Here is a 72,089-nt window from a genome sequence, read left to right on the forward strand (position 1 = left end):
AAAATTATTAAAAAAATTGAAAATATTCTACCAAAATTTTTGAAATAATTATTTTAGAAATAATTCATTATTTAAAAATTATTTAACAATTTAATAATCCACCAAAAATTAATAAGCAACTCATTATTTAATAAATTTTTGTTATTAATAAATGTTCAAAATTTTAGTGTTTAACATAATTTACATTAATCATTGTAATTTAATCAATTTTAATTAAATATTTGCAATAATAATTCATTGATAAAAGATATTACTAATTAGCATAATTTACTAATTTCTATAAAATCAACAATTATCAAATAATTTAGGAAAACTCTTTAACAAATAATCCATAATTATTTTTTAAATAAGTAATTAAAAAATTAAGAAATTAATCTATGAAAAAATTCTCCATAACTATTTAAATAATAATCTATTATTATTATTATTCAACTAAATAATTATAAAATTTTAAGAAAAATAAATTAGTAAATTAATATATCAAAAAATTGGTTCTTAATTATTTAAATAACAATCCATTATTATTGTTTCAATAAATAATTTAGAAAAATTATTAAGTCTATCCACACCGATCTATACCACTTGGTTGGCTTCGATCATACTTGGTTTTACATTAATTAACAACAAATGGTTTACTTTTAATTAAAAATAATGTAATATAACATAATTATATTTACTTTGATTAATAGTAAATAATTCAGGCTTAAAAAGTAAATAGTCTGCATTAATTTATTGTTATTGTAAATAATTAATTTACTATAATTTCATTTATAAAATATCCCCAAATTGTCACAATCCAATTCCTAAAATACCCCCAAATTCCCATAATCCTATTTGTAAAATATCCACAAATTACATTTTTTCAGGTGGTTGCCTCAAGGTGGGGGAATTTTGGGATTCCCCATCCCCGACAAGGAATGGGTACCTCACCCCTAAGGGTGTAAACAGATTGAATTCGAATTAGATCAAGAAATATCCAAGTTCGAATTTTGATTAGAAAAATCGATTTGATATCTGATGGATATTGAAAATTAATATTCAAATTTGAATCCGATTAAATATTTGAATATTCAATTCTATTCAAATTCAACTAATTATTTATTTTAGGTAATTAATAAATATAAATAAATATTTTATTTATATAATTTAATTAATATATATATATAAATTATATAAGACATTTAAATATTTTATTTATTATATATAAGAATTAAATAATCGATCAAATTCATATATTTATTGAATCAAATCGGGTCATATCCAAATTCGAATTTGATTAGCTATTTGGTATGAATAGGATATCCAAAATTGATTGATTATATATTCAAATTTATCTGAATTTGATTTGATCATGTCAACTCTCGAATTCGAAATCGAAATCGAATTTTCAAATACCGTTGACACCTCTACTTGGCCCGAATCCGTCCTACCACCGAGATCAGGGTGGGGATGTAGTAGAGTGTCTTGACTCACATGGGCCCCTACTATTATAATCGGGGGGCCAGGGTAAGGTGGAGAATTCACTCCCCATCCTAGTACCCATCCCTAATTAGGTATTACAAGCAATCCCCCCCCCCCCCCCCCCCCCCCGCCCCTTGAAAAATTGCCATTCCTATCCAAGTTTGGTGTAACCACGCCACATCAGATGAATTATTCAGTTTATTACAACCCTTTAAGAGGTGTAAATGTATGTGGTATAAACGTAAATGGTAGGCATATGAGTGATATAATTAGAAAGGATAGGGTTGGAAATGAAACCAAGAGTGGAACTTGAGCATGACTTCAATATTAAGTGATAAAATGAAAGAAATTTGAGTGGGATGGATTGTCCATGAAAAACCATCTACATCACCTATTAGAAAAATAATAATAATAATCATTGCAATCTAAGGGGAGTAGAATAACTAGGGACAAACAAAATTGCTTACCAAAAAAGCTTTGGGTGAAAAATAATAAGAAAAGTGCCCATAAATTGACAATAGATATGGCATTAAGGGAAGCATAATGGGGAAATTGGATTCATGTAGACAACCCCACATTCCGTTTGGTTTGCAATCTAAATTGGAATGGTTTATTCCTATAGTTTGTTTGGTTTAGACAATAATAAGAATGGAAATTGGAATCAGCATAAATGAGATTTCATTCCTAAAGGAAGGGAGGGAATGGTCATTCCCTTAAATGGGAAAATGCCATTCCACTAGGAATAGGAATGAGATTCCAATTCTGTCAACCAAACAGTTGGAATCGGGGCCTTAGATGATGATAAACCCATGTTGGTTAGGGCTGTCAATGGTACCCCAAAATTTGAGACCTGATCCAATTTATCTCGGATTTGAATTATGTATATAAGTAATCAGATTGGATTCTGATGTTACAATCTACATCGGATTCAAATTTGATCCCATCAATCTGATTATAATATAACATTTATTAATTTTAACATATAAGTTTTATAAAATTATATTTAAAGTTATAAAAATATATTGTATATATTATATTATATATGAATTTATGTATATAGTAATTTTAGTGTGTTATATTTATATTAATTTATTATATAAAAGTTAAAAAATAAATAAATTTTCAATATTTCTGATATTTTAAAAAATTTACAACTAAATCGGATCAAATCTGAATCTAACTCTTTAAATCCAATCAGATTCGGATGTAGGAGACCAATAATCGGATCGGATGCGGATTTTGCTGCATCCGATCCGAGTCCAATCCGACTAAGCCCTAATGTTGGTAAATACCTCTTTATCATTATTATTCTATACTGAAAACTTTCCCTGTTCTCTCCGTATTTGCAAATTTGACCATTAGACTGTATTCTCTAGTGACAAGCAGATGACATTTAACTCCCGTAACACTTCCACCAATGTCTATTTCTCGGCTCCTATGGCCCTGTTTGACAATGACCCACCTGTTCATGTTCTTTTTGAAAATCTTGTACTAGAACAAGAATTTTGTTTTTTGTTCCTTGAAAGCAAAGAAGGCATTTGGAAAAAATGTTTTTCAAGAACGCATTTTTGTTCAACAAAAACAGAAATGGTGTTTGGATAACTAATTCACAGGAAAAGAAACCCCACTCAATTGACATAATAGATAAATAGAAGCCCCATATTTCAACATATCCAACAAAGTAAGGGCCCGTTTAGCACGTTTTTTGGGAAGATCTTTCAGTAGCTATAATAGTCAAAAGACGCATTGAGTTTTTTTGTATGAAGATCTGAGCAGCCCGAAGCTAGTTTGGCACTATCATGTTTTTTCCGTGTGTATTTCCATGTCTTTCCATGCGAAAATAAAACCTGAAAAGCTTCATTAGGAGCTTCTTGAAATCAGTCCAAAATGGGCTTCTCGCATCTTTTCGGCGCTCCGATTTTTGGTGGTTAGATATTTCGTGAACCAAATGGGAATAAACCGAAAATCGGTATGCTCGGCTTGTAAATAGCCGAATGACCGTGCGGAAAGATGTGCCAAACAGGCCATAAAAAAATAATACGAACAAACGAATTCAGATGATGGAAATTCGACATCTGTTAGAGATGATTGTTGTCGGAGATTAGTTTGGGTGAATCTAGCCAGAGCAAGGAGAAAACCAGGTACGACAAGAAGGAATACACCTAGTTGTTTATGTGAATTTGGCTGAAAATGTCGTCGGAGCTTTGTACCGTTCACTCGTCGTCCGATTGTTGACACAACAAGAGCTAAGGGAGTTCCCTCCTTTGAGATGTGCAGTGCCAATGAGGTAGTGTTGAATGGACGAGAGATGGTTGTTTAGGGCTTATTTCTATCATTTCATGCAAAATACTAAACATACCCCTTCTCTCACATGAAAATCATTAGCACATGTGCATTAATATGCATTAATGTTGTGAGTACCGCAAGTTATTTGGGAATGCATTCTTTGGGAGTGTCGACTTATCACTCTCAAAGCACGCATTCTTTTTTTGTACCAAAGGCATTCTTTGAGTATTGTTCTTACACGAGAATAACTTTCGCATTCACAAAACATTGCCAAACAGTGCCTATATCTTCGGTTAAATGAGGTATACTAAACCGAATATATATTCTATTGTTCTATTATTCTATTATGTTAATATTCGCAATTTTCCTTCTTAACTCCATCGTGGTTGAAGACGAACAGAGCTCTTTTAGCAGTCAAATATGAATTGAGTTCAAATCTCATTGTAGTGTATTTTTGTGTTCCCCTGTTTTCTTCTTCGCTTTTAGCCTTTTAGGTAATGATAAGCCCCAATTTAAAAGCAATACAAATACAAATATGTACAGCGTAAATACAATTTGTACTCCTTCCAAACTCAGCCTAACGAAGTAATGATGAGGAATAGGGCCAGGCCACGCTCTCAGTTAAAAGATGGCTATCTGTTAAGACAAATTTTCTAGATTGGGATGATTTGTGAATTGTAATAGCCAGTAGGTTTACATGAAGTAGCATGAGGCTGCAGCTGGATGGATGGTCCTTCCAAACATTTAATTGTAGACAGCTATAGGATTAGGACTAATGTCATCTAAGGCCCTCCAAAGTTGCACCGCCTAGTTATGGTCATAATTACGCAGAGAACCATGATAAGTGTATACGATATATAATAATGATTAATTTTACATCAAAAAGTCAATTCTTCATTGAAAATTCTCAAATTATAAAATACAAATACAAATAAATACCCCAAGACTCCAACCTATAAAATAGACAAAACAAATAGATTCCAACTATACACCACCACAAAGATAGAAAAGGTGACATCAAACAATGCCTCTGCAATCGGCATCAAATGAAGGTCATAATCCTTTAATAAAGACCACAAAGTCATTGAAGACTTCCAAAACAATGAAGCACAATAAAAAAACCTGAAACACCTACTATGCACCGTACATAAGATTTCAATGAGAATGGTCTACTTCGTTAATAGTATTTGATGGGTTTTTCATTTGATATCACTTAAAAACTAGTTTATGATGTGCTTAATTTGTAAAGAAGAAGAACACAAATCAATGAAAAAAACTTGGTTACCTGGGAACTTGGAAAAAAAAGAAAAAAACAGCTTGACCTGTTTTGAATCTTCATGCGTATGACATATTAGTGTGGATGTGAGGTAAAAAGTGTAATTGTAAACAATATTCTAGGACAAACAAGTAATTGAGTGGGGTAACTGTCATATGCAACAAGTTGAAAAACAGCCCAAATTAAATGATGTATAATCAAACCCATATCTCAAGCCCAGATTCCTGAGTATATGCCATCACTTGGAATTGCATTTTGATGTGATGGGTAGAGAGACTCGATAAAGGTATAAATTGTCAATATGGATAGAATATGGGGAATTACTCTTGAGGGGCAAAGAACCTTTGGTTTTAATACCACTCGTGCATTAAAAGGAGTCTTCAGAAGACTCAGAACTAGGAAACTTGTATAAACACATGATACTTATATACAAGTTAGACTTATTCATTTTTTAGGAAGTCATGTACTAGGGTAAGTGAACTTATTTAAGTATGTGTGGATTAAGCTCACTTATCTATGTTGCTTTAATTCCCAAGTAAATTATACAATAACCTTTTATCTATAAAAAGTCATTATTAGAATAGGCAAATTTGTCCTGTTACATTTTGCCAACTTCCTCCCACATGGGAAAATTATCCATCTTGGAGAAGGGGAAAAACTTACCACTGAACCAACAATTTGCCAAAAAACAGGGGTGGTCATGAGCCGAACTCTTCACGAGCTACTTGATGAAACCGAGTCGAACCGAGTTCGAACCCAATTTGTAGGCTTATTTATTAATCAAGTTGAACTTGAGTCTAATAAGGCTCGGCTCACAACCCGAGCTCGAAAAGCTTACATATAATAATAATAATAAATTAAAAATATTATATATAATATTTTTATTTTTATATATAATAATAACTAATTATTATAATTCTTAATTTTTTAAATATCAAATAAAAAATATTATATATATATATATATTTTATTTTTATAAAACATTTTTCTCAAGTCAACAGCTCGAGCTCGAGCTTGAGCCTTGTACTACCTTGGCGAGCCGATCTCAAATATCAAGCTATTCGGCTTGGCTCGGCTCGAATCCACCCTACCAAAAAGTGAATACATAAAAGTTTATTTATAGAAAATTAGAACTCATTTTCCCATTTGCCAACTTCCTTTGCACGCAACTCCAACGCATGGTTTTCAAAACTAGACCGAACTGGACGCCCAGACTGAAAAACCGGAACAAGATTTTTCCCCAAAATCGGATTTTTGCCAAAAAACGTTAATTTGATCAACAAACCTAGGCAGTTGAACTGTTTGAATGATTCAATGGTTTTGACTATTTTTAATTTTTTTGTCAAAACGGGCCAACCATTCGGTTCGAATGGTCAGATTGTTTGACCCTAAAACCGGACTCCTGACCGGTTCATTGTCTGGATCGATTTTAAAAACCTTGCTCCAACGCATTATTAGATACATTTGCAAGTAAAACGAATCAGGTTCCCTCACATTTTGCCCCTGAATAGATGATAGGAAAACAAGTAGTATAAACTGCACAACCCCTTTCCTTTTTGTCGCCTTCCTCCTCCCAAATAGATTACTTGCAAGTCTTGCATTTATATATCCTAAGCAAAGGAGAACTAGGAAAAATTGAGTTGAATTATAATCGAAGCAAAATATGGAAAACAATATTAACAGAAGGGAAAATATTCACATATAGATTTGTTGTGTGGAGAATGAGTCCAAAACATGGGCTGTTTGATCAATAAGAACACCCCACTAGGCCCTGCAGGCAAAGTAATAGAGGTTTTTTCCCTCTTCAAAATAGGCCTGATTCAAATTGAACTTCAATCCCATCTTCTTTTTCCTCTTCCTCTACTTTGTTTCATTCTACATCACCACCACCACTATCATCATTGTCATCATCTCCTTTCTCTCTTTCTTTCCTGCTTCTCCACCAGACTGTTGTCACTAATTCACTATGGGAAATAGATAAGAATTCATTCATTATTCAAAAAAACATTGGAGGAATTCCAAAAAATAGCAATTTGGACTAAATGAGGCTGTTGAATCTCAGAGCATGTTTTAATTTGAAGGAATTGTCAGTGGGGATTGTTATGTGTCCCACTGCTGCTACCTACTATATCACATGCCCAAAAGTCTTGAATTCCTTTTGGATCTTCAATTCCCATGTGAATGTATAGTTACCAGTTCTAGGAGGACAAGAAGCCCGCAAACTTGAAGTAATCTTTCAAAACGATGGAATTTTTGGAAGCTTGGGCATAGATAGATATCAAACTGGACCCTTAAGAGTCCTGGCTGTTCTTGAATGAAGGTGTCGAGTGGGAAGGCTTCATTAATTCATTTCCACAAGCATTGATTGTCAAATGGGTGGATGTAGGTGTTTACTTGATTACTTCACTCTTCAGGGGAGGTTCATTCATTGGCTCATACGAATCTCTCACTTTGGGTGCAGGGCTGACATGGGATGTTCTTACTAGTTAATGAAGGTTTGTTACTAGTGCAGCTAATCCCAACTCATGAAAAATATAATGACCGTTTCTTCACCTGAAATAAATGGAAAGAATCTAATAAAGAGTTTAGTTCTCTTTCTTTTTCCATATTTTAGTCATTAGACCCACTTTTATAACAAGACAAAAAACATCGATTTGACTATTTCAACGGCGGACTTTCTTTACCAAACAAAATAAAAAAATAAAAGAAAAAAACGTCAGACTATAAATTTTAAAACAATTCTAGACGGGAGCATCGATCAAGTAATTTGATTTGCTTTTATCTCATCAACATAATCCCTGAGAAATGGGGTCAAGGTTTGAGTTGAGTTTCCTATATATTCAGAATTATTATCAATAGCTCCTTCTACTCAAAATTTTCACGGTTCCAACCTTCCCAGGTGAATAGTGAATACATTGGCCTTGTGGCTTCAGATTTTAATAGAGCTCACAATTGACGAAATAGAGAAGAATAAGTAGTAGTTTAAAATTAAAAAAAATTAGAAAACAATTCCTTGGAACGGTTTGTCAACTGCCATGGTGGTCATTATTCTAGGGCATCGTCCTGGAGAAGAGAAGTGGAGAGGATAGGATCTGTTATCGTCTTAATACTGATCATCTTATTATTGCCATGGGGAATTATAGCACAAGCATCCAATCAATTTATTGTCCCCCTCTAGTACTATATGTCTCTCATCTGGGCAATTTTCCCCTTCTCTACGTCTGTCTCCCCTCTTCTATTTTTTTTTTTTTTTTCTTAAATACAAAACTTGTAGGAAGAATCAATCAATCTATCTCTCTCTCTTTCTCTGTCTAAAGTTTAAAGTTTTAAACCATGAAAACCATGGGTGCAGTATTTATTCCGTCCTCCGATTCCCTCCCTTGCTAGTTACCAAAAGCTAGGGAATATGGTTGTCAATTGTCATGTGTGGATGCGTGACCTTTGTGATTCCTCAAAACCTTAAGCTACCCAACATAGTTGAGAAAAAAAAGAAAAAAGGAACGGTAATGTAGAAATTGAGTGATGCGGACAAAATGTGTGACCCCACCCCATGGTATGGTTCCTACAATTCAATAACTATTCTCAGGTTTTGCATTTCTATTGTTTGGATCGGGTAAAAAATGTAAGATACCACTACCAGTCAAAACCCATGTATTTTAATGAATGCCACTAGATTGGTTTACTGGTTGATTGGTTGATATATATGGTGGAACCCATGGGAGTGTCCGGATTGAATTAGTATTAACTAAATACAATTGCTATTAAGTATTGAATAGGTTATGGAACCAATGACAATTCCCTACACCAATATAAAATATATATAGGGCCCACAACCATTTGAATGATTTATTCCTCGCAATCACTTCTTACAGCATATGTTGTTGTTTTAAACGAGATTGGTGGAATTACAAGTTTACAACCATTCATTCAACCTCTCACCAATGCTCCAAACATTTTATAACCGACGTGGGATATTATCATTGGTTTTACAGCGAGCCATCCATCCATCCATCCAATTAGTTGGATCCGAGTACAAAAGAAAACCCTTTTAATGGTTTGTATTCTGGGTCCCCATAATTTTCCATCTGTCCCATGCTTGGTTGAGGGAGCAATAGGCCCATCATCATCATCCAATTAATGGGTCCCAACGAAAAGAAAAAAAACTGACCTATGCCCAAGCAAATCACCATAATCAGATCTTTTATTAAGCCTTATTTTAACGAACTAGACGTTTTTCCTACATTCATTTTAATTTTTATAATACCTAACACATATGCAAATATTCTCTCATTGTTTTTTTTTTCCTGGTCTGGTCTCATGTAACAAATATGCAAACCTCAAAATTCAAAGATGTTCCCTTCTCAAAGTAATGTAATTACGTAGCTTCTAAGAGGAGGAAAGAAAGTGAGAGAAATTGACCAAGGGCATCATCGTAATTTAAAGTCTCTAGAGACAGTAATCCAGAGTAGCCCGTCGTCAGTGACGTGTTCCTTCGTAATTCTTCACTTTAGGATTAGGATTAAGAGTGTTTTTAGTTTCTCTTAATTCCAATTAAGATTATTTAGGTTGCCATAAATTTGTCTGAAACACAGCAATCACTCCAACCCAACTCTCTCTCTCTACTGTATCTCGGAGGTGTAGGGGAGAGAGAAAAAAAGAAAAAAAAAAAAAAGAGGAAAGATCATTTGAGAAAGGAGTAAAGCAATAACCAAAACGAACGACAGCTATGACTCAGAGATGGTAGGGTTTTTGTAAATTATAAAACAGAAAACAAAAAATCACAGAAAAGTGCCCTTTAAAAACAAAAAGAAGAACTCGAACAAAGACAGAAGAAGCACAAGAAGAGCAAGGGAAAAAAAATAAAATAAAATAGAGAAATGCTTGTTCTTAGACGAACCGTAGCCGAAGATCCGTTCTGCAATCAGAGATCTCGACGAGAGCACGAGGTAGGTAAAAATCTAAATCGATCCACTCCTCTTTCGCCTTTTCCAGGCTTCTCAAATCACATTTTTTCTGTTCATTTCTGTAACCAATCAGCATTGGTTTTCGCTGTCGATGTATATGGTTTTGAAGGGTTTGTGTTTAATATCCGAGGATTTTGAGTATTCTACATTGTCGCGCCTAATATTATCTGTGAATCGTGTTTCCGGTTGCGAGAAACGGCTAGGTTTTTCTTCACTTTGTTCAAATACTTCCGATGTTGTTGCTGTGGTCCGGGAATTCGTTCAACTGATTAGATTTTTGCAGCATTCTTGCTGGATGAACTTCAAAACTTAATTATTTTTTCCCTACCCCTACACTAATTCTTCGTTTGATATTTGCTACCGAATTAGATCTGAAGCCTATTGGGCTTTTGCTTTCTGGAAAGGATGCCCTTCTATTTCCATGCGCAAAGATTTGAGATTGGTGCAGTTCGTTGGAAAATTAGAGTTTTTGCGTTTTTTTTCGTGGCTGCAAGTTTTATGAATATTCGCCCGTAAATCGAAACGTTCAGCTATCTTTCACAGGGATCTGCGAAAGTTTTCTTTTCCCCACTTCACTTGTTTAATCTAATGCACAATGTGAATCAACAAAGGGAACATCTTGTTGTCTGATTCCTATAATGTAAGCTTCGCGCACGCCCGTGCAAAGCTTTGCAATCGGTGTCACATTAATTATCTTCTGACACTGATTTTATCTTTTTTTTTTTTTAATTTTCCCTTTTAATCAACTGGTTACTTCACTAGTTGCCTTCTTCTTTCCGAAGCTGTGATGAGATCATGAATATTCTTATTTGCTGCAGATTTGGAGGATGTGGAATTTGAACTGCTAAAAAGTAAATCAGGTTTCTGGGAAGAGTTCAGGGAGGGGATATCGTCTCTATAATCATAGAAAATGAAATCAGACACGCTTCTTGATTATGCTGTTTTCCAGCTGTCACCCAAGCGTTCAAGGTAAAAAGGAAGTCATCTACTTATTTGATGGATTTTACGGGTTCATGAACTATCCATTTTTATTTTATTTTCTTTCTTTTTTCTTTCTCTCTTGGCAGGTGTGAATTGTTTGTCTCCGGTGATGGAAAGACTGAGAAGCTTGCATCAGGTCTACTAAAGCCGTTTGCTACTCATTTGAAAGTTGCAGAAGAACAGCTTGCTCAAGCAGCTCCATCAATTAAGCTTGAAGTTGAGAAGCATATAAGTTCCGGAACATGGTTCACCAAGGGGACTCTTGAGAGGTTGGCATTTTTTTTTTCGTTTCTTGTCTCTCTATTGATTGCCAACTGAATGTCTGAAGCCTTCTATTTGAGTAATTTGAACTTCAATTCATGCACATTCAATCAGTTCTCTTTTTCATTCCAAAGGTTGGATGGCTTGCAGTTTGATTTACTTGGGCTTTGTGGATATAGGTTTGTTAGGTTTGTTAGTACACCAGAGGTTTTGGAACTTGTCAATACATTTGATGCTGAAATGTCTCAGCTTGAAGCAGCTCGGAGGATTTATTCACAGGTATTAGCATCATTGCATTCATTTCTTCAGTTTCTCTAATAATCTTAATAAGCAATAGAGATTCTTCTGGCATTCACTGAAAGGTAAAGGTCTTCTTATTCAGGGAGTGGGAGATCAACTATCTAGTGCCTTGGGTATGTTTACTAATCTTTACTTTTAGGTTGTTCCATTTCATTTTGAGATGGTTCATGTTCATGGAAGCCATTGCTTAGAGATTACTTATTTACAGAATGCACAAATAATTTCTTTTTGTTCCGTAATCTGTTGTTTTTGTGACATGTGAGGATTAGGGACTTGCCAGTGTGCAATACACTAGTTGTCATTTCTTTCCTTTCTTTTTAGTTTTAGTATCTAACACTTTCTAGAGGCAATGATCATCTTCTATTTAATGGTAATTGATTTTGTCAGGTTCCTTTAGGCAGAAGGCTTCGGGATCCACTATGTAGATTCACATTTCTAGTGTATAATTATAATTATTTATTTTCCTCGTGATTTTTTCAGGGAAGTGTAGATTGTGCTGGGTTTGACATCCTTGATATGTTCCCATTTAATTGTTCTTTTATAACCTTTTCCATATCCATTGGAAAGTTTTGCTAAAACAGTAAATAATTGAAAAGAGATTGCTCAATAAAGTTCCTGCGTAACAACTATTTTCATACTTTAAACTCAGTATTTACCTAAGTGATGATCACAAATTAGCAGATACAAGAAAACGTTGGAGCATGGATAGTTAGAAGTTGGTCATTTTTCAATTAGCACTATCACAAGATAATTAATCCAATAAAATACACCAGAAAATGCAAAATAGAACACAAGCAAGTTGGTTACCCCCTTCGGAAGGAGTTGTGAAGTTGAACTGTGATGGGAGCAGTCAAGGCAATCCAGGACCTTCGGGTATAGGAGGGATCTTGAGGAATAAGGATGGCAACATTCTGTCCTTATTCTCAGGTCCAGTGGGTTATGGAGACTCTACAAGGGCTGAAATATTAGCTGTGGTACAAAGACTACAGATTTCCAACCAACTTGGAGTGACTAATTTGATAGTTGAAGGAGACTTTAAGGTGATAGTGGGATGGATGTCGGACCCAGAAACTGTTGTTTGGGGATATAGGGACATCATCAAAAAAGTCAAATGGCTTACAAGCACCATGTCAGTTAGCTTTCAATGGGTTAGTAGATCGGCAAATGTTTTGGCAGATTCTTTAGCTAAACAAGGGGCTTCAAGGGATTCTCTGTTTTTGGCTAATTTGTAACTGCAATGCAATCTGAAAAGAGTTGGGTTTAGAACCATCTTTAAGGGGAGGTAACAGTGTAACACCTCGTGCCTCCTCTTAGGGTGCTTCATGCTTGTACTATTTCAATCTCTATTTAATAAAATACCATTCATTCATCAAAAAAAAAAAACACCAGAAAATGCTGCTAGCCTGGATTTACCAAGACAGCTGCCATCAAATAGAAACTTCAACCATACATGGATGGGATGGAGAAGAAGGCTAATTAATCAGGGAGGAATCTAGGATCTCAGGGAGGTTTCTTCTCAGATCATCTAGAGAGATTTCTTGGAGGTTGAAAGCCACCGGTGGAGAAATGAAAAATATCTCTGCACCTTAGTGCTTCAAATTGTCCTTTCTTGTTTTTAAATATTCTCATGTTTCTCTACATAACAACAGTATATTTTCCCAATGAACAATAAGATCAAAAGGAGCCCCACTTAATGGCATAGATAATAGTCTAATAATTTTCCACTAAACCTCACCCCTAAATGACTGTGAAGAGCCACATATCTTGTTCTTGTTTTTTATGTTTTCTATGTTTACTCCATCTAGTTTTCTTGGTGTTCTATCGAGAAGTCAAAGAAGAATTTATTAAAATGTCCACTAAATTATAAACCTCAAAACGTTATGTGTTTGGGTTGCGTGGGGGACAGCAAGTGAACAGGAAAAATTCTTTCAAGGGTACTGTGAGAAAGATATTGGCATTTTGTATACCATAGTATTGATAAAAAAAAATTTTGTATACCATAGTAATTGCCTTAATATTAGAGATCACATTTCTTTCAGGTTCAAAATCTCAGAAATACAACAGAACCTTGGAAAAAATGGTAGTAGTTAATGGCACAAACAATATAAGTTGGTTCTTGATGTTATCCTTATTCAATGATGCAAACTAGAGAAGAATATATAAATATTATATTTTAGTTGAATATTCATTTAGTGAATCATGTAAAGGTTACAATGGGTCTTCACCTAGGTTCAACACATAGTCCTTATTTATTTGTGCTAGTCATAGATGAATTGACTAAACATATTGAAGAGGAGGTCTCATGGTGTTTGATGTTTGCTTCTGACATAGTATTAATTGATGAAACTAGTAAATGGTTAAATACAAAATTAGGTTTATGGACAACTACATTAGAAACAAGAGTTTTTTTTTTTTTTTTCTTTTTTTATCAACATTAGGAACAAGAGGTTTTAAAATAAGTATGACAAAAACAAAACATATGCAATGTAAATTTAAGAATAACAGGAGTGCAAACCAGGGTGCACTTGGTATTTATCAAAAAAAAAAAAAAAACCATGGTACACTTAGGATTGGAGACCAAGAGATAACTCATTGTGACCTCTTCTATTATCTTGGTTCAATAATCCATAGTAAAGGAGAGATTGAGGAAGATGCCACCAATATAATTAGAGAAGGATAGGCAAAATGGAAGGGTGCATCTAGAGTCTTATGTGATAGGTGAATACCGCTTCAGCTAAAAGGAAAATTCTATCAAACAATTGTAAGATCATCTCTGTTGTATAAGTAGAGTGTTGGGCAGTTAAGAAGCAGTCTGTCTACACAATAAGTGTGGCAGAAATGTGAATGCTTAGATGGATCTCCTAGTGAAGTGAGAGGTGGTATCTAGAAGTAGAGATGATGGAGGTCTAGGAATAGGAAATGCCATTCACTGGTTGAAATCAATTGATCTGTTTAAAGACTTCTCAGCTGAGGACATAACATATACAGAAATTGGAGTGAGGTAGCAGCTATAACTTCCCTTAGGTCTATTGTGCAGGCGGAACTGTGGTCCCCATTAACACACAACACAGAATAAAGTTGAACTTTGATGGGAGCCCTATAGGGAACCTGGGCCTTTCAGGTATAGGGGCAGTATTCAGAGATGGAGATGGTAAAATTGTTGCCATGTTTTCGGGACCTATTGGAGTAGGTGACTTTTTGAGAGTGGAGGTGATGGCATTGCTTCAAGGTGTAAGATTTGCTAAACAGCTGGGGCTTCACCAACTAGAGATAGAAGGAGACTCTAAATTGCTAATTGATTTGGATGATGTCGGTCTGTTTGGGAGATTGGATGCATGGACATGCCATAAGAGAAATTTTCAGCATTACAAGGGAGATTGGGGCTTCGTTCAAGTGGACAAGAAAGTCAGCTAATGGACTAGCTGATACCTTAGCTAAACAAGGGATTATGAGGGAGAATCTATTCTGGACAGAGCTGTAAAAAAGGATTATAATGGGCTTAACAGTTGTATATGTTATTTCTTTAACTTTGCTTTAATGAAGTTACCATTTTCAATAAAAAAGAAAACTAGGAAAGACATGATTAAAAATGAAGTCATATGAAGGAACCTAGGAAACTTTTTAATGAACTTATCTTCTTTATTTATCTTAAAAAAAAGAAGAAAAACTAGAGTATCTCCAATAAGTGATAAAATGAGATAAAGTAGATTGAGATGGTTTGGTCACATGCATAGAAGACCATCTACAGCACCTGTAAGAAAAAGTGATCTGTTACACGTTTAATGGGCAAAAAGAGTAAGTGCCCATAATTTAACAATGAATATGGCTCTGAACAAAACAGAACGGTGAAACAGGATTGATGTACCTAACCCCAGGACAAGGCTTAGATGATGATGGTGATTCTTTTTTGTGCTTCACCTTTTTTCTCTTGTCTTGTCTTCCATTGGACTCTTATGTTTCTTGCGTTCAAGGATCTGTTTTGCTTTATTTGCTATCAATGGAGACGGATGAATCTCGTTTGCTATTCTATAAGAAAATTATGCTACGAATCCTAGATTCAGAATAAATTTTGAATTTGGTAGGTGCCATATTTACCGGAAGATACCATTTGACATCTATGATTTATTACAGGGGGAGATGAAGGAGGAGTGACTGAAGCTGCTGATATAACCAAGTCAGTCTCCATTTTTGTTCCTGGCGATTTAGTCTAAATAGTGTTATGTTTTGGATAAATTCTATGTTTATGTCATTGTTGAAGTTAAATTTTCTTTTGCCAACCTTTTGTGGTTACATTAACATATGAGAATGCCTGGGAAATGCAGTTCAGCTAGATTGAGTGTAAGTTTTACAAAGTTTCCTGGATAAAAGGATATAAATATATCATTAACTGTCCAAGTCCAACTGTCAAGTTTTAATATACAACCACCGAGTTTTACAATTTGAGTACTGAACCAAGCCTTTTGAGTTATGGGTCTGGATTTTCTAAAGTTTCTTGGAGTGAAGCTTGTGCATGTTCAACAAGTCGTTAAATTGTATTTAAACTTTAAAACTTTCTTGATCCCAAGAAAGAATGTAAATTTGTTGAGAAAACAACTTTATTCTTTCTGGCAGAAAGAGATTTATCTTTTTTTTGAGAAGTTAACTGAATTCATTGAACAAAGAGAGGGGTACACAAGGAGGTGTACAAAACAAACGGGTCAGACCCCTAAAAATTATACAGGAGGAATCTTGTCACAGGAGAGTGATATTTATCTGGGGGATTGGCCTGAGTTTTTGGTTAAGGGCCAGTAGGAGAGTGATATTTGTGACAAGTCCCACCAGTTAATCAGCTGACATGGAAACTCTACTGTTACAAATTTTTTGCTGAATGATTAAATGAGACCTCTTATTGCATAGGCTTTTTATTGAATGTGATGTTGGGCTATTCAATATGTTCATATTTTCTTCTATAGCTGCTTCAGTCCCTGTTTTTCTTGGTAACTCAGGAAAGAGCTTCTGAGGGCTATTGATGTGCGGCTTGTTGCGGTTAAGCAAGACTTGACAACAGCTTGTGCACGAGCATCTGCTGCTGGTTTCACTCCTGACACTGTTTCAGAACTCCAACTTTTTGCTGATCGCTTTGGTGCTCCTCGTTTGAAGTAAGAAGTCAATAAAATCTCAATTTTAAAATTCTCAATCTGTTTTTCTGAGAAAAGTTTGCACAAGTTTTGTTCTATTGCCGTTACAGTAAGCTGGGCCTACAAACTGTGGAGAGGCTGGAAGCTGATGCTTTTTGCAGTAAGGAGGTCCTACCTTCCACAGCGATTTGTTGCTCTGTTCATAAAAATTGGTTGTTGCAACTGTACCTTCAGGCAAACTTGTAGTTGGTATAAGACTCATGGGGAGCTTTTCCCCTTTTATTTTTCTAACAATTGCAAAACTAGAGTCAGTAACTTGTTCATGTGGCACGTGCACAATGTTAGATTTGGTTAAACACTTAAACAGCCCTAATTGATCCAAGCATGGCATTACAAGATGTTGGAATGCTGTCTCAATTTGATCACTGCCTCAATGGAATCTAGGGCCATAGCATACAGTATCATGGTTGGTGCACTAATTGACTTGATGGTGTTGCTAGGAAGCCCGAAGCCATCAATGTGCCATTTTATAAATACAAAGTTTTGCAATTATCATCTTAATAATTAGGTTAGGGTCAAAGTCTAAGTTACTTAAATAAGCAATTAAGCTGGGCGTTGGCTCCTGCCTTGCTGAATGGCATGCTAGGATGATTACTTCACCCCTAAATATTTTACTATGTGACTATTTATCTATTACGGTGGCATTTCGAATGGGATTTGTTTCTTGTGAAGTCTACAAAGTCTAATTAGATCTTATTAGGATAAGATTTTTATTTTTTGTATCCTGATTGGACCTTTATGTTTGAATTGCTGATTGGAGTGGTTATTGTAGTTTGTTCTCTTTGATCATAGGTACCATAGGCTTTCATATCGCTATGAAAATTTAGAAAGATTAAGAGAATAAAGGAAAAAAATTATATGAACAATTAAGAAGTGATTAGTAGTGCTTCACTCACTTATTAAACGGAGTAAAATTTCATGTTTAAGTGGTTCCATTAGAGTTAGAGTTGTAAACAAATGCACTAAAGAGGGGGATAACTATTTATATGAATAACATTTGGTAATATTTCTGTCTTTTAAGTGTCACCAAATAAGCAGTTTGGTTCAGCTTACTTAGCAATTACCAAGCAACCTCTAATTCATCAAAATCAACAGTTATGAGATAGCCACAGAAAGAGTGGTGATCTTGTAAGAATGCTATAAAGTGTATTTAGTCTACCATGTTTTTTAGTCATTGGCTTACAAATAGAAAAAAGTTGCAATTTCTTTGTCTTCTTAATCTTGAGGAAATGACGTAAATCTGAATCCGATCTCTGACAAGCCACAATTTTTGAGAGTAGTCCTGAACTCTGAACTGTCAAAAATAACTTTTCAGCTTTTCTGGAGTTCTGAAGTCTGAATATAGTGAAGCCATTTTGATATTCTGAATGATGAAGCCTCTAAAAAGTCTGATTTACAGTTTTACCGGCATAAATCTATATACTTTTTGATCACTTAAATATATAATATGTTTTATTATAAATTATAATTATTTATTTTATACCACTACAAACATATTTCTATAATATATGCTATTTTTCTGTAACTATTTCTTTTTTATTGTAATTATTTAATACTGAATTTATTTAGAGGTGAGTTCACCTCTGAAAATTAAGGGAAATTTTCAGAAGTCAGATGTGTATTCGGATGGTTAACTGAATGACCATCTAATATCTGAACAGAAAAAAAAATTCAGAGTTGAGATGCTTGTTTAATACTGCTGAGCCCAACTTGAAATGGCAGGGTTTTCACAAGTTACATAGAGCTTTCCAAGCAAGTCATTCATTGAGTCAGCATTTGCTGGGGCCCCAATTTCCTTTTCGCTATATGTTTTAGAACACATGTTTATTGGTGAATTATGCTGATGCTATATGCCTTGTTGTTCTCCACTCAGTTTGTGGAGGTCTGTGAGGGTTGGTGTTCCTGGTGTTTTAAACTAGAAAATGGTTGGTGTGTGGTCCGATGTGGTACTGGGTTTTCTTGAACATTGAGAATCTTGAATCAGTTAGTGTGATAATAAATTGTTAACTTTTTAGAAAGATGAAAATGTACATTTCATAGGACAAGAATGTTTATCTCGTAACATCTAAAATGTGGCTATAAATCCAATTCTGAAACATTTTCGGCCACTTAGGCATGGTTGCAATTTGTCAATTCTGGTGTGTTTCTTCTTTTAAAAGCCAACTAAGTTTTTTATTCTTTAGAAAAATGATTTTACAGTTTATTTTCCCATCCCTCATGTTGCCTTACTATTTTCTTTATTGTTTTTAATATTAAATATATAATTTGCAGCGAAGCATGCAACAAGTTTATCTCTCTCAGTCAGAGAAGGCCAGATCTGATCAAGACATGGAAGGCTGGAGGGGACGATCATACAGTCCGATCCTCGTCTGGGTCAGATATGTCAGTTGATGACTCAACTGAAGAAACCGTCAGATCTGATGGCATCCATCAACTCCAACATCAAGCTCAACAGCAGCAGCAGCAAACCAGCCAAGAACGAAACACAACCCCAAACCTAGAGCTGCAATTCAAACCCTCCAGTCATCAACGCCAGTCCTCCCTCTCCTTCCCAGTACGCCGCTCCTTAAGGGAACCGGGTTCTGAACGAGATGATGGTGGTGGAGAAAGTGAAGCTAGGATTGAGAAGGAAACTAAGCAAGAAAGTGTAACTGAATCCTCTCAGACAAATCAACCAGCAAGGCGGTTAAGTGTGCAGGATCGGATCAACTTGTTTGAGAACAAGCAGAAGGAGCAGTCAGGTAGTGGTGGTAAAGTCGTTGTTGGGAAGCCTGGTGAGCTCCGAAGGCTACCTTCGGATGTCTCCTCAGCTCCCCAAGTTGTTGAGAAGGCTGTATTGAGGAGATGGAGTGGGGCCAGTGACATGAGCATTGAGTTGAGTAACGAAAGGAAGGACACTGAGAGTGCTGCTACAACACCTTGTTCTTCCTCGAACTCCCAGGCTCAGTCCAGTATGTTCTCTATTGTGTCTGAGGATAAGGGCATCAAGGGACCTAGAGACAAAGTGACATCTTATAAGGCTGAGTTGAGGGTTCCTCCTGGTAGAGTAGAGGATTCTGCATTGAAAGATACGGCTAATTCTCAGCCCCAGGTTGGCGGTTTTCCCACTAGGGAAGAGAATGTTGAGCTAAAGGATTCTGAAGCCAGGTTGAATGTTTTTTCAGAAAGCTCAGAGGATGTTAAGATCAGAGATAAACCTGCTTCTCGGCCTCGATTTAACAACACCTTTTCTGAACAAGCAGAGAATGTTGGGTGGAAAGGCCAGATGCCTTCTGATACCCATTCACAATCAGTTACAGGTGGGGGTGAGGATTCTGATTTGAAGGATCAAGCATCTTCTCAGATTCGATTCAGATCATATCCTGCTAGAGTGGAGCAGGTTGGAATGCAAGATCAGTCATCATCACTAAACTTGTCCAGAACATCTTCTATTGGAGCAGGTCATGCTGGAGCAAAAGATCAACCTACTTCACAGGCAATGTTTGGAGGTCTTACAGCTAGGAGAGATGATGTTCATCTGAAAGACCATGCTGCATCTAAGACCAAATTTGAAACTTCTGTGAACACAATGGATGATGTTGAAGTGGGAGGTCAGCTGGTTGGTCAGGCTCTGTCCAGGGCAGGATCCACTTCAACAGTGGACACTAAACTGAATTTGAAAGAATCATCAGTTTCTCAGGTTAAGCCAAAAGCTTTCTTGGGTAAGTTTGGAAGCAGCACTGAAACAACAAACCTTGCAGCATCTGAATCTCAGTATAAGATCTTTGACGGTAGTTCCTTGGCTTCTCAATCTCGATGGAGGTCTTTCCCTGGAAAAATAGAGGAAGTAGGGAAGAAAGAACTGGTGTCTTCTGAGTCCAAGTTTGGAGGTTTTCCTACTGAAGTGGAAGATTTCAGTGTTCAGGGGATGAGGTTGCTGAAACAGAGTTCTCTTTCTGAGCAAAGCAAGAGGTTGCAGGAAAAGAGGAGTGAGAGCATCCCTAATAATACGACCGGTGAGCCAGTTATTCCCACAAGAAAGGTCATGGAAAGCCTGGAGATGTTTAGTTCAGCTGCAACAGCTCCAGTTGAGCAAGTTCAGAAGGTTAGGCAGTCAAAAGGTAATCAGGAACTCAATGATGAGCTGCAGATGAAGGCAAATGAGCTCGAGAAACTTTTTGCAGCACACAAACTTAGGGTTCCTGCTGAGCAGTTGGGTTCTGCACGAAGAAGCAAGGTAGCTAATGTGCAAGATGAGCAGACTGCTAGTGACACGCATGGAAAACCGACAGAGTTAACTCCTGTACAATTACATGAGAAAAATCCTGTGAAGGAACCTTTTGGGAGTTCCAGCAAGGCAGATTTTGATGTTGGTTCATTGATGAAGATGGTAGACAACCGTGGCTTTGGTAGTTCTATAAAGCACAATGTTACCGAGTTGGGTTTGTCGGAAGATTGCAAAGGGAAATTCTATGATAGGTATATGCAGAAACGGGATGCAAAACTGAGGGAAGAATGGGGTTCAAAAAGGGCACAAAAAGAAGCCAAGATGAAAGCCATGCAGGATAGCCTTGAACGTAGTAGAGCAGAGATGAAGGCCAAGTTTGCGGGGTCTGCAGACAGACAGGACTCTGCTCTTCATGCTCATCGACGGGCGGAGATGCTGAGATCTTTCAAAATTCATCCAGCTGCAAAGAGCAGAGAGCAGGTATTCTTGATTTAGTTATATCTGCACACAACCATCAAGGCATTGATGTTTATGGTGATTGTGTGGAAACTGAATTTAGGAGTTTTCTGTTTGGTTATTATTTTATAGCTAACCCTATTAAGGTTTTCTCCTTTGGCAGCAGCCAATAGAGCCTGCCCAGAGTGAAGAGGATGAGGATCTATCTGAATATACTGAACAGGCACAATATGGACAAGATAGATCCTTCAGTGATGTGTCTCTAGGAGATGGGTCTTCAAGGAGCACACAACCTAAGAGACTATTACACAATAGAAGCCTATCTTCCTCTACTCCACGAACCTCAGCAACATCTGTTCCACGTTCTTCAGTCAAAGGTTCCAATTCCAACTCTGGCCGCAGACGGACACAACCAGAAAATTCTCTTATGCAATCAGTTCCAAATTTCTCTGACTTAAGAAAGGAAAACACCAAACCTTCATCAGCAATCAGTAAGACAACAAACCGCTCACAGAGGAGCTATGCTCGCAGCAGGAGTGTAACTGAGGAGCTAGTCCTCAGCAAAGAGGATAAACCACGGAGGTCACAATCCATGAGAAGGAGCTCTGTGAATCCTGGTGAGTTGAAGGACCTCTCACCTCTTAATTCTGATAGTGTGGTTTTGACACCACTAAGATTAGCTAAAGAGCAAACAGAGCAGGGCCTATATAGTAAAGTTCCAAAGAATGGTGAGTCAAAGCCTTTCCTTAGGAAGGGTAATGGCATAGGTCCTGGTGCTGGGGCTGGTATTGCAAAGCTGAAAGCTTCAGTAGCATCTGATAGCTTGAAAAATGAAGATTCTGATGAAATGGCTGACCAGGCAGAGGGATCTGTGGACATGGTTAATGAGGAGGAAGAGGAAGAATTTGAAGCAGTGACAGGTGAAGAGATTATGAAGGCAATTGATTTCCCTGCCGATTCAGATAATGAAAAACCAAGACTAAGCCAAGAATCAGAAAATCCGAGTGATCCTACTTCTGACAATGGTGAGGTTCTCCAATCCCTTTCTCAAGTCCCCAATTCAGCTGAAGTGGCTACTGCTGTCCCTTCTACATTAAGCAGTTCTTTAGGACATTTACAGGATTCGCCAGAAGAAAGCCCTGCATCATGGAACTCACATATGCATCATCCATTTTCTTATACAAATGAGACATCGGATATTGATGCCTCTGTGGACTCTCCAATGGGGAGTCCTGCATCGTGGAACTCTCACTCCCTTACCCAGGTAGAGTCTGATGCAGCTCGAATGAGGAAGAAATGGGGTAGTGCTCAGAAACCAATTCTTGTGGCCAATGCCTCTCATGTTCAATCCCGAAAGGATGTCACAAAAGGCTTTAAGAGGTTATTGAAGTTTGGGAGAAAAAACCGAGGAACAGAGAGTCTGGTAGATTGGATTTCTGCAACAACTTCTGAAGGAGATGATGATACTGAAGACGGCAGGGATCTGGCAAATCGGTCATCGGAAGATCTGAGAAAGTCAAGGATGGGTTTCACACAGGGTCACTCTTCTTATGATGGCTTCAATGATGGCGAGTTGTTCAATGAACAAGGTACCCTATATATATATATATTTCCTGATTAATTTTTCTATATTGCAAGTTCTGGTCCATTGCATAATTGCTCTGATCAAGTCACTATCCATTCCCTCTCTCTCTCTCTCCATTACCAAAGGTTGTCTGCAGTTGCTTCATGTCTAACCATTGCTTCCTAAACTCTTCTTTTGAAGCTGAAATTGTTCAATTGAAGTCAATAATCCTCACCATTTCTAGATCTTTTTGTTACTTTCCCATTGTGGAACTTGGGATTTCAGTGATCTTCCACTTTGTTGGAGGGAGTAAATGTTTTTGCTTATTGTGGATTGATGGACACTTCTAGTCTACTGGAGATGAAAAATTAGATATCCAATATGCTTTTATTGTTTTATCAATTGTGTGATAGTAATAAGATTGCTATCAGAAGGCAATAAATGATGCTTATGCTGTTTAGAGTTCCAGTCATCTGGATAGCCTTGATATGGGATTAGTGGTCTTATGCTTTTTTCTATTATTAGGAGTTTATATTCTTCTGAACTTGTAAGGAAGTACTTAATATTATGTTTTAATCACCTGGATATATTTAGTTGATAACAGGGATATGTCTTGGGTCTTGCAGTTCAAGCAATACGTAGCTCAATCCCTGCACCTCCAGCAAACTTCAAGCTGAGGGAGGATCATCTGTCAGGAAGCTCTTTAAAAGGTTGCTGCTTAAAAAAGATGCTCAAATTACATGCTATTTTAAATGTAATAGCTAAAGAAACTGGCTATATCTAAATAGGAACACTAACTTCAGGATGGTGAGGGAAGAAGCCATCCCTTGCCTATGTGGGTTGCTGAAGATCTCCAACGAAAGACCTGCCTGGTTGAATGGTCTGGGAGAACCACCTATAGGACCTGCCCTCTGTGGTTTATCTGCTTTTTTCTTGTCTTCTCCTTCTATCCAGGTGTATGCAACAGTATTTTTAACTAGAAGATATTCTTAACGAGGAAATATTGGGATTCATGGTCCCAGCTTGTATCTGCTATTTGGCATGGGCTATAAGAGAACTTTCATAACATCTTTCATTATTCAATTCTGTTTCTGATGCCTAGGATTGTCGGTTCTGTGTATTATGGGGTTCTGCAAGTTAGTTGTTTGATGTTAGACGTATTTCTGAAATGGGCTGATTCATCTCGTCTCAAATTTTCAGCTCCTCGGTCATTCTTCTCACTGTCATCATTTCGAAGCAAGGGAAGTGAGTCAAAGCCCAGGTGATGACTGATACAAGAAGGCCAGAAGCAAGGGAAGTGAGACAAAGTCCAGGTGACAACTGCTACATACAAGAAGGCCAGAACCAAAATGTTTGGAACTCTTCAGTGAAAAGGTACAATGACTCGTATATAAATAGTAAGGTGGTCATTTTGATATAGAGGTAGATGTTACATTCACCCAGGCTTCTGAGGGGGGTATATATATGTCGTTATGTATTCTTACCTTTTCTTTGGACTGGTGAGGTATTCCATATCTCTATGTGATTTAATTAGTTTTTTCCCCTTTTCCCTTTTCCTTGTATTAGTGTTGAAATCTGTAGTATATGCATCCAGCCAAAAGTCACCAATTGGTGCAAAATTATCTTAATTTTTGAGAGTCCAGGCCATTTTTTTTTACCTTTTTGCTACTGTATTAGTCTTGTGAGTTTTGTATATCAGAAACTTAGAAGAACTGAAATATCTAAGTTTTGGAAGGACATTGAATGGGATTAATGCTGGATAAGATCCAAAAATGTCTGCTTCATCATTATATCCTCCATCTTCTTTTGTTTGGGCTCCGGAAATGGAGTTCTTCCGAGCGGATGAAAGTCACACAACCACACCAGTCCACAGCATCATGTTACGAAGTAGATGTATATGTGATGTTTCAATAACCGCGAGGTGGTGACTTCTGCTTCCTGATTGGAACACTATACTATAGTCTATATACAGATGTCAGACATTTTACTCGGACCAGAAAAGGTACGGTTCGGTTGTTAAAATAGCATATTTCATTGTAACTATTCAAATTTGTCAAGTTATATTGCTATTTTTTACATTGCTATTGGGGCATTCCATTTTAATAATATGGCCCAGCTTCTGTCACATGATCTAATCCTCTATTTTTTGAGACATGAAGTATATGCTCCAGAATGGAATCATAGAGATACAGGAAGACTCGAGGCTTAACATTTATGGAATGAGTTTGTTCTTCGGCTTTCAAATTACCATCCTCTAATAAATAATAGAGGATCCTTGTATTAGCAATCTGGCCTTCTTACAAGTTTGGATGGTAACTGGTAAGTAGTCTCAAGCACTGTTTTCAAAACCGGACCGGACGGTCGGACCGAAAAACCGGGAATGGTCACCTGACCGGTTCCATTTTTCTCCAAAACCGTTGATTTTGGTCAGCAAACCGCAGAACCGGCCGGTTAACCATTCGAACCGGTAACCGGACCTCTGACCAGTTCGGTCACCGGTTCGTTTTTAAAAACCATGGGCGTCCGTGCATATAAAAGAGAAGACCAGTTTTCAGAAAGAAACAAGAGAATGTTGGTACTTAATAAAGAACGACTTTTTGTAATTGTTTTATTCTTAGCCATTACAGATATGGTGGGATTCTTGAAAAGGCGTGTCAAACGAAAGATTAAATTTAGTGTGCAACTGGCCGACTGTGATACCAAAAGCAAGAAAAAAAGATGAGAAAGATCATCCTAAGAAGCAAGTGCAATTCCCATTTCCTGGTGGACTCTTGACTCTTGAGACCCTAACTGAATAAGAGTGGTGACGTGACTGGTGAGTGAATTACTAATTAACGTGCATCCTGTGGCTTGTCGTTTTGATGGGGGATGGTTTTGAACCATCATAGGTTTCTTATGCATGGTTGTGGTTATGTTCTGAATTATACAATACATTGCCAGCTTTTTTGTGTGATTGATATGTATAATAGGAAACGGGATTTGGTATTCACAAAATTGTGTTCACAACATTCTCACAGCCTTTTTCAGACGTTTATTGAGAATCTCTTTCCATGAATAAAAAGATACAAGTATAGAGATGTTGTCGATGCATGGCGGCATGGCCGAAAAGGACTGCCTCCTATAGAAGCAAATCATTTACTGTTTATCACATGAATAATGATATAGAGTATGTTAAGAATAGAATATGATCTATGAAAGTACATATGATATATTAACAAGTATATATAATTATATGTTTTTTCATGTGTATAAAAAATATATTATATTTTATAATAAAGGAATATGGCCCGAGATACACAAAATCACTTGGCCACATCAGTCTTCTTTTTGGACCATGTGGTTGTATACTTGTGCTAAAAAAATTATCTTTTTTAATGTTCAAAAAATGGGAATTTTGTTGGTCTTGGAACTATCAAACCAGTTGTGCTTGTGAACTAGATGAAACAGGAACTCAACTATGAAAAAACACCTTTACCACGGATAGCTTGTAGTTTACCTTGGGAATTTTTAAATAACCAAAAAAATCTCCTCCAGAATTTTTCACACAAATTAGCAACTTAAAGTTCTAAATCCTCAAACTAGGCGACAATGACGAAGGTTTCAAGTGCTGTCCTAAGACCATTTTTTTAAAATTATCATTGACTGTGGTCCAAACGTTATTTTGGAGATCGATCCCTTATCTAGTTTTGTTTTTACCTAGCCCAGGTTTTCCTAAAAACTGTTGATGTAGATGGTCGAACTGTTCAATTCGAGCAACGGTTCTTGGTTTAATAATAGAAAGTGAATATTATTTTTAAAACTAAAATAACAAAAAAGTAAAAAACAAGAGAAGGGTTGAGGGTTGACTGGTTGATGGTGAAAAGAGAAAGCAATTGATCGGTTGGTAGGGGGAAAGAGAGAGAGAGGGATAGGGGTCGGGGAGAGATTTGAGGTAGCCTGCGATTACTCCATTTCTTCTTTCATTCTTTGATTCTTTGTTAGCTGGTGGCCAAAGCGGTTGCATTTATTGGTTGGTTTTTAAAACCTTGGTTACTATTTAGGATGAATCATGAATGTGAATATGTGATGATGGGTATAATGGTAATCGTGACTCATGAGGATGATGATTCTAAAACAACCCTGCTGTCAATTTGGGTTGCTTAGCTTGCTCAAGTATTTGACAAAGCTGGATATTGTTAGGGGTGTCAATGGACTGGTTTTGGGTTGTACTCCGTCCAAATCAAAATCAATTTAGATGGATTGGATAGACCATTAAGATATATTGAATTTGGACGGATTGGAAGGACCAATAAGACATATTGGATCGAACCTAGTCCATCCGTAATGAATTTATATTGGGCTAAACTAATATCTGGTCCATTGATACAAGATGAGAACAATTGACCAGGTTTGAGTTAGAACCAATCTAAATTAACATGAATTTGAACAGATTAAACGGTCCAAACATTAAACTGGACCGGTCCAAAATATTCATTGGACTTGATTGGATCAGGTCCATTTGTAATGGACTTGCATTGGACTGGTTCGGATTGGACCAAATCCAGTTCAATTGACACCCCTAGATATAGTGCATGTAATATTGACTTATTTGGGAACCTTGATTAATGGAGGGTCTTTGACTCTTGGTATTCCCTCCTTTTTGGGAGTTGATGGACAAAATTGCACTATGGGAGTTGGGATCTCCTGCCAATAAATCACATTCCAACACCCTTCCAACATGATCTGACACTGCACATCTCACCAGATCATGTTGGAAGGGAGTTGGAACGTGATTTGTTGGCAAGATATCTAGACAGGCGCTATGGAATCTCAGACCGACAAGCAATAGATGGAGGATGTTTACAAGGTGTTCACTTTTATTTTGTATCACTTTCTTGGTTCTGAACTTTGAAGAATGAAGAACTATAGTGCCAAAAATTCTTGGCTTTCTAGATTCGATTCCCATCTGTCTAGTTCGAAATTCGAATAGGGGTGAGCATGGGTCAGTTTGGTTCAGTTCCATGGTAGAATCTGGAATCTGCCCTATATAGGGGTCAGTTACAGGTTTTTGGAACCAGAACCTAATCTGTGAAGGTTGGTTCCAGGATCGGTTTTGGCCTTGGTGGTTCCATGGTTTACTTGTGGAACCTATTCTTTGTTTACTCTCCTTGAAATAAAACATGTTCTTTAAAAATTTGATTTTCAATAAATATGATATATATAGTTTAAAACTTATATTATCTTTATTGATTAAATTAAGTTAGTTCAAAACTTATAATTTAAATTTAAATTTTGCAAATATTACCTTTTACACTACTTATAATACATGTTCGAATATTAATATGAAAACAAATGATAAAATCACTTACGATGTGTTTGGTTTGAAGGAAAAAGTAAGGAAACGAAGGGAGAGGTAAGGAAGTCTTCACAAACCTTGTATATGTTTTTTCTACTTTTTCCTTCCTTTCCCTACCTTTTCCTTCAAACCAAACATGGCATTAAAGTAACTCAATGGCCAAGTGATAAAATTACTTGATAACATTTGCTCACCCTTAAGTTTGAAAATCTCTCTCTCTCCTTTCTTCTATTCAACAAATAGAGCATCAAAATTGCCAAGTGTAGTTTAATGTTGTTGGTAACTAAACGTGATTAGTGTAAATTGTGTAATTGTGTAAAATGCATGGGTCTTATGATCTGGTCCTCATTTACACTCAGCTAAATTGGAGCGAAACTGGATCTACTCCTCACACAGGGCGACTCACTTGCGCTTCACATGCACATTGTACCATGCATTGGGAACATCTCCCGTTATTAATGGAAGATGTTCCCAATGCATGGTGGATGTGCATGTGAGGCGCCCCCGTGTGAGGAGCAGATCCCGTTGCAATTGGAGCCTCGTTGATTTCCACCGTGCACTTATCAGTTTACACCTCAAACAAATACAGCAGAATGAAAAAAAAAAAAGTTGTCTACGGTACTAAGGGGATGCTTATGATTTTAAACGCTGCCAACAAGTATATACATCTACATGTAGACTTACCCAAACAGGCAAGAAAAAAATGCATTAGCTTCAATTTTACTAATAAGAACGAAGTACACCTGTTTAATTTTAATCCACAATCCCTGTCATTCAGCCAGATTTCTTGATCTGTTTCACCTATAAATCACTCGTAGAAAATGTTTGACTTGGTCCACAACATAATAATATAACTAGTTAATTAAATTGTTTGATCAGTGGGTCATGAATTTTTTTTTGTGTATTTTAGCCACTTATATCTTATTTCTTATATTTATTTTAGATTAATATGATGAATATATAATATAATGGATGTATCCACTTTTTGCATATTTTCTGTAATTTTTATAAATTCTATGATACCATGGGTTAAGTTTAACACAGTTTTTTGATTAATATGCTAATTATAGGTTCTTTTAATGCATAATCGGTGATTTAATATTATAGTGAAAATAAAATTGTTTGCAGCCTTATTAATAGCCAAATTCTTTCATTCACTCTTTTTTTTCTTCTTCTTCTATTAAATTTTTTATTATCATTTTGGTTAAAAGAGGCATTGAGAGAGAGAGAGAGAGAGGTTGCATCGATGTCAACAACAGTTTAATTTCCTACCCTTGATTCTCTTGTAGTGTGTTGTGTGTATTATTTTATTTAATACTAAAAGGAAAAAAAAAAATAACGGTAACTCTAACGAGCACAGCGTGTATTGTTGCGAAGAAGTGTTTTTGTTCCCCATCTCACCCATCTGGCTGAAGGTGGGACTGGACTCAACCCCATGTTTCTCCTACAATCAGTTAGAGAAATTGCTAGCAGGCTAAGTACTACCTTCGCTAGGAAGTCATTAGGAGTTGAAATAAAAGAGGTATCATACGAGTTCAATTACGAACCGTTTGGGAGGGCTTCAGCCTTCAGCTTTGATCGAGTCGTGTTGATGGGACCACTTTGAAGAGCTACTAAAACTAGTTTCATTGAAAAGCCGGATTTGGTACATTTCCGGATTTTAATTCAGATTTGATATCTGAATTAAGTAAAGTGCACCCCAAAATTGAAGCTATTCATGTACATGCTTTTGACTAATAAGCTCCCCTCTAAAATTAATCTTTGTAATAAGGGATTCAATATTGATAGAACCTTAGGAATTTGTGAAGATGAGGAAGATGTTGATCATATCTTCAAGGATTGCTCCTATGCAAAGCAGGTTTGGAATATCATTGATCATAATTTGGTGTTTTTAAAGTCAGAGGACAATGCAATTTGGGGTTGGTGGTGCAGCCTCAGAAACTGCAAATTGATTTCTACATCTTAACCACTCCCCACTTTGGGCAAAGATAGAAATCGCTTTGGTGAGGTATTGGACTTAAAGGTTTATATTCTGGGCTAAGTTCTATTAATCTTGCTGAAGCATGTGCTTCCTGAGAGGTCCACAACCTTGCTCTCGAATTTCGATGCCATCCTATCATCTTTGAAGGAGACTCAAAACTAGTAGTAGTCATTGACTACGTGAGGAAGCTTGTGCTGCTGCCGTGGAGATGAAAGAACATAATTGAGGATTGCCATCGCATCGGAGACTTGTTGGATTGCGGGATCTACTATCGTCATGTCTTTTGCGAGGCTAATCAAACTGCTGATTTTTTAACATACATTTCTATCGAGGAAATTGGTTCTTCTTCTTTAGATTTTCCTAGGGGTTTCTTTTTTATTTGTTTGTTTGATTCTTGGGCTGCATTTGGAAACAATACAAATGAAGTGTAAATCCTGGTTTAGGGTAAATTTGCACTCTGGTTCACTTTTGTATGTGTTCGATAACATTGCATTTATGCATTGACAAATGACGGATTAATGCATATTTACATTGATAATAAGATATAAAAGTACATCAATAAAAAAAAATGTAAATTTGCATTCAAGTGGGCTTTTGATAAAGAAAAAAGCATATGCTTTTATAGGAATTGATGTTTGCATCAATTACAACTAAAAGTATGTTTGGTAAGAAAGTAAATTTGTCAATGCAAAACTAACCCAACTTTGCAATTTATATGAACTGTTTTACATATTCACACTAATTTGCATCATTTCCAAATGCAACCTTGGTGTCGTGCTTTGTGCAGCAATCTTTGGTTTTATCAAAAAAAAAAAAAAACATAACTTCTACGCTTTTTGTATAGGGCCGATCTTGCAAATCTAGAAACTGAAAGCCCTCCCAAAAAGAAAGCTGGTGTCGTAGGAGTGTCATTTCTAATTCGAGATTTAATATAATTGAATTGAATTCAGATAATTCAAATATCTAATTGGTCAAATTCGATCGATTATTTAATTCTTATATATAACATATACAATTTTTAAATGTTTTATAATATATATATATATATATATATATAATTAAATTATAAAAATAATTTTTATATTTATATACTTTATATAAATAAAGTATTTATTTTATATATTTATTAATTACTTAAAATAATTAATTAGTTGAATTCAAATCAAATCGAATATTCAAATATTTAATTGAATTCAAATCAAATCAAATCAAATATTCGAATATTTAATCAAATTCAAATTTAAATATTAATTTTCAATATCCATCAAATATCGAATAGAATTCAAATATCAATTTTTTTTAATTGGGTTCTAATTCAAATATTGTCTGATCTGATTCAAAAATTCGATCCATGACCGAGAACCCACATGGGATATTGTGGTCACAAATACCTGTGAAAAGTGTGCATTTCTTATGGTTATTGACTCGAATACCCGCGGTTGATTTCTCTTTTCTTCTATGATATAAACGTGGATTAAATAAGACGGGTGAGTGTGCAGGTGCATACTTGTCATCAACAGAACGTAGAAATTGCATGAAACGAGGATGATGGAACTAGGGCTGTCACTTGTCAGTGTCAATTAATGGATTTAGATGCTAAAACCTTCATGCGTGTAGTAATTGGATTGAATTTAACCCCATTGGATTCAATAAGAATTAACAAATCATCCGATCCGAGTCGGGTAATTTGGATTTCGGATTTGGAGGTAAACGATCAGATCGAATTTGGATGTAACTAGATCCTATCATAATACGACCCGACTGTAATCCTAGACGGAGGCGGAACCATTATTGCCTATTGGTTTGGGCATTCTGTATTTGTATGTCCAATTCTCTACAAGCAAAAAATTTGGTAGCGAGGCGGGGCGTGACTTAGCAGTTGCCGTTAATACGGCCCACTTGGAGGCTTCCCATGGCCACCTGGAAAACGGTGGCAGAGGAAAGACGAATCAATCAACTTCAATTCAATTTTCAGAACCAAAACCAAAATCAGAACCAGAGTCAGAGCCAGAGCCAGAGCCAGGCTGCAATAATCCGACCCCGACCCAACTGTTGGCACACCTATGAGTATGACCTAACCCAAGGGGAAGGGGTTAACACTTTTAAAAAGAGTGCTCATGTTAGGTTATGGAATATGGAGTTGTCAAGATCTACTAAAACAAACGAGGCTCATGTCATGGGGCTCATTTCCTCTTGCTTTTTCTGATTAATTATTATCTTTTATTTATTTGCTCAGATAAATAAATAAAGAAATTTGGACACCAAACCAAAACCACACAAGAAGACTAGAGAGATAACTCTTTCCTAGGGAGTTATATAGTCCCACGGTAGAGTGAGTGTTGACTAATTGTAATTGTAGTAGGATACGTCTCTAAAATGTAAAGGAAGAGCGTCTTTCTATCTACTCTCTATGCTTTTTGTTTCATTAATTGCAAGTTGCTACCCCACGAGTATCCAAAAGTAAGGAAGAGCCTAAAAAGGGTTTTGTCTCCTTTGAATTTCGAATCCAGTGTATGTCTTTTCTCTCTCTCTCTCTCTCATGTTCATTCATCCTTGCATGCACGTCCAGAAACAAGTTTCTGAACCCTTGAGCCAAAGTGACAAACACTATTGCATTTATCTGCAATCAATCTTCTTTTCATCGTCCTCTTCTTCTTCTTCTTCCTTTTTTGTTTGTTAATTATGACTGTTAATGAAAATGCAATGGTCCAGTGCTGCCCCCACTTATATTGGAAAGTGACCTCACCACAACTTCGAGAGATTATAAAAGAGAAGAGGAGATCAGATATATTCAGAGATCGATGCATGATGGGTGGGGTGGTCTCTCTCAGTCTCTCTCTTTCTGTGTATACCAAATCTGATCTGAGGAGTGAGGAGGAACGAATGAAGACTCTCCCCTCCTCCCCCAAAACCCAATAAATGAGAGTAGTAAATTTGGATGTATCGTCGCGTCCGGTATCGGTATGTGAATGGAGGAAGGGAGGAGTGGAAGATCAAGAATAGAGTGGAATCAATTTTAAACAGTTAATAACTCTAAATTCAAACCATTTTTTCGTACACAAATATTAATTCTCTTAATTGCCCTTGCAGCCTTTACTTGGCCTTGTAGCCAGGTAAGGGACGCGTGCCTTCTCCTGGTCCCTTCTCTTCCATCCCACGTGGGGTCCTCCTTCTGATTGGAGCTACGTGTACGTGACACTCAGCACTACCAGCTTTCTTCCCCACCCACCCAAAAATTAGCCGTTTGATTCTGACCCATCACATCAACTCCGTCAGTCATTACTGGTGGTCCCATTATTTTGTCTTTAAATATTACCCATATGAATATTAACTGTTCTAGGTGTGGAGTGTGGACCCATTTGGGCCTTTTAGCTTCCAACAACATCAACCAACCCACCCTATGCTCGTTTATGTCTTAAATTAATCACTTTTTACATAAAGATCCTGTGTTGATCAAAACTCATAAGAATACAAACTGCCTTGGAAAATTGCAAATTTGTTAAAACTCTGTACGGAAATGGAATGGAGTCCCATCTGACCCATCCCCCACAAACTGGAATTAGGATTAAGAAGAGTTTGAATGTATCTTCAAAAAAAAAAAGAAAAAACAAATACATAATTAGGGAGAGAGATAGAGACGTTAAAATAAACAAAACAATAATACCATTCATTCAATAGCTTCATGAAAAGGACCCAATGGTAAGGTGATAACATCCTGCCAGATTTATGACGCCCCACTTGCTTTTCAGCAATTTAGAAAGCAAGCATGCAATTATATAAAAAAAAATGTAAAAAACAAGTATTTCTGTATTAAAAATGAGAGAGAGAGAGAAGGAAATAGGGAACAGTCTCCCTCAGAAACCACCAGGTCTGCAAGCCCACAGTGACTGAAAGATACCACTCAGATCTATTTCTTCATTTTAATATAGCCTTTTTCTTCCCACTCAAATTGGGGACTCTATCCGTAAAATCAGATAAAAGGTTAACAGATTTTTCTCACCACTACCAGCAGTATGAATGGAATCCAGGCTCCAGAGAGAGTTGTGTGTTTGAGCTTGTATAAGGGTTTCGTGGGCTAATGTCATTCGTTGAAGTCAATCTTTATCTCAAGCCTCTGCTCTTGAAGCGATTGGCGGAACCAGGGTTTTCTTTTTTTTCTTTTTCAGAAAGAAGCCATGCATCCTTGCTTGATATTATCCACACAGGTCTGTTTTCCTTTTTCTTCTCATGTTGACATATAACATATATTTATATATAAATATAAAAATAATAACCTTCAGACTATACTATTCTATTCTACTTACTCATCAGATGTTGAGATGTAACTGGGTAGCCAACCGTGAAAAGATTAGTGCAAATTGGTCAACCATTTTGATTCAAGAATCAAGATACTGGTATTACACATTACAAACATTAGTCTTTTAACCGACATCTCATTTACAAGATTTTGACATCATTTTGGGCTATTTTTTTTTTGTAGTCTCCTTTAATTTAGAGGATATATCGATTCATTTAATTTTTTTTCCCTACTTGGTTCATGGGATTTTGCTTTTCGCTACAAAGCTTCCTTCTGGTAAAAGAAATCTTTGGATGCTATATTTTTTCTTATATCTTGTGTATGGAATAAGGATGTATTATAGATCAAGATGTAATTGTTTGATTTCATCCATTATTTGTCCATTAGCTTCAGAGACGTCACTGTTCATGCAAGGACAGAATGTCCATTATCCTTCTTATTTCTTATTGTTCTGTTTTTATCTAGTTATAACGGAGAAATATTTGATTTTGTATACCATTCTCTCTTGTAAGTCTCAGAAGCTTTCATGTACGCGATTTGTGTAGAACAACACTCTGGTTTCTACTTTCTACCTTCAACATGGGCTCCTATATATTAATGGCTTTCCAATGGCCGAATGTAGTTCAAGTAGCAGGGTAATGTCCTAGAATTAATGACTTTTCAGATAATTAAACAATAGACTATTGAATCATGCATTATATTGTTGTGGGTATACGAAACAAAAGATTTCTTTCCTAATCTCAAACTTGTAGAAGATAAAACATACATTTGTTATAAATTTATAAGTCAAAATGTCATTCTAATTATTTTATTCTGCAAAAAAAAAAGAAAAAAAGAAGAAGAACATTAAAATGGAACAATTAGAAAAACTCCAATTGTTTCTACTGTAAATAATCTATAAAATCCCATGTTAAGATAAGATATTAGTAATTACTAATTAGGATCAACCTTCCAATCCGATAAATTGTATGGGGGTAGTGTTTGGGAAATGAAAAATTCAGAACTTCTTCTCATTCCTCCTACGTTGAAAGTTGAAAGTTGAAACAAATGTATCTTAAACCTAAAAAAGAGACGAAAATGGTGAAATGATGCATATCCTCCCCAACTGTACAACACTTGAAAGTGTGAATTAAAAGTGACAGACGTGCAATCTGTTTTACATGAATATGTAGTGGAGTAGTTCTTTCCTGAAAAGTTTATTTTGTGAAGAAGTATATGTATTTATTTATTTATTTATATTTAAAGCAGCAATGAATTCCCATCTCCCGGCTTTACTTCTACTGTTATTGCTGCATGGGCTCTGCTAAAAGATACAGAAACCATGCCTCTGCCACCACCAATTAGAATTCGAATAGAAAAGAAGGAGAGGTAAAAACATAAAAAAACATGGTAAAAGAAACTGGGGAAAAGAAGGGAGAAGAAAAAAAAAAAAAACAAATCCTTTTAAAATAGGAGAGATGTATGATTATAGATTATTATTTCTTTTCTGTCCTTAAACATATTGTGTGGATTATGGAGGTCCAAAATTCCTTGTTTCACAAATAGACCTTAATCATTTTCTGCAATTTTGTTGTATTTCAACTTTGGAAATTACACACACACACAAAAAAAAAATGTTAAATAACAAATGTGAAGGAAAAAAACAAAGCAGGAAGGAACTAAAAGGAAGAATAGTTTGCAACAGCAATGGGGATTCTTCTTCTTTCTTCTTTTTTGCTGACATTTATGAGGAAGTCTGGTCCCATGCATACAGTTTTCTCATATAATGTAGTGGAACTGTAGGAGTCAGGAGTGGACATGCCAGTCCGGTTCTTTAGAGAAGAGGACTGTGACTAATTGGTAATGGGCCCACAATTTCCTCTGACTAATTACTTCTATTCATGAAGTAAATTTGAGCCCCAAAACTTTTTTTATTTTATTTTTTTAATTTTTGCTGCACAGACCACAGAGAGCAATGCATAATAAAATAATCTTTCAAGAGTCTAGAGTCTGGACAAGTTTAATATTAAAATATTAAAACCTTCAATAGGCAATATTGTTTGCAGAAAACAACTATAGTAAATGGTGGGGTAGAGGGAAGTTGTGCATTGGAGGATTGAGAAGGTGGTCAATCCATGAGGTCCCGCCTACTTGGTACATAGATCCCATTGGCCACGTCATCCCCTCCACATGGCAGATTGGCAGATGATATTGTAGGTTGTTTAGGAAAACCCACTGATCCCAACTTGATGTAAATGTAATTGAATCAAGGCCTTTAATGACCAGAACTAAACCCCCATAATTTATTGCATCTAATACCACATAATTGGAATATCGTGTGTACAACCTAGCTGGCTGTAGCCTGTAGCCTGTAGCCTGTAGGGCAGCCCTTTTGAAGATTGAAATGCTTATAGATGCATCTTCATCGAAGACATGTCAACACGAGCAATCATCTGAACTCACTCACAATATTCTAGATATGTGGTGTATGGTGCATGCGGTTTTATATTAACAAAGGAGCGAGTAGTACAGATAAAAAAACAAACCCACCCATTCTGTAGGCTGTAGCAACGTAGAGAGGTGATGGGCCGGGGAATGAGTATAACAGTTGCGCAGGGATCCTTATCAGAACAAGGTTTCTTGTTGGCATTGGAATGGGCGTTCTAGTCAATTCAATTGTAAATTTGTAACCATTTCTAGAAGAACAAAAATAGCCAATGTTTATCAGTTGTGAGTTATCTCACTTATCTGGGGTAAAGGGCAACCTGGTCTGGTGGTGGTGGTATAAGAAAAGTATTAGTGAAGATTGCAATGCCAATCTTTCTCTTTGTATGTCAGATGGGTTTTGCAGGGCTATCATGTCAACATCTTAATTCGGATTGGATAACATCCAAATTCAATCCGCTCCGGCCGACCCTAGTCTCCTGTTTGTAGTATTGGTTTTCCTTGTAGATTTCAATAAAACAAACTTATATGAATGGCTGGCTTTTCTTTCAGTTCCATGATCCATCCATATCCGGATAATGGAGTCGGGTATTGATTGGAACCGTATCATGCTGCTTGGCTTGGAACTTGGATGAAGAAATAGAGGGATTCATTCTCAGCAGCTGGTCTGGTCATTAGTCATTACTCATTTGTAATTAACTAGATTCTCAGAAATGGAATTAAGGGGATCTTCTGATAGGTTGTTTATCAGAAACAGAAAAAGAAAAGGTCATCCTGTCAACCACCCATTTAAGGCCAACATTTAAGCCTCAAATAACAATCTAAACTTTTCCAAAAACGGAAAAGAAAATCTCATTCAATTTTTGTTGTTGTTTTTGTTTTTATTTTAAAATAAAGAAGACTGAGAATCGATGTCTCCAGCTATTTAGTATTTATAATACCCGTGAGACCCCCCACCCTCTCTAGCATCCTTTGCCGTGTTGTACTTTGCCTCCAGTCTTCAGAGAAGGGAAATCAAACCATGATTCTCCCAACCGACCTCTCTACATTCCATCCCGTTTTCACTTGATACCACTTACCAGAGACAAAAGTGTGGGGTGAGTGGGTGAGAGAGCAAAAGTAAAAACAGAACAACAGAAAAGCAGCAGGCAGAGAGATATGAGGAGTCGATCTACGAAGCAAGGGAGCAAAGGAGGAATGGAAATAGAAAGAATTCGAAAGCTGAAAGAAGAGCCTCAGCTGTCTGGTGCTTACATCCGTAGTCTTGTCAAACAGTTAACCTCTTCAAAAACCAAAGACCCTACTGGTATTAACCCTACAGCCCCCGACATTGTGGATGGAGATGGGTTCCCCAAAAACCTCCCAAAATTTAATAATGAAGGCCCCAGTAAAACTCCACAAGTCCATCAACCCCAACTGTCCCTACAGCCCAGAAAACAAGTTAGGAGGAGACTCCATACCAGTAGGCCTTATCAGGAGAGGCTGCTGAATATGGCTGAGGCTAGGAGAGAGATTGTGACCGCACTTAAGTTTCATAGAGCGGCAATGAAACAGGCCAACGAACAGCAACAGCAGCAGCAGCAGCGGCAACAATCACTATCAAATAATCAGCAACAACAACCATCACAAACACTCCACCCTCCACCTCAACCATGTTTGCTACAACAAGAGAAGACGAAATCCAGGAGAAACCCTAGAATCTACCCGTCAGACCTCACCAAATTCTCTACTTATGTAGACAACCTCTCCAATTCATCTGTCTCATGTCCTAGTAATTTCTCATGGGGCTCTCCCCCTATTGCACCATTTCCAACCACTGAAACTCTGAATCTCACCTTCCCCAGGCAACCCCTTGGCCTCAATCTCAACTTCCATGATTTCAATTACTTGGATGCCACTCTCTACAATAATAGTAGCACCGATAGCAACAACAACAATTTCAACAATCCATCACTCTATTCATCATTATCTTCTTCTTCTTCTTTGGAAGTACCTTTGGCTGCAATATCGCCGGATACACTTCCAATTACTGCCAACGTTACTGATTCGGGCATCAAGACGGGAGGCCTACATCCTGCTATGGATGACGAGGAAATGGCGGAAATCAGATCGATTGGGGAGCAGCATCAGATGGAGTGGAATGACAGGTTGAACTTAGTAACATCAGCGTGGTGGTTTAAGTTCTTGAAGACAATGGAGATCGATCCGGAGAGGAAAGCAGAGAGAGAAGATGAGGGGTTTCATTTATTGGATGAGGTGATGGAATTCCCATCTTGGTTGAACGCAAATGAGAACTGTAACTTACAACAGCAATTGGAGGATTACCGTCCAGGTCCAGGGGACTATGTACAAGAAGATCCTGCGTTGCCATGGTAAGTTATTCCTGAAGAATTTCTCAACTTTTAATTGTCTGTGTTAATTACATTTCCTTGTTTGGTGAGAAGTCATATTAAGAGATTACGATACGCATTAGTAAGCAAAAATTCGTTCTATCATTCTATTGGAAATCCTGGTCTGGTCCTCCACTGTATGTCTGTATCCACATGCATTCGAGTTGAGCGTGTGCGTGGCCCAATAAAAATTCTCAAGCTACACAATTGCAGCTTGCAGCAGCGGGATTGTTCATTAAAAGAGCGAACGAATTATTGAGTATTGAGTACTGATTATTGAATGAGGATGAGGCGCGTCAATTTCTGGTTGTGGTCGGTCGGTAACTACTTCTAAGGCTATGTTTGGGAGTTTGTAAGTGTTTAACGAAGCCAAAAACACCCAAATAAGTGGAAATGGGCGTTTGGGTTAAAAAACAAAGCCCAATAAGTGCTTCTTCACCAAAATAAGACCGTTTTGAAGAAACAAAAATTTTGGGCTTTTTTAAAAGAAGCATTTATTTGTTTTGTTGCCTGTCCTTTTATTCTTAAAATACTTATGCTATCCTGTTTTTAAAATAAGTGTTTTTTTCACCAAACACTCATAAACTGCATATTTAATAAATATTTATTTGAAAAGCCCATTTAAAAATAAGAAGCACTTCCATACACTACCTATATTACAAAGCATAGACCTCACGATTTTAACTTAAGAATGGGCCCTGGCCCAAGAGGAAGCAAAATCGAAGTGATGGGCGGGTAGGGTAGACACCGTAGAGGCTTAAGAGAGGAACATGAACATCATCGTAGCGTGTCTTGGATGCTTACTTTGGTTGCATGATTGATACGGGTTTTGGAGACTCAATAATCTCTCTCTCTCTCTCTCTAACATTGAATTTTGTTTTTCTCTGCAGCATGGATATTGGAGAAATTGATGGAATGGATGGCGAGTGGATTGTCTGATAAGTGACACTTTCTTTTTTTTAATCTTTTAACTTTGGTGTTTTGCTCCTAAGAAGGCTCTGCTAAGATGTCAAAGCCGCAAGGAAGGAGAAAATAAATGCAAATAATGTAGAGAAGAAAGGAAGGAAAAAGAAAAAGAAAAGGAGAATCGAAAAGAAGGATATTACCTTTCCTTGGAATGTTTAAACGGAATGTATTTCTCAAGTTTTCTTTCTGTTTTTCCTTCATGTTATTGTAACAAATAAAAATACATAATAATAATAGACTTTAGGGTGAGAATGAAAACAGCCCTTTGGGCCTTTTTGCTGGAGATTGCAATGCTGCCATCGGCGATTTTTTTTTTAATATCTTTTGAAAGACTATATGGGAGGTAGCTCATCCCCCAACCCAGGTGGATTTGATCCTTAATCTCCACTATAACCAACACAGGAGATCTTACCAACCAGCTGGCTGGCACCTTACTATGACATGCGATTCTGGTTCTGGTTGTGGATGAAAGCCCTAATCTCGTAGAGGAGATTGGAGAGCATGCTAGATCCTAGAAAAAGTAAAAGGCTTAACGGTGGTTATTTAAGAAGTTAAAATCGTTATGTTTGAGCTTGTCCTGGCATTTGGGCCTACAAGGCTATAACTACAATTAGTGCTGTCATTGAAGAATGGAATCCATTAATGGTGGTTAAGAAAGGAAATACCAAAGGAGTTTATTTTTGAATTCTTGGTGTGGCCTCATTTTTTTCCTCTGATGCACCAGAAACAGGTGAAGTTGGAAACGACCACCAATTTATTTCCTTCCAGTTCCGATTATGCTCTTAGGACTGAAGAGTGGACCGGCTTTGCTTGATTAATTACTGGAAGAAGATTTTTCTTTTAATAAGAGATAGAGGTTACAGTTCTTGGGAGTGGTGACAACTCTTTTATTTTTTTGCAAAAATATAAATATTACAAGGAAAAAAAAACCTATGATGCTGGAAAGGTAGGATACCCTCATGAATTTTGATGAAAATCCTCTTGATTGGTTGCCACTGTTATGATGCTGGTTGATTGGTTATAAGTTTTTCCCGTATTATATCTTTGTAACATCATAGTTGAATCCACGTGTTTTATTACGAAGTAAAAAGTATAATGGTAAGTGAAACCTCAACCTCTCACTTCATGGGAGCTGAGGTTATAAAGTGGGAAGCATGCCAATGGGAGTGTATTATTCATAGTTAATTTTATATTTTTTGCTATTAGAAATGAAAAGACAGAATATGAAATATATTAAATATAAAAAGAAAATTTTAAGAAATAGAATATAAATTGAATAATAACAATAAATAAATGGGTTTAATTATGATGCTCAAAAGACATGATACCAAAAAACTTATAACCAATCAACCAACATCATAAAAGTGGTAACTATTCAGGTGGTGTTTTATCAAAATTCATGGGGTTTTGATTGGTCAAAGCCTGTCTACTGTCATATCTTTTAGGCATCATAGATTTTTATTAAATATGTATAGATCTATATTCAATAACTTAGAAACTATAAAATAATAAAAATTAGGAAAATGATAAAATAAAAGGGGTGATTAGGGTACATCCCTAGTGAAAAACAAGGTTCTAAATATCAACACGGGCCGATACATCAGTAGGGCATATTGGCCTGTATCGGTGCTTTTTTTTAATGTTTTACTTATTTTTTTTCTGGAATCGGTTTAGAGGAGTCAGTTTAAGGCTTGACTACTCTCTGAACCAGTGGCTGACCCAATACGACCCCTATAGGGTATCAGGAAGCCACCAACACGATACATATTGGTGAAAAGACACAAGGGAGCTTTTTTGGCATTTTCTTTCAAAGCATGTAGTCTTTGAGTATTAGGCTGCGTTTGGAAATGATGCAAATAAGTGTGAATGCAAATATGTAGAGTGTAAAACGGTCCATATAAATTGCAAAGTTGGGTTAATTTTGCACTGACAAATTTACCTTCTTACGAAACAGACTTTTAGTTGTAATGGATGCTAAAGCATATGCTTTATTTTTTTATCAAAAGCCCATTTGAATGCAAATTTAGTTCTTTTTTATTGATGTACTTTTATTATCAATATAAATATGCATTGAAAAATGTGTTTTCTGTCATTTGTCAATGCATAAATGTAATGTTGCTAAACACAGGCAAAAGTTAACCAGAGTGGAAATTTACCCTGAACCGGAATTTACACTCTATTTGCATTGTTTCCAAACACAGCCTTAGTGATTAGGGATTAGGAGTTTAACCTTGATGTGCTCAAATCACTCCCAAAGATTTTTTTTTTAACTTGTAGAAATGCATTTTCCTAATTTATTAAATAATTAAATTCAACACCATAATTATTCAAACGCCATTAATTGCTTTATGTTACTTAATTTGCAATAGTAAACTCCATTTAACTAAGTACTCCTAGGAAAGGCAACGGGGCAGGGTGGTCTCTCCCCATCCCCGTCCCCGTCCCCGTCCCCGCTAACGGGGACAAGGTTATCCCCATCCCCATCCCCACGGGGATCCCCATTCCCTGTGATTTTTTATAATGTTAACCATTTTTGTTTTTGTTTTTTTTTTTATTTTATTTAAAAAGAATAAAAATAAAATAATTAAAATTTACAATCATTGGAAAAGATTCAAACATATTCAACCATATTTTTAAAAATATTAATATATAGATGCATATGTACATATATACATATATAACGTATGCATACATATATATATATTAGTGGGGATCACATGGGGCGAGGATCGGGGTCCCCGCGGGCGGGGAGTGCTCTCCTTGTCCCAGCTCCGTCCTCGCTAACGGGGATAAAAATTTCCCCATCCCTATCCCCGTGGGAGGAAAATCATCCCCGTCCCCATCCCCACCCCATTCAGGGCGGATCCCCATGGGGATGGGGAAATGGGGAAATTGACATCCCTAAGTACTCCAATATAGATTAACCTACAAATATTAATCTTAGCACACTAAAATGATGCATTATTTTGGTGTTTTAACATTTAAAAGATCAAGCATTTTTGGGGGAGAGAGTTTGTTATTGAGGTGAAATAAACAAAGGAATAAAATCAAATAAAGTTTTAAGAAAAATAGCGGCAAGAATATAATGTTTTTATAAAAAAAAAATTAATGGATTCAACTGCAACATGGTAAGAAATTTCGGTTGCTTCAGTTCCAACATATTATAATTACAAACAGGGTGGTGTCGATCTATTTCCTCAGAAAAGAAGTCCATAGAATTATCAGTGTTTCATTAATGATTTTGATACAACCCAATAATTATGAAAGCATCTTGATAATGAAATATATTAAAAATATATCAAAGAATTTGGATGGAGCAAATTAATAGCTAGGATTTGGGATGCATTCGCCAATTAAACAATATAAGAACAAGTTCTATGAAAAGATTAATTAGAGATTTGAGCCAATTCTCGTTTCTGATAATAACCTAGTTAATTCAAATAACAAGGGTCAAGTTATAAAAGTTTCATAAGAATCCTATAAAGCATGATGCATTCTAATTGGAATAACACATAATTGGAGAAAATCTAAAAAACTGTAAAGTTGAGACATAATTGCTTAGAAATTTGAAGAAAGGGAAGTACAATTGATACATGTGGGGTCCTGAAATGATATATACCATCTAAAAAAACCACAAAGTGAGATATAATAACGAGAGATTGGCATTGTCAAAAGAGAATCAATCCTTACAACTTCAAACGTCATGTTGATAAATTAAAGGTTGAGAGAACAACCTGTGTTTTTCAGATTCTTGAGATAAAGACTCAAAGATTTTGTTTGTTTTTATTTTTATTTTTTTTATGTTGCAAAAATTGCAATTGGTCGAAAAGCCTTTAGGACTGGAGGACCATTTGTCTGGGGAATATAGAAGATATTGGATTACACAACAGAAGTTTTATAGAAGAAGTAGGCTTCCTGTTTGAATCAGGTATACTGGCTGTAGCAACTTGTGTAGATCTAAAGAGCATGAGGAATATTCAATATTGTTCAGTCGTCTTTGACCAGATTCCATTTTGGTAGGTGATTTGTAATCCATCCTCCTCCTATCCACATCAGCCCCTGAATTTCACATTTTTTCATCAGTAGATTTGTCCTTTGATTTTTTTTCTTCAATATTTTAATATATATTAAATTTTCTAAAAAAATATTTTTGACAGCATGGCGAGGGGTTTTGGGCTGTGAAGTTTATTCCACCAATAGAGGATGTTGAAACGAACCTATGGGCCCATTTTGAGCCCAAACTACCTTCCCACATGGAAGAATGAATTCCAATTTCGCTTGGTAAGTCCATTCCAGTTTTTCTAATTGCGAAACACTCATTTGCAGAGACATTGTTTAATTAGACAAAAAGAAAAAAAAAAAAAAAGGGGACATGATTTGTTTCCTGGTGGGAGCCTCTTATTAAAATTCAATGCTTGTTTCCTTGAACGTATATTTAATTAACTCCTCGAGAATGCACCAAAGTTTCTCTTTTGCCACTTGACCAAGAAAGGAATAAGTCAGCTGTCAGCTTATGCCCGGAAAATTAATGGGCCGATCAGGTCAAAGGGGTTAACAACCCCACTTGCATTTGACTTAGCAGGGAATTTCAATCACGTAAGGTGCGATTCTGCTTTCTGCTGTGGTTGTCGATCGGGATGGCAATTGAATACAATAACAAGAATTCTAAGTTCTTACAGTGGAAAAAGATATATATATATATATATAAATGTCAGTCAATATCGGGAGACAAAAAAAACAGCCTTCTTATTGCAAAAGCATTTTGGACATATATGGAGAATTATTACAAGCCTTGAGAGTTAAGGCCAGAGACATTAATTACTGTTAAAATAATCCCACTTAATTAATTTCTTACCCTTGTTGAAATTAAGTGACATTCTCACATGCATTTAAACTTTAAATAGTATTATTTTATAGGACCCCAAAACAGGACATTTTCTTACTAGCTACTGCGTGCATTATATTTTGTCTTGAATTTTCTACGACAAGCAAGCGATCCAGCAACGTACTCCTGCTATCCTCCTAGGAATTAATAATGTATGTTGGTTGATATCTTGATCATTTATCTTTGTCGTAGTCTTGGCTATTGTAAGGACTGAAGGCTTCCAAGAACCAGTTGTTCTTCCTCCATGACCTCCATCCCATCTCTTGGCATATCTCATCACTGTGGTTGATGCTGTACGTCGAAATACAGTGTCTTTTATAGAACCTAGTTGTCCTCTTCATCACTTGTATTTCCTTCCTTATTTGCTCCAGCATCTGTTCCACGCTGGGGAGCTTGAATTGATCATCCGCGAGGCGAGCCAACCATTTGCACCGTAACTCCGCAGTGTGCAGATTTGAAACGCTCTCAATGTACCCAACAAATGCCATGTGAGGAATCAAAGGATGGATTGTACCCCTGTGTCGATCGACATCAAACACATTTGCATTATTAGCTGGCTAGCTATCATATATCGATATCTAACCTTGAAGAATGAATGTACGTACGTACGTACGTACTACTAGGTAGTGTGCACTGTGCAGGGAGGGAGCTAGAGCCAGAGTTGGGTTGTTGGCTAGCTTAAATTAATTAATAAAACAACTACCTGTACAAGGGCATCATGCCGGAAGAATCCTCTATCAGACTACGGAAGGGATCGGGTAGTATTGCCTTCAACTTCTTCTTCCCGTCAAAACCAGTTGCAAGAACCACAACATCGGCCTCCAACTTGGTGCCGTCTTCCAACTCAACTCCCCCACTCCAAAACCCCCATTTCGACGCTCTTTTAAATTTGATTCTTCCCTCATCGGCCTCTGAAAAGAAATTCTCTGGCAAGATGGCCATCTGACAAGATGCGTAGTCCTCCACGAACGGGTGTTCCGGTTTCAGCCCATACTTTATCAACGGAAGCTTCCATACGAGATACGACTCGATGAACTTGGAAACGGTTCTTCTCTGTACGTCCATCGTCCAAACACCACAAATTATATGTAAGCTAACTAGAAGAAATCAACAATATTAGCAGCAATCAGCAGGTCGACTACTCATGGTAATGGTTGTTGCATGACTTACCAATGGAGACATGAGGAGGCAAAGGAGTGTTCCGAGAAAGCCCTGATTAGGCCTTTCATGGAGAAACTGAGACGATCTTGTTGAATAAAACAGGAAAAAGGGCAAGCCCCAAATCCAGTAAGAGGGAACAGTCCAATGGAGGGTCCTTATCAGCATAGTACATGGTTGCCCATCTGGTCCTTCAATTGCAATAATCCAACCAACAACCCCAGATACAAGTAATCAATTTCACAGAAATGCAATTCAGTACTCTTGTACGTTCCAAACAAATTAAATCAAAGCAAGCGCTAGCTTATAAGTACACAAGGGAAATATGTTTATTATTAATCTTTTTTCTTTTTTTTTTTATTTTGAGAGAGCGGGGAGGGAGGTGAGAAAAATCTTAATTTCATCGATATTTATTAATTAGCTAGACAGAATCTGATGATCTCTATTACCAATTCTCTTCTTTTGTTTTCTTCTTTCTCTTGGCTCTTGGGAGGTTGGGGTTAATCCAAGGGTCTGTACTTGATCCAATATTGAGCCCCCCGCCCCTTCCATTCCATATTTCCATGTACCTAATATGACTTTTCTATTTCAAATCGAACTCAAATTTCATTTTCCTGGAACATATATATATATATATATATATATATGCATATATACCCGAACCCTTTTTGTTTTGGTTGGGTCCCAACTCCCAACTCCCAAATCCATCTTTACTTTCCCTTTTCTCGTTTATATATACTCGTCAAAAACGTGGAATTCTAATTCATGAGACAACAGAACATTGAAAACGTGCGACGTCAACAAGTCAAGTTTCACACAATAACTGTGCATTACCAGCCAAGCTGTTGTCAGTTGAAGCTTTGACCCACGGAACATTTCCATGTAGAGCATCAAATGATCAACAACTCAGCCAGCAAGCAAAACCATGCAATTAATTTATTACCAACATCCAAAACACAAAACCTTCAACTAATTAATTAATCAAACAGATGCTACCAGCATCCAAAACACAAAACCTTCAACTAATTAATTAATCAAACAGATGCTATATACTCATCTATAATTAATATCTTCTTTCTAATCAATCAAAGTAACCAACAACCTAATAACAACAAAGAAAGATCGATCACTTCAGTTTCCTATATATATATATATATATATATATATATAATACGTATACTAGTAACTAAAATAATTGTGTCCCAGAATAAAATAATCAAATTCAATAGAATACTTAGAAGTAAATTGAAAAAGAGAAAAATAAATGAATAAAATAAGCAAAGGGAAAACATATTTAAGTGAACATGTACATTAATAATAATATATAATGGTACTGATAATGATCTCAATCATTTCTTGTAGCTTGTTAATTGTTATCAATAGTAAAAGCTACATCAACAACGTAAACCCCCCAGATTGTCTACTACTTAAAATTAATAATAATATCAACTCAACTTTTTAAATTAAAAAAAAAGTTGGGTTACTTGCTAATAAATTTCATATTTACATTATATGTCTTATCTTGATAAAGAACTTAATTATGTAATGGATTCTAATTAATTAAACCATTTTTTATCTGTTGATCATATAAGAAGGAAGAAAGCGCTAATATAGGAAAAATAGTTGTAATTAAATACCTTGGTTTGCTTCTGCACACTCAACAGCTAAATCAATGGCTGACTTCTTGTAGCCAATAACTACAACCTTCTTTCCTTTTAGTAGTTGATAAGCGGCTTCTTTGTCGAGCTTGGAGTAATCAAGCGTATGCAAGACCTTACCATTGAATATTTCTGGGCTTTTGTTGGCCGGAAAAGTTGGCAGTTTTGGTACGTCACCATATTTTCCGGTACACACCACAAGAAATTCAAAAGCATACCACTGCACGGACATGACACAACGCATCAATATATGAACTTCCCAGAAACTATGCTGCTGATTTTTTTTTTTTTTTTTGGATTAATCATTCATTTTATACAAAATTAATGATCGCTTTTTTTTGACGTTATAGAAAATTAGTGATCAGTGTGTGATTACAATATAATGCTATATTGTTTGTTAGATCCATTGAACAAGGAAAAATACATTGAAGTGTTATATATAATTAACCGCCATTGTGATGATGAGAGAGAGAGAGAGAGAGAGAGTATTTCTTTCTTCGTTTTTTAGCTCAAGTGCTGTATATGGGAACCTCTACAACAGTCAACAGATACTTTGCTTGAGTGGTTGTGGGGCTTAAGCACTTTGTGGCTGACGTGGGGCGCTATTATTGGTTACACAGCCCGAACACAGCTATCATGTATACATATAAATAAAAAAAATAGTTCAAATTACGACTTTTCAAACTTTGACTCTTCTCTTTTTGTTTGGAAAAGACTCAAGAAATGAAACAATCGAATTGAAGAATTTTAATTAAATGGTCATGTGTATAAACCGGGTATTGGGTGGCTCAAAACGATTAACCAAAAGAACAACATTTGGGTAATTCAAAGTAATTACCATGAAACGATTTGTAAAGAAAATGGAATTTTGTAGAAGGAGAAATAGAGAACAAAAAGAAAATCAGACAGAAAGTGGTCAGTAGAATAAGAGAGGAAGAACAATAACCTGAATGGTATCCGACTGGTTGGTTTGCACAGCAACCTCCCAAACCGGCTGACCACTCAACAGACTCCCATACTCTCCAGGTTTCCGATCAAAATCGGAGGTTTCCCTATGGCCGGTAAACCGGACCTCCACCACCTTTGCATTGAACTTGACGTATTTCAACACGTCGAAGTGCGTAGCGTAGGAATGCAAATAATCCAAAATTTCACGATAAGAAGGGAAACTAGAATTATCTCTTTCTGGCCAAGGGAAATCCGAGAACTCGTAATCACATCGAGGGGTCTGAAGTTTTGTGGAGTTGAAGGAGCAATGCCTCCAGACACCCCCAATGGAATCCGTAGCTTCGAAAACAATGGGGTTGTAACGGGAAAGCTGTTTAGCGGCTGCGATACCGCTGATACCAGCCCCGATAATGCCTACTTTGGAGACGTGAAGGCAGTTGTTCTTCCCGCTAGCCATTTGCTTTATCTTTTGGGATGACATGAAAGCTTGGCTTTGCGAGATACTGTGTCTGATGCCTCTCAAGGTGTAGGATATGGAGTATTTATAGATAGCGACGAGAGGGAGGGTGGATCATCTAGACACTAAGAAGCACGTGAGTTAGACTTGAGAAGGAAGCTAAGAAATTTTGTTGAGGGAGAGAGAGAGCGAGAGAAGTTTGATCGTATACCAGTGAAGGTTGAAAGAGACGATGACTATTTCCATTTACAACATTTTTTATTTGATGAATTATTTCTTTATTAGAGTCTAAGTTCAGTTATCATGTTAATGTTTAATATTATTATTATAAGGCTGGTGGGTTACGGAGTCGACTTGAGTCAATCCCCATGGTTTCCTCTCATCAGTCTGATGTTTATAAGCCTCAAAGGTGGTAGTTAGATTTTTTTTTTTTTTCTGTTTGCATTAAGTTGCCAAGGGCAATTTTCTTTGATTGTTTCTGGTAGAGAAATACTCATTAATTATTTAATTTTATAATTTTGTAAGTATTTGAACTCTTGCTTGATCTCATTATTTTTATTTTCTTCTTTTATGAGGCTGGGAATTTATTGGTTTTCTTACAAGTCAAATCATCTTAGAAGTTAAATTGCTTTTTTTTTATATAATCTGTAAGCCTTATGTGTATAATAAGTCATTAACTTTTGGTAGTTACCTCAGAATCAGATGAAGAGGATATTAATATATAGTACCCCGATAGAGTGGTTTTAATAAATCTGCTTTGACTTAGCTGAGTAAAGACAGAGAGCTGAGAGACAGCCTCAAAAGCTCTTGAATCCATTTCTATCGTTTTCATTTTACAACAAACATATAAACAAAATCGATCATTCATCAAATATGGGAGTATTCATGTTTGTGTTTCCACACCCAACAACTATACATCCTAATCAGAGTTTTTCAGGTCAAGAGCAAGTAAATTTCATCTTTATTTCCGAGTCATATATATTGTACATGAAATAGCAATTAATTTAATTTTGGTAAAAATGGCCCCCGCCATGAAGTGTGAATGCTGGTGCTAGCTCCACGCGCGCTTTGACCTAACCCTACCAAACTATCTATTTAATTTATATAATATGATTTTCTATATGTATTTATGCATTTGTTTGTTTAATTATATATGTATGTGTATATGTATGTATGGCTAAGTACAATAAATATTATTAATATATCATATTTGTGCATGGAATCAGAAAGGAAGTTACAACTTACAAAACACACATGGCTCTGTGCATGGCAGGAAGCATCCATGAAGCATAGACGAAACTAGAAAGAAACGAGGAAATTTGAATTAGGATCAAACAATTGAACATTTACTGGAAAATGAAGAGTGCACGTCTGTAGAAATAAAAAGTCTTTGTCCAACGACCAAGATATGTTGGCCTTTTTGTTGATTCATTGTATTGTTTTGGTAAGTTGTTTCCATGCATCCTGTCTCTTTTCCTTGTTTTCAAGAAACATATATTCATGCTGAATTTCAGTAGCATTATTTGGAGCTAGGAAAAATACATCCTCTGTATATATTTTCTTTCATCTTTTTCTCAGTATACCAGAGAGAGAGAGAGAGAGAGAGAGAGAGAACTATCTATCCTGGGTTATTTATTCAGATTGCATGCTAATTACAAACTAGAACCTGCTGAAGGGACGATTTTGGTTTTCCAATTCTTTTGTCGATGGTCCAAAATTCAAATCATTCTATAAATGATCGATCACATATATACTATACATCTAAAGCTGATTTGTAGAGTATGTACATCTACATCTACGTACTGCACTTTTACATTGAATAATCAATGTACTTTGCCTGATCATATTCGTCAGCTACGTACATTCTTCTCTCTCTCTCTCTCTCCAAGTCTCAAGAGAGTTAATTATCAATTGCGGCAACTTCTCAGAAATTTTCACGCAAGGAAGATAAACACAGAGGAACATGCTTCTGATGGGGACTTCGAAATTCTTTTGGTTTCATATATTATAGTAAGAGCAATAGAGAAGGCTAGAATTTTGAATGATAGTAGGGAAGTTTGAACGGGAAGACAAAAAAAGGCAAAAGGAGAACCGATTTTGCATTTGTGGTTCTTCTCGGGCAGCCTGCTGCTGGCTGGTGCTGGGTCCATTATTAATTTTTCCTGTCAAAAGGGCGTACGACTGACTAATTATCTACTAAAATTGAAGGGACTGCATATGAAAATTGAAAAGAGAGCAAATCCATAAAATTCCATTCTCCTTCTGGAATTTGTATGTATTCACACTGTATATATTTGTATTTTTGCTCTTTCTAAACAGAGCCTTAAGCTGAGTTTGGAAGGAGTATAAATGCAAATATATAGAGTGCAAAACCTTATGTTTTGTACGTATTTACGCTGTACATATTTGCATTTGTATTCCTTTCAAACTGAGCCTTAGTAAGAAAATGCAGTCTTATTGAGATACAAATTACTCCATCTAATAGCACAAACATTAAATATTGTGTGTATGACCCATAACCACAGATAAGGGGCTCACCTTCACTAACAAAATGTCCCTGATGTGTACCATTGCAGGGTAGATTTGTATCCCTTACAAAAGAAAAAGTACTCATAGTACTTTAATTTGCATTACCATTAATCCATGTGATTGCATTTTCACATAAAAAGTCATATCAAGACTTGTGGTTGCACCAGAAAACCTAGTACCTTATAAATAGTTGATTGGCAGTCGAGTTCATGGGGCAATTTAGAGAATATGTAACCAAGAAGGAAATGACTAAAGGGAAAGCAGTCGCCAAAGATTGATCAGTTTGGTCTAGGTTTGAAAGGTACAGTGTTCTAACTTGATGAGCTCTAGAAGGTCCTTAGTACATGAGAATTTAATAAAGAAGTTTTTTTAACCCCAAAGTTTACTCCAGGATAGGGGTGATCAACAAAAACCAACTGAACCAAAATGAAGATATTGAACCCAAAAATGTAGTTGATCAAACCAATCAATAATCAATTCTGCTTTTTTTTTTTTTTTAAACAATGGTATTGATTTGATTATATGCAGGGATAAGACTGCATACATCTGTCCCTCCCCAGACCCCGCATTGGTGGAAGCCTTGTGCATCAGACTGTCCATTTATGTTGCACATATAAAAAAACCAAAAGACTGAAAAACAAAACCATGCACCCCTAACTCCATGTGAAGGAGCGGCCACCTTAGAATGGTGAGATCCTTATTAATTATATGGATTAGAAAAACCATTAGGACACATGTTCGTCGATCAAGAAATTAAGGCTGTGTTTGGTTTGAAGAAAATAGTAGGAAAAGAAAGGAAAAGGCAGGGAAACATTTACAAACCATGTATAGGTTTCCCTGGCTTTCCCTACCTTTTCCTTCAAACCAAACATAGCTAAATAGTCAACTAATACTTTTACCACCTCAACAAAGTGTCATCCATGACCTCAACAGGAATATCATGCAGCTTGTATCGCCTTGTCTGTGTTTACTTGCTGTGCTTTAATCTGTTAGTTTGGTTAACTATTTTTTTTTTCTTTTACAAAGCTAATAATTAAATAAAAATTGAGGAAAGGAACAAAAAAATTGCAATATTTTCTCCATCTACAAGGCTTGTCTTATGTGATAGAAAAGCATTAAAAAAGAAATTGTAAAAGGAAAAAGTAGATCCAAGACAAACAGTAGCTTTCAAAAGCAACCATACATACATGGGCTAAGAAGCCAGAGACAGGTCTGGGGGGAACCATCCATCACTTAAATCACTTGTCAAGTGTCCCCTCCTTAATATTCAAATTGGATGGGTCCCTTGTCCCTGGTCCCAGTCCCACCTAAGAAAATGAATATGCCCAAAACCAGTATCACGTGGGGACTCCTAAACCGGCGAATCTAATCTAGGCATTATTTTGGGGGCCTGTAGTGTAGTGGAAGTTGCGGATGTTTGTCTACCCCAAATCAATCAATGTCAATGTATCCATTCTTATTCTTGGTAGAATAGTTTTCAATTTTTATTCTCACAGTTGCCATTGTATACTATTTTGTTTGAGGCTTACTGTAATTGGTCCAATTAATTTTCTAGGCTGAAGGCCAACATGACTAGTAATTGCCCAATTGGATTTGGAATTGATCCATGCATAGTATATACATGGGTCATGGCAAAGGCTTTTTATATAATTTTTGTTTTTTTTTTTTGAGTAATTAGGAGCCATTGACAAGCTGCGTTTGCTAATTAGTAGACCGCTGGTCCTTGCACTTGACAACCCTGTTTTAAAAACCAAGAAGAAAATTCTACTCAATCTTCAATTCCATGGAGCCCATTATACTGAAAGAGGACTTAATCGGGCATAGATGACCCAACTGTTAATTAATAATCTATAGGTCTTACAGTTTTGCTCAAGGCTGAATTTTTAGGTATTATATATTAAATACTCTCCAACAAATAAAAACAAAAATTACTGTTTTGTCCATTGGGAGAGTCATATTGACTTTGACTATCTATGCCCATAGAAAGTTTTGAAACATGGACTTGTATTCAAGGCCCACAGTGTTTCACATTCTAGTCTCCGGTTCCAACCAGTTGCCTCTCTGAGAAAATCTAGCATCTAGGTTTTGGGTCGTTCTCGTGCTAGAAAACCTAACCCCCCAAGTCCAATTACACACTGCCCTTTCCCAATTCCCTCCTCCCTCCTACTAAGTTTCAATGTCAGTGCCCATTCAGTTGAACCGGCCGGCCCGTTTTTATTGAATGATTTTCATAGTTTGCATGAGAAATGAAAACCCGAGATACCCAGCCAGCGACGACCCACCTAACCATTCAAGCTCTCTAGGCACATTGTTGGATCTCTCTTCTCCCTCCATTTATGTGGAAGGTAGCTTGTTTTGACCAATTCTTGGTGAAGGAGACCAAATGTTCTAGAGAGTTTATATTGCCAAGCTTCTCCACATTTCTCATGGGGTTTTCTTTCTTCTTCCTTTCCAGTAGGTAGTTTTGATTTTAAGAATACTTGGGAATTTATTGAATCGAATTGGATTCGTGGAAATTTCAAATTCAACCCAAAAGTTTCCCATCTCTACATTATTATTGTATACATTTCTGAAATATGATTCAAAAACGTTAAGCAATATATGCGTTTTCCTTTAAATTTGAACATACATAATATATATATATATATATATATATATTAGAGAGAGAGAGAGCCCTGATCCTCCGAGCTGATCGAGTTTGATCGCACGATGGGAGCTTCAACCAGTGCGGCACCGGTCCCGGTCAGAGCAGAACCGACTTGTGACGAGGAGCCCTAGATCCTCCACGTCGACGACTCGTCCAACCAACAGGGGAGCGGTGCAGGACTAATACTGTACGACCCAAGTGGGATGAAACTGGAATATGCTCTTCAGTTCGGATTCGATGCATCAAACAATGAGGCGGAATATGAAGCACTGGTCGCCGGGTTAACCTTAGCGAGGGAAATGAAGGTCAAGCACCTCATTGTATGCAGTGACTCACAACTGGTGGTTAACCAAGTCATTAGTGAGTACGAAGCCCGCGACCCTACTATGGCAGCTTATTTGGTCAAAGTTAGAGAGATCCTGCGCAGCTTCGTTTCCTACTTCATATGACAGATTCCGAGGTCCGAGAAAGACAAGGCCGACGCCTTGTCACGACTAACCAACACGAGTAGCAACACCATGCGAACTATGTATATAGAGGACTTACCTCAGCCCATCATTCTCGGGGGGGCAGGAGAGGTTGCTCCTGTATCACAAGCGGAACCGAGCTGGATTGATCCACTCGTGAGTTATCTGCTCCACGGGACCTTACCTGTAGAATTTAATGCAACTCGAAGGGTAGAGCGCTAGTTAGCTAAATATGTCATCGTAGACGAACAACTGTACACGAGGTCTTTCACACTCCCTTACCTGCGCTGTTTGCGATCATCAGAAGCCGAACATGTACTTTGCGACACCCATGAAGGCTTGTGCGACGGACACTTGGGGGAAAGAGCTCTTACACAAAAAGCGTTAAGGCAATGCTACTACTGGCCCACGGTGAAGGTAGATGCACTCGAGCTCGTCAAAAAATGTGACAGATGCCCGAGGCATGCCAACATTAACCATCAACTTGCTGTTGAACTGGAATACCTCACTAGCCCGTGGCCCTTTGCGTAGTGGGGAATCGACATCCTCGGTCCTTTCCCCCAAGCAACAGGGCAGAGGAGGTTCTTGGTTGTAGCAGTAGATTACTTCACGAAGTGGGTGAAAGTCGAACTCTTGGTAATGATCCCAACTCACAATGTACAAAACTTCTTCTGGAAAAACAAAGTATGTCACTTCGGACTACCTTGGGTGTTGATGTCCGACAAAGGGAAACAGTTCGAAGATATTAAGTTTCAAAACTGGTGTCCCGAAATAGGGATCCAATAAAATTTTACCTCGGTGGCACACCCCCAGGTGAATGGGCTAGCAGAGGTCACTAACAGAGCGATACTTCGTGGACTAAAAGCTCGCTTAGCTCAAACCAAGGGGTTGTGGGTGGATGAACTACCCAGTGTCCTTTGGGCCTACCAAACTACCATTAAGACCGCCACAGGTGAAACCCCTTTCAACCTCACATACGACACAGAAGTGGTGATCCCAGCGGAAATCGAGGTCCCACACTACGGTTGGAGGCTTATGATAAGGAGACGAATCTCCATACCAACCTAGACCTGATAGAAGAGGTACGACACCTGACTTACATTCGAACCACAACTTACCAACAAAGAGTAACTTGGTACTATAACGCTCGGGTCAGAAAACGACACTTTTGCGTTGACGACTTCGTTCTTCGGAAGGTTATGGTACTAGAGCCCGATGTTGGAAAGCTCAGATCGAACTGGGAATGTCCGTACCAAGTTGAACGGGTATTCGGGGAAGGAACGTATAAACTTGAAACCTTAGAAGGGAAGCAGGGTACCACGAGCATGGAATATTGATAACCTAAGAATGTAGTAATTGTGAACCTACAACCCAAAGATGACAGACTGGAGAGAGGACTATGAGTCACTCTTAAAAGCCTTTGGGCTACGACGCCGAGCTGACAGAAGACCTCGACGCCAAGACAAATCCTAATCGCCTCTTCGGCATAGGCAGACAAGTCGTAGTCGCCACTTCGGCATAGGCAGACAAGTTCTAGTCGCCTCTTCGACATAGGCAGACGAGTCTTAGTCGCCTGTGAGGCATAGACAACTCGGGTGCAAACCCTACAGTGTCTAATTCACCTCGGCGTACAGCAACGTAAGGTTAACCCCACATGGAGCCGAGCTCGTTAGCTCAACACTTAGGCAAACAAGCGACCCAGGCAAAGACAGTTCGTGTATGTAACCTACAGTGTTTGATCGCCCTGGCATGCAACGACAATTATATCGTTCTTAATAGTGTCGAGCTATCAGCTCGACAGCAACCTATACTTAGGAAAAGTTCACTCCTATTTGGTTTAGCTCGCCAGTTCAGGAGTAATCTACACTTAGGCCCAGGATGTACATTGCACGAAAAGAAGTCCAAGAAAAGAGGCAAGGTTATACGTCTGAACTACCAGGTAGGTTGGTTTCCATGCAATCCTCCTCCACGTCCTCTCGGCCTGCCTCTCCTGATGGAAACAACTCCGAAGTCAAGCTCAGGAAACTGGAATGATGTACATTATGATAGTGTATGCCCTTAGCTCCAATCGGAATGATGTACATTATGACATTTATTGTAAATGAATAAAGTACATATTTGATTCATGTTATTATGGTGTGTTTCTGTGTAATACCCTTAAGCTGGACACATATGAGACTCGTGTTAGTTTAGAATCTTCACAGCCATTGGGTAAGTTTGGGGAGATTTATCCTGCCAAGGCTGGTACTGATGTGCCGCCAAATTGGTTGGGGTGGCTTGTCTCAGCTGCCAGGGTGAGACCTGAGGTGCATGCAGTGTGGGTTTACTTGAAACCCTGAACTAGACCAGAATTCCAGTATTGCCTTGAACCTTGGTGATTAGTGGGAAAAACAAGAATGTTACACTTGACCCCTAGACTCGATTATGATACTGCACTAGGTGTCGGATTGGGCTGTCTTTGATATGCCAATCAGTGAGATCCTTAGAGGGGGTCAAAACCTGGGTATGTTGGGCCAGTCTGAGAATTCATCTGAGTGGGTGATCATAGTGACAAGATCAGCCCCTTTGTTAGACAAAGGTAATGATCGGGGATGCACTCTCTCTGATGAAACCAAAGTTGTCGGCATCCGATTTCAATCGTTGAAATTTGTTTTTGCAAAATATATTTATATAAAGTTATATATATTATGGTTTCAAAATGTTTGCAAAAGGTTTTAATTCCCAGGAACCATGTGAGTAGAGAGTGCAACATTGTTCCTTGTAGCCGAGGGAGATGTCCTCTCTTGTCGGGCAGTGCTTGATCATTATGGGCTGAGAGGTTAAGTGTAAGACCATTGAAGGCAATACCTGATGGTCTAATCTTGCATCTGCCCACAGTCCCTGGGTTTTTATATGGTGGCTTGGCCCAGGGACCACTTAGTGCAAGTGTTGGGCCCGTTAAGAGCCCATGGTGATGGGCTCAGGGGTTCATTGCCCATAACAGTGAATTCGACCAAGCCTTGTAACAGAGGCTAGGTTGAACGCATGTGGCTGATGTGTAGATCAATGTTTGGGTCCCACGCCATACAAGGAAATCCAAGTGGGCAATAATTTAGAAGGTTAGTGAGCACATGGACTTAATGGGCCTAAAGCCCAATTCAAACTGGTCTAATTTGATTAGTTAAAGAAGGGGGCGGATCTGGGATTAGGATCAACAGATAGGATAGGGAGTTACCTCTATCCACTCAGAGAGTCTAGATCCAAATACAGATTTGGATTTGGAAACTCCTAATAAGATTAGGAGGGCTGATCTAATCTGCAGATAAGATAATGGCTTATCCTTATCTCTTAAAGAGAACTCCTGATCCAAATACAGATTTGGATTAGGAAACTCCTAATGAGATTATGAGCTCTCTTTAAGGCTATAAAAGGAAGAGAAGGGCGAACCATTCTAGACACATCAGATCAGATTTCATATCACAAAAAGAGAACAGACAACTACAGTAAGACTGCGCCATCTTCTGCTCTTGCGCCCTCCTCCTGCTGCCGCCATTGCCAGTTCGTTCTCCACTGTAGGAGCGATCAAGAAGGGTTCTTGATATCAGTTTTTGGAAAAAAAACTGATTTGATGTCATGCTCACATACCCTCCATCGAATTCTTGCTAAAGGATTCGGTTCTTGTGAAGAACCTACTGATTCTGCTCCACCCTACTCTGTGTCATCTTCAGTGGGAGCAGTCTTTAGAGTTTTCCTTGGGTGTGAACACCTTCATTGAGAGATATTGTATCTTCGTATCTGGTACCTCTCTCTCCTACCTTTTGGTTTCAGATCTGGTCCAGTTTAGGTTCAAGATTGATCCTTGAAAATGTAGATTCTAAAACAAGGAATGTGATTCCCACATGGGAGAGAGAGAAATTTTTGAAATTTCGCCCTACCTACCTGCAGGGTTCGGCTATCCATATGATGGATCTCTCATCCCTTCTCTCATTCAGAAACGGAACCAACCTTATCTCTACAGCCCGAAGAACCCGGAGCTCTTTCATGAAGCCCACGGCTATTCCAGTATATAAAGACTCGAAATTTCAAGGCAAAGGTACGCATGATTACTCTACCCTCTAGCACTCAAGCTCTCAAGCATTCGACTCGCATTTACAGCATAATTACTAATTTAAGCATCAGAGCGACCTCACCGAATTAGCTACCCCGGGTTATTTGATAGACTATTTTGCAGATCGATCAAATTCATCGTCCATCTAGAATTCGAATCACCCTCCAACTAAGAATAATCAAATCGCACACCATCAAGTTCCCAATCCATGTTCACCCTGGCCTTCACTAAATGACAAGCGGCTTAGCAGCCTAGTTTCCACGTCCAATTTTAATATAAACCTACCAAATCTATACAAATAAATAAAAACAGGTACAAATTATGGGTTGTCCTAAACCTAACAGTCTAGTTTGCGTATAGGACACTTTTACAAAATATAATCTAACCTAATTGTGGACTTGTAGTGAGAGATTGTTCAGATTCCACTTGTGGGTGGAAAAGCGTTTGACTTTGAATGGGTTTTGGCCGGGCTGCTTCCGATGATGCATGCTCAAAAGTTGGTGGACGTAAGGACTGCCCAAATGGATGACTTTGACCAAAAGTATAAATTTAAAAAGTTGTATTTGTCTTATCGATTATGTTTTCATTTTTCCTATTCATTCCTGTTTTCCTTTGAGGAGTTGAAGAAGTTTTATTTTTATTTTTTTATTTTCTATTTTTTAGGGTGGGGTGGGAGAGGATAAAGCTGTGTTTGATTTTATAGAAAATAAGAGAGAAGTAGACAACTGAGGGAAACTTAAAGCCTTGCTTGTGGGTTATAGTGTCATTGGAAAGTGAAGAGTTTGTGTGTGTGTGTGTTTTTTTTTGAATGAAGTAACTTAAGAAATTTACAATATTACTCCCTAATACATTAAGAAAAAAAATCCAATATATAGGGTTGAATATATACATATTAACCATTATAACATATGTCCTATTTGAACTCACATTAACACAAGAAAGTATCTTTCTAAATACAATTATAGATAGGAGTATGTTTGTCAAAAAAAAAGTTATAAAATAAAGTTTCATTTACTAAAACACTCCCTATAGTTTCATGAATTTATTAAAACCTATCCTATAGTTTGTATTTTACTAAAGTATCCCCTACATTCTGCAATCAAATTATCTAATTGACCTTTCATTAGATGAAAATAGAAAAATGATAATTTTAACTTAATATTCATTCAAAAAAATTTAGTCAAAAGAAACTAAAATAAAAAATGCCATTTTTGCCTCTAATAAAACAAGGACAACCACTCTATTTTTCTCTATTGGGTCAATTTTGTTTTCTATAAAAAAAAGTGGTAGGGGTACTTTTAGAATAAACAACCATAGATCCATACCCTTGAACATTTTTTACCCAGTTTATGGGTACTTTTGGAATAAACAATCATGGGTCCATGCCCTTGAACATTTTTTCAGTTAGCTTAGGTGATCATATTACTATTTTCATATGGCAAAATAAATAATTTTTAATGAAAGATTGATTAAGTAAATAGATTGTAAACTATAAGGAGTGTTTTAGTAAAATGCAAATTATAAAGTAAGTTTAAAATAAATCTATGAAACTATAGGGAATATTCTAATAAATAACCCTAAAATAAGAAACAAAAATAAATTTATACATTTATAGGGCAATAATATAAACAAATAATGGGCTACACAGGTGGGGGGAGGGATGAAGTACAGTATTTTGCTCCTCCACCATCCAAATTTGGGCCGCCAAGGCATGTGGGTAATTGTTGAGGCGAATTTTTGGTTCGATTTGATGGTCAAGTGGGGGGGGGGGGGGGAGTTGGGCAGTTGGACGGGGAGGCGGCTTTCGGGTTGGGGATGGGACCAATAAATAATAATGCTACATCTGATTTGGTGGATTGGGTAAATTGCGTTCCACTTTTTTAATTTTTGAAAAGGGTTCTACGCTTTTAACCTTTTGGTGTGTGCATGCATTATTAATTGTTAGGGCATGGGAGCTTAAACAAAGAGCCTTGTATTGGCTTGGGGCCGGGTCCCTGGAATGATTTTTTAATCTTCATAAATTTTTTGGTTTCACTAATCCATACCAAACATTACTCAATATACCATCATCTTCTAATTCTGTTGCATCACAAATTGCAAATTTTGGTTTTAAACAGAATTTGTTTCATATTTTTGAATATTAGAAAAGGTATTGTTGTCCTTTTAATAGCTGAAGTAATGTTAATTTTGGTGATGGCGATGCGGCGGGTTCAGGGTGGGGGCACCACTCCCGGTCCCCGCACCATAGCCAAATCTTCAATGGCGGGTTGGGTTCAAGGCACGGTACTTCCTCAAGGAATTCCGAATTTTTTTTACCCCTAGCCAATCTGAAGGTAAATAGAATTGTGCAAATTCGGGCTATTACAAAAATTTGATTATGCAAATTTAAGGGTATTTTAGAATTGAGATTTTGGGATCCTAGATGTTTTAGGAATTTGGGAAATTTCAGTGATATTTTTTAAATTAATATTAAATTTAAGAGAATTTTAATAATTTACCTTCAGATTCAGGGAATTATATGTAAATTCTGTCTCCACCCTACCCCTGGTTTAGGGCAAAACTATTTTCACTTTCCCTACCCCATCCCCGGTTTGGCACAGAAATATTTTTCCTGTTCCCCTTTTAAGATTGGGGAAAACCCCACATCATTTGGGGGTGGTGGATGGGTTTGGAGAATTATATTCACACCTTGTCCCCATCCTGTCTCTCATTTGGGGCAAAAATATTCTCCGATTAGAAAAAAACCCACTTCATTCAAGGTGGGGCCTCGATTTTATAGGAATATCCATCCCTAACTATTTTGCTTTATTTCATTTCCGTCCAAATAACCAATAATTATCAAAATTTCAGTTTCTAAATTTTAAAGTTTCAAAAATTAGTATAATGTGCTTCAGGAAGAAGAAAAAAAAATAACATTTTAGCCTATGCAACGAAAAAAGAAACATCACCTCACTCAATATGAGACTCTGCCCTCTGGGGCTTGAATAGAAAATTTGGAAATGGAGTTAGGTTGGGTCTCGTAGGACTGTAAGGAAAATGAAACTGTTTCAATCATCCCAAAACAATTTGGGCCCAGATGGGCTTTGTTGAGGATGGACGGCTTTTTAGTTGTCTAAATTCCATGGATCCCGGGCTAATGGTGAATGCAAAGATGGTTCAGGCCATTAGAGCTGTCAATGGACTGAGTTCGGATTGGACTCCGCCGGAACCTTAACTAATTGAATCGAGTCAGTATAGATGGTCCGAAATTTGATCGTCCAGTTTTTTAACAGACCGAAATGGATATTGTCCAAGTCCATTCAATCGTTTGTTCAATAATAGATTTGGGAGAGACCTACTGTATTCTACAGTTTGATACCAAATTTTTTTAAGCACCATTAAGGACTTGAGAGAGAGAGAGAGAGAGAGTAAGCTGAAATGGTTGTTTCTAGCTACATCACCAGGTTGGTAGGTATATTAGCAGTGTCAATCAAGGTTTCTAAAACTGAATTGGATAGGGAACCATTATGGGGACCAGTTCCCGAGTCGAACGGTCCGAGTCTGGTCTAAACAGATGGCCCACTCTAACAAAAAAATATAAAAAATAGCTAAAACGTTATCCGAGTCGATGGTTCGACCACCTGGGTCAATGGTTCGTTGACCAATTCAACAATCAATGTTTTCTAACCACTATTGACCCGAATGATCGGATTGTTCAGCTCGGGAACTGTCCAGGTAACTGGTTTTGTTTTACACCAGACCCGGTCCTTGGCCAAAAGCATTGAATTGGTCAATGATCCATTGACCCAGGTGGTCAAATCGTCAACCCATTTGACTGTTTTTTATTTTAATTAATTTTTTTTTGTTAAAATGATCTATTTGTTTGGACCAGATAGTTGAACCATCGACCCAAAAACCAATGGCTAGAATATTTTCGATTCCGAGTCATTTTTTAAAACATTGTTCCTAATAATCCAATCATGAGGCCAAACCCTTGTCCAATTTGAAACTGATCAAAGCTGAACCGGCATAAAAACACTTTTATGAAAGTATTTTTATAAAAGCACTTTTCCAAAAGCGCTTTTATAAGAGTACTTTTACGAAAAGCACTTATGGAAGCATTTTTATGAAAACACTTTTATAAAGACAATTTTACAGAATTACTTTTACGAAAGTGATTCTATGAAAGCACTTTTATAAAAGCATTTTTACAAAAATACTTTTATAAAAGCATTTTTACAAAAGTACTTTTATAAAAGCACTTTTACAAAATCACTTTTATAAAAAACATTTTTTCAAAAGTCCTTTTACTTATTCACTTTTGATTGGATTAGACCCAATCCGATCCGTTTGCATTTTAATTGGACTGGATTGGACTTGGTTTGTATGGATTTGGACTAGATTTGGTCCACTCCATTTATAAATGGATCAATATTGGATTGGACCAAATCGAGTCCAATTGACAGCCCTACAGGCCATAAACTCTGCAACATGCATCGAAGAAATCTTCACTTTCACAACGAATAAGATATAGAAAGAGTGATTGTAGAGTGTTGGCACATCTTTATCCCAGAGGAAACTAGCACCACCCTCCACACATAATTAATGTCTTTTTACCATTTTCAGAACTAGAAAGTGTGAAAATAGGGCTTTGTTTGGTTGCAATGCAAACACAAATATGTACACTGCATATTTGTCCTCTTTGCGGTTCATGAATGCAAACACAATTTAGATTTTAAACCATTTTTGCACTCATCTTGTTTGTTTGAAATCGGTGCTAAGTGTGGCCCCCATCATTAAATTCTCCAATGCCTTAACTTTGGTTAAAAAGTTGATTATCAAAAGAATACAAAATTGTTCCAAAAAATAGGTATAGTAATGCTCTCTTTACAGAGTACAAAAATGTCAGAAAATACATTTTTGATATCATAATCATTACTTTTTTACATGTCAAACAAACACTCGCAAATGCAAACTGCAATACATAAATGCCCCGGTTCGGCATTTGTATTGCAAACAAACGGAGCCTAGGTGACGAATGATGATGATAGTAAATATCATGCTTCTAAAATTTTTTACATTTTTTATGTTTTTATATTTTCATGTTTATAAAAATTATTCTTATTTGCCACACTTATTTTTTTATACTTTTGTGTGTTTTCATATTTTTAATTTTTATTATTATTCAATTATGACATTCAAGGTTGACACATTTGGCTCGAAAGGTTGAACTATTAACTCACCACCAAACAGGATAACAATTACATTTTTTGGCTGATATTAAATTTGTATTTTATTTCTATCATCAATAAAAAATAATTATTCTCTGTTACACTTATTTTCTTTAGTAGGATTCAATAAAATAAAATAATGAGAGTTAATACCTAAATATAAGACTTAATGAGATAAAATTAAATGAGGAGAATCCTAGTAGTTAAAATTTCATTTTGTGACTCACAATCAACAAGAAACCAAATTCAAAAAATTGAAACATTTTAATAAAACAAAAGTCCCATACTATTATTCATACTTTTAATAGTAGTATAAATATAAATTAATAGTGGTATAGATTTAAAGGCTATGAAAAAACGAAAAAAAAAACCATTCTTATTTGTTGTTTATTTTTTATTTTGAGAAATGAGACCGGCGTAAGCATAATTACTTTGGTTAATGGTAAGAGGTAATTCAAAATTCAAAATAACAAAAGTGGACCTATCAACCACCCATGGGCTATTGCCTATTGGAGCAATAAAAGGTTTGCATCACAATTCACATTTCACAATAGCAAAAAAGCCAACAACAAAGAACAGAAAACAAACCTACATTATTAGCATTTACCTGCGGGCAGGTAATAGAATTTTATTCAATCCATTCTCATTGTCATTAATCACGATGGAGTTTGTTGGTAGCGTGCATGACAAAGACGAGTATGAAGACTGCATCTTATCAACCTACCATGGAGGCACACACATCGCAGCATCAGCTGGTCTGGTCTGTCAAGGGATCGTACTAACACTGCTACTCGATCGACTGGTGGTGGAGCCCTTAATGATTGGTTTAAGTTGTTTTTCACATGGACATGGTCCATTAATTCCATGGATTGGAGATGGCCGGGTCAGATCAGGTGGAAACGGAGGTGTGCTTGTTTCGGCCGGCCGGCGGCAGTAAAGAACGAAAACTCCCAGAAGCATCGACTTATTGCTACCAGCTTGGCTGGTACACCATGACCATGTGCAATGACACTGGAGTCATATTTGACTACAAATTAAGAGGTAGAAGTAGTATAGTACTAGTTCCACTTCCACAGCATATGTTTCTTGTTTTCGTTTTCACCAGCAACGGTTGGTATCCCAGAGCCAGACGTAGCTTAATTAGTCGCCTACGATGAGATCAATGCTGAAAGCTGATCGCAAGGGTTCCATTTGGCTCCCAGCCCAGCCCCAACTAGAGAACTAGATGCAAGAAACGACAAAGGAAAGGTTCTGGGTAGTTGCTGTAGCCGAACCATTGGATATATATTTATAATGGTAGAGATTTACAATGATAGAAGTCCAAGATGGATTACAAGAGTCATAGATAAAAAGGATTACAACAGTACAGTTGAAGCATGACTAGAAAGCGAAAAGGTGTAGAAGCACTTGAAGCTCGGCCCGTAGTTTAGTAAATCGTGCACCACTAAAGGGTTTGGTAAGCAAATCTGCAACTTGATCTCCTGAAGAAATGAACCTGGAGGGACTTCATAAGAATTATCCCGTAAAATGTGAAAGTCAACTTTAACACATGGCGTATTCTGGCACGGAAAACTGGATTTGAATCCAGGCAGGTTGCTCCTATATATCACACCAGATTATGGGTGATTGAGGAAGAAGATGACCTAAGTCACGTAACAACAACTGCACCCACAACACTTCAGTGGCTGTATTAGCACAAGACCAAAATTCCGATTCAGTGTTGGATCGTGTTATGGTGGTTTATTTCTTTGAACTTCAAGCAATAGGATTACACCCAAGATAGATAACATAGGCACCGAGCGCCAATCATCCAGGCATCCTGTCCATTCAGCACCAAAATCTGTGAAACTATAGGGAGCATGCGTGGGGATGGCGGGAAGAAGGGGGGGAGAGAGAGTCACCGTTGCAAGTTGCAGTGGCGGTGGCGGGAAGACAGGGGAGAGAGCAAGAGAGAGAGAGAGATTTGTATAAATAAGTGAGAGAGATGTCGAATGGAGAGAGAATTTTTTACTTTAGGCCGCGTCTGAGTGCTAATATCTGAAAACTTTTCAGACCCTATTTCAAATACAACACCAAACAAAGGTGGTGTCAAAAAAACAACATTTTCAGATTTAAATGTCTGAAAAGTACAATCAAACATACCTAAATCCTTGTTAGTACCTGAAATTAATATTTAATTGTACTGCATTTTCATCAAATCTCATTTATTTCTTAATAATAATAATAATATAGAAAAAATAAGTGCCTACGGTAACAATTAATTTAATTTTTGTCATCGTCATATTGAGAATCACGTGGCCATGAAAAGATAAAAACAGAGGCACCCAATTTTCAATGGTTCACACCCCTATTTTTATGTAATAAATTACTTAATTACTACTAGAAAATAAAAGTAATACTATATACATAATGTCCATAAAAAACACATATGACATATACAAATAATTTAATATAATAATGAAGTTATGTCAGCTTATCAAGTTATGTATGAGGTATTGTCTTAATAGTCAATAGTTCTATTAATTTAATTTTCAGATTAACCAATGACCCAATACTTATAGTTGGTCACTCAGCACCTCTCCCTCTAATAAGTCCTGATTTCAAATCCATACAAGGATAGGTTTTCCATGCATCAATTATTGGATCTACTCACCCTATTCTTATAGGAACCCACGTTATATGCAGCACATCCTTTCTTTTCTTTGCAGTGGTGATCATGGGCCAGGCCCAGGACAAACTTTAAGGGCTGGGCTTGAACAAAAAAATAACAAAGTCCAATCCGAGTCAGAAAATGATTACCCCTTATCTCTTTTGCCAAGATTGGCTTCGGTCAATATAACGCCCGTTTGAACAGCCTTTATAATCATTGGAAGTATCTCCATGCCTATATATTTTATTTCATGGGCAATGCAAGATCATAAAGTCCGTTCGAATGGACCTTGCACTGAGTGAAGCTGAGTTCCCTTTCGCCTCTTCTGGTTATTCAAAAATCAAAACCACCCGTTTGTTGAATTAAAGAATCGGATTGTCAATAATACCATTTTTTCAGAAAATGGTGTTGTTGATGTGTGGGTTAAAAGTATCATTTTCTGAAAAAATATTGTTTTTTTTTTGAAAATGTTATTATCGGATAAGACATTTCTTAGAGCAATAACAACACCTTCTATTTAGTACCAGTGCTCCATATCTGTTTTCAACAATGGTACCCATTATAGAAAGTCTACATCATTGCTACAGGGCAACAACAAGCTTTAATCTGAAAAAATGTTGAATTAAATATTGCTTCAAACTATGACTTCTCAATTTTCAAGGCACAACTTGGAGCACTATTTTTTATAAAAAAAAAGGTTCCAAACATTTAATGGTGCACTGTTTTTTGCAATGTAACACTAATGTGTCACTATTTTTTTTGAGTAACGACATTGATGCCAAATATACGCTAAACATATCAGTGATTCGTATTTTTACAAAAAAAATAATATCAGTAATTCGTATTCACAATTGCATCAGAATCTGACGTGTTAATTTGTTAGTGAGTTAACTTTGGCTGTTGAGCGCCAACCGGCCAACAGCCCCCAACATGAATTGGTGGAGGTGAATTCGGACTTCAATTATTTGCCCCACTCCACATGATGATTTGGCTAGAACTTGAAATCACGGCCTTTTGGGATCATCCCAATTTAAGGTGGACTCATATCAATTAGAGGTGTAAATCGGGCCGTGTTGCCTATGGCTCGGTACGAGGGTCCACAGGCCATGCTAGGTTCGGTATGACTATGTGGACCATACAGGACCTGGGGTTTTAGGTTCATAGGACGGTACAGTCCAGCCTGCAGCCCTACCGAGCACGGCCCGATATGGCCCATATATATATTTTATATATAGTTATATAATATTATATAAATTATAATTATATAATAATATATAGTATATAATATATTAATAAAATAAATATTTTTTGTATTTTATTGTACTAATTTATTTAATTATTGTATATATATAAGCAAATTTATACACAAAATTCATATAAAATTAAAATTTTAAGTTTTTTGTCAATTTTTTTTAAATAAATATCTTTGGCCTGATGCATGGCCCAACCTGGCCGAAGGCTCGGCCCACGGGTGGTCGTGCCAGGCTGACCCCCAAAATTTTCACTGGGGAGGGCGGCATGGCCCGCAGGCCAGGACGGCACGGCCTGGCCCGGCACGCTTTACACCTCTAATATCATTTATTGAAATTTGAAGGTTGTGTGTGTGATTCACAGGTTTTAGCCCAACGCTACGCCCATTGCTGCAGTAGATATTTCTCAATCGAGTAGGGTTGTGCACAAATAAATCCAAACCGACCAACTCGGCCCGACCCAACCAAAGTTGGCCGGTTTTTCTTTACTACTAGTCGATTTTGGGTTGTAAAGATAAAAAAACCGATAATTTGGTTCGGTTTCGGTTTTCATATGTGAAAACCAAAACCAAACCAAGTTATGTGAAAAAATATATATTCAAAAAAAATATCTATTAAATATAGCTATTTTAGTTTTAAATAATAAATATATATTCTGAAATATATCAGATATATATTTCCGAAATATATATTTCCAGAAATTAGAAAATATATATTTTGGTTTTAAATATATATTTCCAGAAAAATATATTTTAAAATATTATATATAATATTAGCACTTTGACTTCATGTGCATTGTGCAAGCTTGGAGTTGGTTGAAACCCAAACCAACCCAAATCGACTCAAACTGATCAGGTCAGTTTTACTTAATAGAGGGTTGACTTCGGCTTAATCTATAGGTAACCCGATCAAGTCGAATCAATTAAAAAAACACTAGTAAACTGATCCAACCGGACCCATCAACATCCCTACAATCGAGGATGAGGAAACCTGGATATAAAAACTGCCTTAAACACGCCGGTTAATTATATATTTGCCAAGTGTCAACAGTATATTTTATCACTGACGTGTTTATTTGTGAGTGGTGTTTCGAAGATGATACATGCCTCTATTTAGTGCTGAGTGCTGAGTGCTGACGCGCGCACGCTGTTATTTGTGAATGGTGTTTCGAAAGAGGGTACCCGCAACGCACATCTTATCATGCATTGTGAACATCTTCGGTAATTATTTGTTATTATTGACGGGATATGTTCCTAATGTATGGTGGGCCCCGCTCTGACATTTGACGCAACTCACAGTCACCAAAATTGTAAATTCGGCATAACCTTTGGATCTACCGAGCATCTCTGCTCTCGATTCCCGGCATCTCTCTATCAGATTCCTTCGCCCGCCATTAAAATCTTGGACCTCTCCCCTGCTTTATATATAAAATCTCTAACGAGTGAGAGGCAGGTTCTGGTCGGAACACGAAAGTTGGTTCTGAAAGAGAGAGAGAGAAATAGATCAATCTCATTTCTCAAGCGGTTGGCCATGGACGTTTTGGGGTCTCCCTTAGAAGCTCTGCTCTATAACTATGTCAGTGCCGGTTTCCTATCAACAATTCACAACTTATTGGCTTGGGTTGCCATCTTAACCGCTGCCTTTAGTGTTTGGAAAGTCAGAGCAGCCGGTTCCCATTCTCACCCTCCCAAATTGCAAGTAGTTTCTTCTCTTCCCAATCTTCTGCATGGAGCATCTTCAGAATTAACGCCCTCAAACTCAGACTCCTCTAAACAATCGTCTCAACCATCTTTGCTGGTGGATAAGCCATCTCTAGCTAGCGCTTGCGCAACAACGCAGCTATCAACGGCTATTTGCGCCGTTGCAGATGCAGATGACAACAGGACAAATGGAGGAAAGATTACGCTCTCTTATTACGAGGATCTCGACGACGACGAATCTACGCCAACGGAGAGCTTGGATGACCAGGGTGCTGATGGCAACGGTGGCGTTTGGTGGGAAGCAACATGGGGCGTTGAGGAGCAGCTGCAACGAGGTGGAACTGGAAGCATTTGGGTGGGACTGGGGACTACCAATACAGGAGATTTGGGTTGGTACCATTATCAGGATTTAACGATGCTAAACGGCAGCGTTGTTAGGTTATGGGATAATCATAGACGGAGAAGTCGCCGTCAGTCAGGCTCGTAGCTGGTTAGACTGTTAGGGGCATAATGGAGATTGCGTAATTGTAAAGTGTATACTATTATTATTATTATTATTATTGATGAAGGATGATTTGACCCAATATATTAAACGGTGACACGTGGACACTGACTCAGTGTAAGCGACAGCTCAGCATTGCGGTCTAGTACAAATAAGTAACGGGCCCATAGAGCAGCTCGCTACATTGTAGCACGCAAAAGGAGGAGCCCGCCACAACGCGAGCTCCGGGTTCCCTGAGCTAACTCTAAAGGGACATTCCGAGGCAACTTTAACTTGCGAGCTAAGAAAACCAGCTCGCTCGAGCTCCCAAACAGACAAGTCATCCCGAGGACCAATTTTACTAAGGGTACTCTTGAAGTATTCCAAGCTCGCTGCAAAGTAGCTCGCGAATGGGCCGCACGAGAATTCCTCAGGAAGCTTTTATTTAACAGGTCGTACCAGTCAGACTGCGCCACGTCCCTTACTGACGGCGCAGCCCTTGTCCTTTCGACAGTCTGCACCCACGTCTCTCAGTAGGCGGAGGCGTGCCTGTCACTTTGGAGACGTGTCACTCACCCGGGCGAGGAGTACGTCGCAACGGCCACCTGCGCAGCCCTGGCAGGTAACGGCTGTGGCAGGGGACCAGTGGCGGTTATGCCCGATCTCGCAAGAGCGCCCCTATAAAGCGCGACCTCCACTCTTAGCCTTCGTTCTTTCATTGCTTCCTATACACAATACTAACTTAAGCATCGGAGTATTCCCATTGGGTAAAATCCCCAGGAATCCTTCCTTTCATCTTCTCAGGTGCCGTCCGTTGCCAACAATGAGCCAGTTAGCAGCCAGCTAGGAGTGCTTGGATCGTGCCCCATCATTTGGCGCCGTCTGTGGGAAACGCTTCAAAAGGCCTTTCTCTCTAAACTCTTTCAGTTCTTTCCCTCTTCGAAACAATCCAACGCTCATGGCTTCCTCCAGCAACGTCGGACGAAGCACGGAAATGGATAACTCTAGGGAGCAACCCCAGCTTCCTACTGTCTGTATCGGACAGTTCACCGTCTCCCTCTCAGCGGACGGAATCCCCAACTTGAACGTGCCGATCACAATGGCACCTGTCGTCACCCCACTCCCTGCTACAGTCGGAATGACGTTCACCGAACCTTCGGCCGTGCCCCTAGTGGCCAACCCGAACCAGCTGGAGGACCTGATGAAGTTTATGAGAGCCATGCAGGCTCAAATGCAACAGTTCCAACAACTTCAGCTCTATCAACAGCACGTACTGCACCAGGTCTCCCAGTATCAATATCAGCAATAGTTCCCCCAGCTGCCCCAACCTCAGCTCCCGCCTCAGCGCCCAGCCTCGCAGCAACCCAGGTCTTGCCGCCAGAGCGAGCACTCCGGCCGAGGAGAGGCCCCTCAAAATCTCCCAAAAAATCAGGCCTCCCCCCGCGACAGACGGGAGAGACCGGCCACCCCGATCTCGCCGCGGGCGGACAGGTCGGGAGGACCCCGGATCGGCAGTTCTACATTACCTCGACAGTCGAAGTTCGAAACCCCGATCCTTGAAAACCGGTTCGAGATCCTGGCAGCAGACTCCAAACAGGACCCCTCTGCCCACAGCCATCACCAGCAGACCGGGTTA

At 37.5% G+C, this 72,089-nt stretch overlaps 4 protein-coding genes across 9 annotated transcripts; 3 read left to right on the top strand and 1 right to left on the bottom strand.

Annotated features, from left to right (window-relative positions):
* The first annotated feature begins 9,625 nt into the window (after positions 1–9,625).
* Positions 9,626–24,721, top strand: LOC104600482 (GPI-anchored adhesin-like protein). 6 transcript variants are annotated; one of them, XM_010263434.3, is made up of 11 exons: positions 9,626–9,969; positions 10,806–10,956; positions 11,055–11,237; positions 11,409–11,508; positions 11,612–11,642; positions 15,661–15,703; positions 16,515–16,667; positions 18,978–21,393; positions 21,533–22,958; positions 23,560–23,643; positions 24,134–24,721. In XM_010263434.3, the coding sequence occupies exons 2-11, from the start codon at positions 10,898–10,900 to the stop codon at positions 24,196–24,198; spliced, it is 4,560 nt and encodes a 1,519-aa protein (XP_010261736.1). In that variant the 5' UTR covers positions 9,626–9,969; positions 10,806–10,897; the 3' UTR covers positions 24,199–24,721. The 6 variants fall into 6 exon arrangements, with proteins under 6 accessions (XP_010261736.1, XP_010261738.1, XP_010261739.1 ...); XM_010263436.3 differs by having other exon boundaries at positions 21,536–22,958; XM_010263435.3 differs by having other exon boundaries at positions 9,757–9,973.
* A 9,365-nt stretch (positions 24,722–34,086) lies between these two features.
* On the top strand, positions 34,087–40,609 carry LOC104600483 (protein AAL-toxin resistant 7-like). The gene is made up of 3 exons (XM_010263439.3): positions 34,087–34,454; positions 34,561–39,342; positions 40,251–40,609. The coding sequence occupies exons 2-3, from the start codon at positions 38,129–38,131 to the stop codon at positions 40,297–40,299; spliced, it is 1,263 nt and encodes a 420-aa protein (XP_010261741.1). The 5' UTR covers positions 34,087–34,454; positions 34,561–38,128; the 3' UTR covers positions 40,300–40,609.
* Positions 40,610–45,049: 4,440 nt separating this feature from the next.
* Positions 45,050–49,483, bottom strand: FMO1 (flavin-dependent monooxygenase 1). Its single transcript, XM_010263440.3, has 5 exons — positions 48,974–49,483; positions 48,007–48,247; positions 46,382–46,560; positions 45,915–46,264; positions 45,050–45,727 (listed from the first exon to the last, which is right to left on the bottom strand). Exons 1-5 carry the CDS (start codon positions 49,454–49,456, stop codon positions 45,385–45,387), a joined length of 1,596 nt encoding a protein of 531 aa, XP_010261742.1. The 5' UTR covers positions 49,457–49,483; the 3' UTR covers positions 45,050–45,384.
* Positions 49,484–69,802: 20,319 nt separating this feature from the next.
* Positions 69,803–70,459, top strand: LOC104600485 (uncharacterized). The gene has a single exon (XM_010263441.2). The coding sequence runs from the start codon at positions 69,803–69,805 to the stop codon at positions 70,457–70,459; it is 657 nt and encodes a 218-aa protein (XP_010261743.1).
* The last annotated feature ends 1,630 nt before the right edge of the window (positions 70,460–72,089 follow it).

Source organism: Nelumbo nucifera, chromosome 8, assembly GCF_055504915.1.
Source record: "Nelumbo nucifera cultivar China Antique chromosome 8, China Antique-T2T, whole genome shotgun sequence".
NCBI classification, from domain to species: Eukaryota; Viridiplantae; Streptophyta; class Magnoliopsida; order Proteales; family Nelumbonaceae; genus Nelumbo; species Nelumbo nucifera.

Excerpts from the sequence above, each read along its gene's own strand:
- LOC104600482 (XM_010263434.3), top strand. The coding sequence starts at position 10,898 with ATGAAATCAGACACGCTTCTTGATTATGCTGTTTTCCAGCTGTCACCC. Across the intron at positions 11,509-11,611 it reads CTCGGAGGATTTATTCACAG|GGAGTGGGAGATCAACTATC; the intron begins GTATTAGCATCA and ends CTTCTTATTCAG. Across the intron at positions 11,643-15,660 it reads TCAACTATCTAGTGCCTTGG|GGGGAGATGAAGGAGGAGTG; the intron begins GTATGTTTACTA and ends GATTTATTACAG.
- LOC104600485 (XM_010263441.2), top strand. The coding sequence starts at position 69,803 with ATGGACGTTTTGGGGTCTCCCTTAGAAGCTCTGCTCTATAACTATGTC.
- LOC104600483 (XM_010263439.3), top strand. The coding sequence starts at position 38,129 with ATGAGGAGTCGATCTACGAAGCAAGGGAGCAAAGGAGGAATGGAAATA. Across the intron at positions 39,343-40,250 it reads GAAGATCCTGCGTTGCCATG|CATGGATATTGGAGAAATTG; the intron begins GTAAGTTATTCC and ends TTTTCTCTGCAG.
- FMO1 (XM_010263440.3), bottom strand. The coding sequence starts at position 49,456 with ATGTCATCCCAAAAGATAAAGCAAATGGCTAGCGGGAAGAACAACTGC. Across the intron at positions 48,248-48,973 it reads ACCAGTCGGATACCATTCAG|TGGTATGCTTTTGAATTTCT; the intron begins GTTATTGTTCTT and ends ATGTCCGTGCAG. Across the intron at positions 45,728-45,914 it reads GGCATGATGCCCTTGTACAG|GGGTACAATCCATCCTTTGA; the intron begins GTAGTTGTTTTA and ends CGATCGACACAG.